Raw genomic sequence first — 72,089 nt, forward strand, 5'->3', positions numbered from 1 at the left:
GTCCCAGTTGGTTCAAGCAGCAAAGAGTCTTGTGGCACCTTATAGACTAACAGATGTTTTGGAGCATGAGCTTTCGTGGGTGAATACCCACTTCGTCGGATGCATGTAGTGGAAATTTCCAGGGGCAGGTATATATAAGCAAGCAAGAAGCAGGCTAGAGATAATGAGGTTAGTTCAATCAGGGAGGATGAGGCCCTTTTCTAGCAGCTGAGGTGTGAAAACCAAGAGAGGAGAAACTGGTTCTGTAGTTGGCAAGCCATTCACAGTCTTTGTTTAATCCTGAGCTGATGGTATCAAATTTGCAGATGAACTGAAGCTCAGCAGTTTCTCTCTGAAGTCTGGTCCTGAAGTTTTTTTGCTGCAGGATGGCCACCTTAAGATCTGCTATTGTGTGGCCAGGGAGGTTGAAGTGTTCTCCTACAGGTTTTTGTATATTGCCATTCCTAATATCTGATTTATGTCCATTTATCCTTTTCCTTAGAGATTGTCCAGTTTGGCCGATGTACATAGCAGAGGGGCATTGCTGGCATATGATGGTGTATATTACATTGGTGGACGTGCAGGTGAATGAACCGGTGATGGTGTGGCTGATCTGGTCAGGTCCTGTGAGGGTGTCGCTGGTGTAGATATGTGGGCAGAGTTGGCATCAAGGTTTGTTGCATGGATTGGTTCCTGAGTTAGAGTTACTATGGTGCAGTGTGCAGTTATGGTGAGAATATGCTTCATGTTGGCAGGTTGTCTGTGGGCGAGGACTGGCCTGCCACCCAAGGTCTGTGAAAGTGTGGGATCATTGTCCAGGATGGGTTGTAGATCCCTGATGATGCATTGGAGGGGTTTTAGCTGAGGACTGTATGTGATGGCCAATGGAGTCCTGTTGGTTTCTTTCTTGGGTTTGTCTTGCAGTAAGAGGCTTCTGGGTACACGTCTACCTCTGTTGATCTGTTTCGTTATTGCCTCTTGTGGGTATTGTAATTTTGAGAATGTTTGATGGAGATTTTGTAGGTGTTGGTCTCTGTCTGAGGGGTTAGAGCAGATACGGTTGTACCTCAGTGCTTGGCTGTAGACAATGGATTGTGTGGTGTGCCCGGGATGGAAGCTGGAGGCATGAAGGTAGGCACAGCAGTCGGTAGGTTTTCAGTATAGGGTGGTGTTAATGTGACCATCACTTATTTGCACTGTGGTGTCTAGGAAGTGGACCTCCCGTGTAGATTGGTCCAGGGTGAGATTGATGGTGGGGTGGAAGCTGTTGAAATTGTGGTGGAATTTTTCCAGAGTCTCCTTCCCATGGGTCCAGATGATGAAGATGTCATCAATGTAGCGTAGTTAGAGAAGGGGTGTGAGTGGACAAGAGTTGAGGAAGCATTGTTCCAGGTCAGCCATAAAAATGTTGGCATATTGTGGGGCCATGCGGTTGCCCATAGCGGTGCCACTGATCCGGAGATATATATTGTCATCAAATTTGAAATAGTTGTGTGTGAGGATAAATACTCTGATACTTGACACCAGTTGGTTCAATATCTCTTCACATATGAGTAGAGTTTCTTATGTGCAGAAATGTTTGCAATTTTGGGACCTTCAGCATGCACCACAGTGGGTTCATATCTATGGAAGGGTGGCTTGCATCTGCAATATTTCAAATCTGAGATCTTTCTTGAGGGCTATACAACAAGTTTATATACTGTGAGACTCCCGAGGATTGTGAAGCACCTCACCACTACCTGCCCTTAGTGTGAAACAGTTTTATCTGTGCCAGCTGTGGATCAGCTCCCTGAAACCAGCAGCCTCTGGCTGAATGAGCAATACCTTCTAGACCCTCACAGACCAGGGCTTTCTCTCAACCTAACTGGGGAAATTTGACCCATAACAGTATTGTGGTTTCCCATGTTAAGAAATATCACTTGTCCTTACATTTGTTGTGAGGATGCTACCGCCAGAATGGTTGAGGAGATCAGGGAAACCCAAATCTACCACTACACACAAACCTCTTCAACCACACAGAGCATGCTTGTCATTGAAGCACATGTTGGGGGACCACTTGCTCTGCTCAGATATCTCTGCGACATTGATGTGACATGAAGAATGGTCCACAACTGATATCAGAAACCTGTCTCTTATAACTGACCCAAACATGACTTTACCCAGTTTTTATTTGCCACATCACTCATGGGCCCTTCTGGACCAATTTTGAATGCACCAGGGTCAATGTGTAGGCAGACTTCACACCTGCAGCCAATGGGAGGATCCCACATGCAGCTGTGGCTAAAGACATACAATGTCACACATCACTGATGACTGCCCTCTCACCAGATTTGATGGTGGTCTGAGGGCTCTGTACATCAATGATGAGGCTGCTGCAAATTGGCTTGGATCCAAGGTCCATATCGGACAAGAAATATGCTAATGGTATAACAGACTCACATACTGATATATTGGTAGCGGACAAAAATCTGTCTTGGGTTGAATCTATATTATGGGACTCCTGCAAGTTAGTAAAAGAGACTATAGCTGGATTGTTCAAAGAGTTGGGGCTAAGCTGGTTGTAATATGCCTGGCCTTTTCAAAAAAGCTAAGCAGAATTGGGTCTGTCAATACTTGGATAGGATTTCTCTAAAGGAAGATGAAGAACACATGTAACTTTTGTGCAGCAGAGTATTATTAATAGGTCTCAAGACTAGTACTAACAGAATAAAATCAACAGGTAGCTCAACCAATTTGTATAAAAACGGCCTGCAGTTCAATTTATCAGGGGACTAAATTCCTAAAAAAATTGAGAATGTTCTTTATTCAGCGTTTCCTCACTTGGATATCGTTCTGTGTTTCGCACTGTCCACATCAATATGTGCAACTTCTATTTTATCTCCACTCTTTTTGTTAAACCAATGGATATCAGTAAAATACCTGATCACAGAGCTGCATACCTTCTGCAGATGAACCACTTAGAACACCTGAGCAGTGTCCATCAAGTTCAGTGCAACCAGGGTGACCAGACATCCTGTTTTTAATGGGACAGTCCCATATTTAAGGCCTCCAGCAAGTGTCCCAAATTTTTCTTAAAAATAAGACAAATTGTCCTGTATTTTTGCCACACCCCCCGCCATCAGTACAACAAATCCTGCTGCTGGCAGGATCCCTGCTAGTCAGCCACCCGCCAACCAGTGGTGAGTTGGGGGGTCCAGTGGTTGATGGTGGGTGTGGGTGTGTAAGGCTGATGGTGGGGAGAAGCTGCAGCATGTGGGCCCAGGCCACTCTCTCTACTGGTCCATCAGTGCAGCCCCCGCTGCATGCTGGATCTGGAGTAGGGGAGATGGGGGAAAGCAATTTCCAGCCTGCAGGCTCCATAGCAGCCCCCGGGCAGGAGTTTAGCACCCTCTTTGCCCAACCCTTCCCCTACCATCCTGGGTCCTGTCCCCAGGAAGTGCAGACCTGCTCTGTCCCCTAGGCACCCTCTCCTGCTCAGCCACCTCTCTGGCCAGGCTCTGTGGCCACTGAAGCCCCTGCAGTCAGATTCCCTGGGCCCTGGTGCACGATACATCCTTAGGGCTTAGCCCCTTCCTTCCCATGCTATAGCCAGGGCACAGGAGGCAGCTGGGTTATGTCGGTGGCCAGCAGCAGCCTCAAGGTGTTAGCTGCCTTTTGACACTGTGAAGGCAGGAAAGGATGAGCTCTACAAAGATACTGGCTGGGTCATCCCTTCCCCTCTTCCTCCTCTCCTGTGGCTGTAAGCAGCTTCCATCCCTTCCCGTCTGCACAGTGCGGTAAGACTGCTGCTGGCCATTTTCTGGTGTGAATCCTGGCAGAAATCTGGGGGTAGCATGGGACCCCACGTGCCCTCCTGCATTGCCTCAGAAAGATGCAGCACCAGGTACCAGGAGAGATGTGTTCATCCCAGGCACAAAGGGTGGAGAGTGCTGAGGGTGGAGAGGGTCAGTTAGTCAGTCACCTCCTCCATGTGAGAGAGGGCTATGGATGTGTGTGTGTCACCTCCCCCTGTGTGTGTGTGGGGGGGTGTTTTTTCCACCCCTCCCAATGTGAACCCTAATGCCTTAAAGATAAGGTAAATAAAAAGAATCCAACTACGTAGTATTTCTTTTTAATGGGCTCAGTCAACTTGATGTTAATTTGAATGTTTGTACTGCATAGTTCTAATTGATTGCCATTGAACTTGCTTGAATACGAGTAATTTTACCAGGTGTCCTGTATTCAGCTTAGGGAAATATTGTCACCTGAAGGGGAACTAGTCACATGTATATTGCCCAGATTTGCATGTGGTTGTAGGATCAGGGCCTAAAATCCAAATACTAATAAAATGAATGGGAAAATAGATAGGGAAGGAAAAATAACACTTTATTTTAAAAACCTTACCACAGGAATTGGTATTAAAAAAAGAAAAAAGTGCTCCCCTGTCATTCTGATTTGTATGGGAGCCAAAACAGCAAACACATATGTGTACAGCCTTGTTAAGTTGAATGGGATGACTTGTGCATAAACTTTCTCGCATGTATGTTTGTAGGATCAAAGCCTTAGATTATAAAATCTTCAGAGCAGAGACATGTCCTCTTACAAGCTTGTAAACACTTGGTGGCTTTTGTGTGCCATCAAAATAATAAATAAATATTATTTAAACTTGTTGGTAGTAGCAATGTATATAAGGTTAAGAGCAATCTCAATATTCAGTGCTTATGAATTTATTTTTCTTGCTTTTATTTCCAAAGTGAACTTTTCCGGAAAGTTTTAGAAACATATGTTGATCTCTCTAATTCGATGGAGCATAGAAAACTTTTTTTCTCACTAAAAGTACAAAGAAATCTACTACATTGGCTTATTATCTAAAAAAGGGGCATAATATGAAAACTGCACCAATACAAAGTAACTTCCATCTCCTTCATTAACCCCAAGAATGGACCAGATCCTCAGCACATATACATTTCTATATTTCATTGGCTCTAGGATTTGGCCAAATTTATCTAAGTCTGATCATTAGATAATGATTTACAGGTGGACCAAAACTGGATCAGTGATTACATTATCCTTTGTATTTTAAAAGAGAAAAGCAGGGGGTGAAAGTTTGTTATGTGAATTCCTGGATCTGAACCAAACCCTACAGTTTTATTTGTGTCAGATACAAAATGGAAAGGGACTCTTCCCTTGACTCATTTTTGATGCTCCTGAAATCTCCTCAAAATAGGATGAGATCCAAACCTGAATCTGAGCCTCGATTCATTCTCGCATCCAAATTGATTGAGGTTAAAATTCAGAAAGGGAAAGTAAAAGTAAAACCCTTAGGTCATGAAATATTATACAAAGGGAAGTGGAAGATTTTTAAAACTAGACTAGACAAAACCAATAAACAAACATACAACGGGGAGTAATCCTTCTTTGGCTGGGAGTTTGACTAATTCCCCAAATATCTTTTTTAATGTATCAAGACTGATGTCCGTGTTCCCCTGGAATATTAAAACATTTTTGTGATGCTTCTCTGGTGCTAAACTGCCCCCATATTAGCCTGAGTAGCCTCTAGGCTACTCGGACAGGTTGTACTTGAGGACTAGCCTAGTGCCAGGCAGCTGTAGGATCAGGGGAGCACAGAGATGGTTTAAAGTTTCCGTTCTGCACAGGATGTGCCCTTTGTAGCCACAGATCAGGAGCTAGGACTATGATTCTAAACTGAATCCAGCTATCAATATTATCTAATTGCTAGTATTTTTCTCCTACTCTCCCATAATGGTCAACACTAGGCTGCCTGTCCAGCAGGGACGGGGACTGGGGGTCTCAGGTGCTAACAGACCCTGCCAAGCTAAAGTGTGAATTCTGATCAGCTTCTTCCTGAAAACCATGGAGCAGAACCCATGTTGAGAATTTAGAATACAAAAAACAACAACAACAAAAACTAGGAAATTCTAAAGCTGCTTCCCCCAAAAAAGTTATCAGGCCACACTTGTTCATATACTACATATGGTAAAGCATAAACCCTATCTGAAAATGTTGCATGTCTTCAATGTGGGGAAACTAATTTTCTATTCAAATGTTAACTTTTGAATTTCCTGATGTGTGTGTTTAAATTACCAAACTTAACACTGCCTTACTTTAAGTCTTATCATATGATTTAAAACACCATTTGTGCAGCCTCTGTTTATTGTTACCATAAGGAAACTTGGAAAGATTATAGTTACTAGACATTTGATAATCTAAATAGCATTAAACTGCTTTTAGCAAGGTTAACCTTAGGGCTACATTTGGTTATCCTTGTACTTATATCTTTAAAGAGGCCATTGTCAGCACAAATATAGCTAGACTTTCACTAATAAAACTGCAACAAACTTGGTTGCTTGCTTTTTAATTTTTTTATTATGAGGTAAATGTTATGAGTTTTCACTACTTAATAGGACAAATGATACCCTACAGCAGGGGTAGGCAACCTATGGCACGGGTGCCAAAGGTGGCATGCGAGCTGATTTTCAGTGGCACTCACACTGCCTGGGTCCTGGCCACTGGTCCGGGGGCTCTCCATTTTAATTTACTTTTAAATGAAACTTCTTAAACATTTTAAAAACCTTATTTACTTTACATACAACAATAGTTTAGTTATATATTATAGACTTAGAGAAAGAGATCTTCTAAAAACGTTAAAATGTATTACTGGCACGCGAAACCTTAAATTAGAGTGAATAAATGAAGACTCGGCACAGCACTTCTGAAAGGTTGCCGACCCTTGCCGTACAGCAATGGCATGTGCTACTGTGTAAATAACATACATCTAATAGTCTGAGTCCAAATAAACTGATATTGTGATTTCTTTTCTCAGACATAAGCTTGCTTGTTAAGATCTGTTGCTTTCGTTGTGTGCTGTTATAAAAATGTCACCCAGCAATGGACAAATTCCTGAAAGCTAATGTGACATCTTTCCCTCAGTTTAAACTATAGTATGGTGTTAATTAACCTTTCTTTGTTTATTTTGCAGTACTTATACTGTATAGAAATCAATCTTTTTATTGTCAAGTTACACAACACCTTAACTTTACTGGTCCATACCGAGCAAACTTTACTCAATAAATCTCTGGTGCTCATAGAGAAATGACATCATAACTCCTAATCTGCCATATATAAAGACAATCTAACATGTCACTTAAAATATGTTGGGTTTGGGTTTTTTTGCACTTTTTTGCATAGTGTAATTTTTATAAAAAAAGTGAAAGTGAATGTATTGTTTAGTGATCTTGATTTTGTAGCCTTTTCATTATACTTTGGATCAGGCCCAATAAGCATATTAGTGGTATCTAATTTGTATGAGTTTCATCTCCTCCAAATTTATTTACAGTAAATTTCAAATGAATATTTCAGAGTTTTTATATGCTCAACACATAGTTTTATATAAAAAAACAGGCTATATATATAATCTATTTTAATAAATTGCTTTGCCTTTTTGAAAGTTCTCTATTTTTGGTTCATTGGTGTGAAGAGAACAACATAGAATACTGTGCTAACTGACAGTCCCCAAAATTATGATAAAGCATTATTATTAATAATCACAGAAATGGATCAGCTATACACATGACTTCTATGTATCAAATCTGTCAGACTAAATAATCACATTCATTTGGCTATCTCTAGTTCTTGTGTTATGAGATGAAGTAAATAACACTTCCTTGTTTACTTTCTCCACACTAGTCCTGATTTTATAGACCTTTATCATATCTCCCCTGAGTCATCTCTTTTCCAAGCTGAAAAGTTTCAGTGACCCTATGAAATTAATAGTCAGCAGGTCTAAAACAAACAAAAGGAAGTATTTCTTCACACAATGCAAAGTCAACCTGTGGAGCTTTTGCCAGAGGATGTTGTGAAGGCCAAGACTAGAACAGGATTCGAAAAAGAACTAGATAGGTTCATGTAGGATAGGTCCATCAATGCCTATTAGCCAAGATAATCAGGGATACAACCCCATTCTCTGGGTGTCCTACAGCCTCTGACTGCCAGATGGTGGGACTGGACAATAGGGGATGGATCACTCAATAATTGCCCTGTTCTGTTCATTTCCTCTGAAGCATCTGGCATTAGCCACTACCAGAAGATAGGATATTGGGCTAAATGGACTAGTATGACCATTTTTATGTTCTTATATATTGTGATTCAAATGCTTCCTTCTTACGTGTTCCAGTTAAGTCATCTTAATGCAGATAGATACTTTGGATCTACCATAGCTTACTGCTTAAAAGAAACTTGCTGGATGCTTGTTTGATATTTCTAACTTAAGAGGATTAATCTTTTTGAAGGAAAACCTACTATAACCCATGCCAACAGAAGCTTAAAGTAGGAACATAAAAGCAAACCCCATGTCTTTCTCATTCAGTTGTAACACTCAAGAAGAGATCAGCAATATCCATCTCATTCATCACTGAAAAAGTGAAGATGTTCATATGACTTTGTATTAATCAGAAAGATTTACAGATTTTTATTTACAGCCCACCTGATATTTGAAAGTAAAAAGGCTGGTTGCCTAATCCTTACTGAAGTTGTGAAAGTATATTTTAGAAATGTCACTCTGAAAACAAAGCCAGGTTGTGTTCTACATAGTGATGTCAAAGGGTAACATAATCAGCATTTACGAATACCCATTCTATTCTCTTTACTTGTCCTTTTGTTCTGCAAATAGTAGAGTTTAGGAGAGGACTTCTAGAGTGTGTGTGCCCAAATTCAAGATTCATGTTGAATTAGGTTCTTGGCCAGAAACACTCATTATTTAACCCAGTCTCTGAAACCTTGCAGTTAGGTCCAAGCTGGTTTATTATCTTTTCTAGTAGCATCCCTGAGCTCTGCTGGAATCAGATTGTTGTGCCTTGAGGAAAGGAACAGCCACAAAGTTGATTTTGTTTCTGGAAGATTTAAAAGGGAGAGATTTTATACAGCACTGTAGCAATAACTGATTTGATGTTAAAATGATTCTAGACTAGAGATGCCTTTTGTTATTTGCAACAGAGATGAGAATCTCTTCTTGTTATAGGAAACTTGCTGGACTCCTTTGATTTTCAAGAAAGGGAAGAAACACACACTTGATAAAGAAATACTTGTAGCACTAAATGTGACTGTATGTCCCAGAGGACTTGGCAGAAAGCTTTGTAAACTAAGAAAGCTAAATGAATATAAGACCTTTGTTTTAGACAGCTAGTCAGCTAAAAAAATATATGAAAAAGCCTCCTTTTTTGCAGTTTGCAAGTTATCGGTCTGATTCTGCTACTCCTACCTATATTGAGGAGTACCTTACTCCTCAGGTAATCCCAATGATCCCAATGGGACTATTTTCATAATAAGATTCTACTAAATGATTGAAATCCTTACCCCATTGAAGTAATAGCAAAACTCCCATTGACTTCGATAGGGGCAAGATTTGACCCTGCATAACAAGAGTGGAAGAATCTTACCTTTATCATATTTAGTATTTAAATTCATGAGATTTTATCATTGGTGTGTAAAAGTACAGTGCTGACACCACCTAAACTGTACAAGTCCACATTGATATGACCTTTCTTATACTTATTGCGGTGAAACAAGAGGGGTTTAATTGCGTGGTAAATAATGGAAATTTTAAATAATATGCAAATAGCCTTTGCTAAGAGAAGATACAGAATAGTATCCACGAATGAAATTGTCTGTTTAAATTATTCAATATGGAACTTAATAGAGGTAAACTTTTATTATATTTTGACACACAAACAAAACTGATTTTTGCCATAAATCTTTGACAGTGGACTCCGTATAGTACAGAAGAGCACAAATTCTTTTTTTTAAAGAACTGTTCTACAACTTAATTATAAAACAGAGCCACAGATCTGAACTGCAGGGTATGAATCTTTAAAATGTTACAAATAATTGAAAAAGCTGGAGGCCCTGTAGGACTTCAGTTTCCCAAAAAGTCAAATGAGAAACAGACTTTTTAAAAGAAAGCTGAATTCCTATACTCATGGGAATGTTCTCTAGATTCTGTTTTTCTGCATATAGGAGCCAGGGCCGGCATTATGGAGAAGCAAGCAGGGTCACAGGGGCCCTGTGAAGCTTATTGGTCAGGCTATGGCTTCAGACCCGGGTGGCAGGGCTCAGGTCCCCAGGCTTCAGCACCATAGAGAGCAACTTCAGCTTTCTGCTCTGGGCCAGAGCAAGTCTAATGCCAGACCAGCTTGATGGACCCCCTAAAATCTGCTTGTGGTCCCCCAGGGAGACCTGGGCCCCTGGCTGAGAACCGCTGCACTAGAAGGCAATCCTATGACTCCTTTGTCAAGATCTAATCAAATTTACATGGATTTTTACAAAGATTTTATGGTTAATTATTGGTTAATTCTGGTTTTGGATATCTGGATTAATTTGTCTGAAAATTGTTTAAAACAATATTCACAATAAGTCTCCACTACCAAGAAAATGTGTTGGCTTTTATTATCTACAAATTGTTTTGCCAGTCATATTATTAAGCACAGTTCAGAAAAAGGCCTGAGTTCTCATATATTTACATTACAATTTCCATTCCACTGTAATTTACAAATTCTCCCTCTTCCTCTCTGCTCTACTACATCTTTGTCTATATACATACACACACGTCTGTATGTAAGCTGGATGTATTTTAAAGAAGCATTATGGAGGGCGCAGGAACAAACCATCCCGATGTGAAGAAAGAATAGAAAATATGGCAGGCAACCAACTTGGCTTAACAGTGAAATTTTCAGTGAGTTTAAACACAAAAAAAGACTCTTACAAGAAGTAGAAACTTGGTCAGATAACTAGGGAGGAGTATTAAAATATTGCTTGAGCATGCAGAGGTGTACTCAGGAAGGCCAAAACACAACTGAAGTTGCAGCTAGCAAGGGATATGAAGGGTAACAAGAAGGGTTTCTACAAGTATGTTAGCAACAAGAAAAAGGTCAGGGAAAGTATGGGACCCTTAGTGAATGGGGGAGGCAATCTAGTAACAGATGATGTGGAAAAAGCTTAAGTATTCAATGCTTTTTTTGCCTTGTTCTTCACAGACATGGTCAGCTCCCAGACTGCTGCACTGGGCAACACAGTGTGGGGCAGAGGTGAGCAGACCTCAGTAGTGAAAGAACAGGTTAAGGACTATTTAGAAAAGATGGACATGCACAAGTCCATGCACCCAGATCTAATGCATCCGAGGGTGCTGAGGGAACTGATTGATGTGATTGCAGAGCCATTGGCCATTATCTTCAAAAACTCATGGAGACTGGGGGAGGTCCCGGATGACTGGAAAAAGGCAAGTATAGTGCCCATCTTTTAAAAAGGGAAAAAGGAGAATCTGGGGGACTACAGACCGGTCAGCCTCACCTCAGTCCCCGGAAAAATCATGGAGCAGGTCCTCAAGGAAACCATTTTGAAGCTCTTGGAGAAGAGGAACATGATCAGGAATAGTCAGCATGGATTCACCAAGGGCAAGTCATGCCTGACCAACCTGATTGCCTTCTATGATGAGATAACTGGCTCTGTGGATGAGGGGAAAGCTGTGGACATGTTATTCCTTGACTTTAGCAATGTTTTTGATACGGTCTCCCACAGTATTCTTGCCAGCAAGTTAAAACAGTATGGATTGGATGAGTGCACTATAAGGTGGATGGAAAGCTGGCTAGATAGTCAGGCTCAATGGATAGTGATCAATGGATCTATATCTAGTTGGCAGCCAGTATCAAGTGGAGTGCCCTAGGGGTCGGTCCTGGGGCCAGTTTTGTTCAATGTCTCTATTAATTACCTGGATGATAGGATAGATTGCACCCTCAGAAAGTTCACAGGTGACACTAAGTTGGGGACTAACACATTTATTTCAGCATAAACTTTCGTGGGCTACAGCTCACTTCTTCAGATGCATAGAATGGAACACAGAGACAGGAGATATTTATACATACAGAGAACATGAAAAGGTGGAAGTATGCATACCAACTGGAAGAGTCCAATCAATTGAGATGAGCTATCATCATTTGATTGGACTCTTCCAGTTGGTATGCATACTTCTACCTGTTCATGTTCTCTGTATGTATAAATATTTCCTGTCTGTGCGTTCCATTCTATGCATCCAAAGAAGTGAGCTGTAGCCCACAAAAGCTTATGCTGAAATAAATTTGTTAGTCTCTAAGGTGCCACAAGTACTCCTGTTCTTTTTGCGGATACAGACTAACACTGTACGCTGCTACTCTGAAACCTGTCACTAAGTTGGGGGGAAAGGTAGATACACTAGAGGGTAGGGATAGGGTCCAGAGTGACCTAGACAAATTGAAGGATTGGACCAAAAGAAATCTGATGAGGTTCAGCAAGGACAAGTGGAGAGTCCTAGGAAGGAAGAATCCCATGCACTGCTACAGGCTGCGGACTGACTGGTTAAGTAACAGTTCTGCAGAAAAGGACCTGGGTATTACAGTGGATGAGAAGCTGGATATGAGTCAGCAGCGTGCCCTTGTTACCAAGAAGGCTAACAGCATATTGGGCTGCATTAGTAGCAGCATTGTCAGCAGATTGAGGGAAGTGATTATTCTCCTCCGTTCTGCACTGGTGAGGCCACATCTGGAGTATTACATCCACTTTTGTGCCCCCTGCTATAGAAAGGATGTGGACAAATTGGAGAGAGACCAGTGGAGGGCAATGAAAATTATTAGGGGGCTGGGACACATGACTTACAAGGAGAGGCTGAGGGAACTGGGTTTGTTTTGTCTGCAGAAGAGAAGAGTGAGGGGGGGATTTGATAGCAGCCTTCAACTACCTGAAGGGGGTTTCAAAGAGGATGGAGATCAGATGTTCTCAGTGGTGGCAGATGATAGAACAAGGAACAATGGTCTCAAGTTGCCGTGGGAGAGGTCTAGTTTGGATATTAGGTAACACTATTTCACCAGAAGGGTGGTGAAGCACTGGAATGGGTTACCTAGGGAGGTGTTGGAATCTCCATGCTTAGAGATTTTTAAGTCCCGGATTGACAAAGCCCTGTCTGGGATGATTTAGTTGGTGTTGGTCCTGCTTTGAGCAGGGAGTTGGACTAGATGACCTCCTGAGATCTCTTCGAACCCTAACCATCTATGATTCTATGTTTGAACATGCACAAGAATCATATTATCCACCAATTAAATGTAATCACCTCCAAAATGTAACATAAAGCCAGGCCAGCTGATGCAGAGGGCAAAGGGGGCAATTACCCCAGGGTCTGGGTGATTTAAAAGGGCCCAGTGTCCCCTGACCATGGCTGCCACCGCCGTCAGCACAGTAGAGCTAAGGCAGGCTTCCTGCCCACCCTCACTTAGCGCTGTTCCCGGAAGTGGCTGGGAGCCCATCCTTGAAGCCCCTGGGGAGCAGGTCTCCGCGTGCTGCCCTGCCCCGAGTGCCAACTCTGCAGCTCTCATTGGCTGGGAACTGTGGCCAATGGAAGCTGTGGGAGCAGTGCTTGTGGGCAGTGGCTCATGGAGACCTCCTGGGCCCCCAGCCTAGGAGCTGCTGCCAGAGGGGTGTGCCGGTTGCTTTTGGGAGCTGGCCAAGGTAGATGCCGACCCCCTGATCCCCTCCTGCACCCCAACCTCCTGCCCAGCCTAAAGCCTGCACCCCATACCCAATCTCCCTCCCAGAGCCTGCACTTCTCACCCCCTCTGACACCCAAACTCCCTTCCAGAGCTGGAACTCTCACCCCCTTCTGCATCCCAAATCCCTCCCAGAGCCTGACCCCACACCTCCTCCTGAACCCAAACTCCCTCCCAGAGCCCACACCCCATCCCAAACCCCAACCCCCTGCCCCAGCGTGGTGAAAGTGAGTGAGGGTGAGGGACAGCGTGCAATGGAGGGAGGGGGGATGGAGTGAGCAGAGGGCCGGCCCTCGGAGAAGGGTCAGGACAGGGGTGTGGTCTCAGGGAAGGGGCAGGGCAGGAGGCGTGGCAAGTATCTTTGGGTTTGCGTGATTAAACAGTCGGCAATCCTACTGGATGGGCATGTGGAAACCCTGACTGTGCAGGAAGAGCATGCCCAGCAATGCAGCTGGCAGCTTGCTGGGCACCAGCCAGTGCAGATGCAGCACCACCCAAATGTCAAGCAGACCGCATCTGCACAGGTGCAGCTTGTGTATGCTTGGGGACCTATTGACTGTTTTGTCCTGGGGCTCAGAATTGCTGTCGGTGGGCCTGCATACAGCTGTTGAACAATCCAAAGTACACAAGGCCTGATCCTGCAATTAGCTGCATGCAGACAGCCCTTCATACTCTTGCAAAACTCCAATGAAAACAACGGGGCTCTGTGTGAGGGTGGACATCTGCCTAGGCGTGTATTGCATGATCAAGGCCTAGGTTAGGACAGGATGAGAAGAAGAATACTGCATGCAATTGAAACTGCAAGGGGAATTTCAGTAGATAGAATTTAACTATCAAAACTGGAACTGGTCATTACAATAACTGAAAATGCACAAAATTCTCTTACATTTATTGGTTTAAGATTATAATAGATTTCAAACATTACTAACTAACTTAACAAGAATGTAACAACAAAATCTATGTTAGTGATTGAACATAGATTCTTAATTTCTTTTTTATTTTCTCAACCTTAGAAACACCTTCAAAGTCAGTGTGAAGGGGAGGAACTCCTTTGTAAATGAGGGATTCAGTTTGGCAGCACTATCTAAAAAGGACTCATGCTTTGAAGCATTTTCTCTATAATATTAATCACTGCTGTGCTTGTAGTATGATGAAAGCAAACCTGTGTCATCTCATTGTTTTTTATCTTACAGAGGCACAAAAGAAAGTGTTAGCACAAAGCAAGAATAAAAAAGGTACAGTGGGAGTCTGCTTTTGTTCAGGAACAAAACTGGCGCTGCATCAGTGTGTAGTCAGCAGAATAAACTAGAATGGGTTAATGAAATGCATGCCAAAAATAGAATATAAGTTTAAAAGCAATGTTTCAGTTATGAGGTTTTCTACTGGATGTGGGAAAATAGATATGGTGTTATTTTTATTAACTTACTTTGTTTTAATGTTAGATTTATTAAATAGAATATTCTCTTTCTTCAGGATTGAAACAATTCTAGATTTTTTTTACACTATGTAATCTCCATAGACAGAAGAAATATTGTTTCAATGACATTTTTTTAAAATTGAAAATAAATATAAAATTAAAAGTTTTCTTTTGGAAAGCTTAAGTGCAACTTTCTCTAGTCTTTGTTGAACGTTTCCAGATGCAATATGGTCATAGATAAGCTGTCAGTATGTACTGTTAAAGATACAAATGCAAGATCTATGGAACTTGTCCATCAGGATAAACAATAGCCCAGAGAAAGTGGCAAGAGAGGGAAACTGTTTAAAGATAAATAGGTAAAATTCAGTACAAAGAGCCAAGAGGTATCCTACAATTGGCATTTACTGTATTTACTATGGAGTTCACTATATGGAATATGTATTAAAAATATCAAGACTGACTTTGTCCTAAAGATGAATTACAAAGGCAGAAAGAACATTAAATACTAATGATGCAAAACTGGATTAGGCTGTTTAAAATAAATCTCATTTTTGCAGTTTATACAGTTACATCTTTCATAACAGCATGTTAATGATCCACATGACATCCCAGCTAGTTACTAGAAGATGAATACAGATGTCACACATATATTATCTTTTTTCAGCCATGTGGATATTTATTTCCATTTAAAATATGGTAATGCACCCAACCAAACTATGAAACAATACCTTCAATCAATACCTTGTAGGATGTGATCCAATGCCTACTGAGATAAATGAAAGTCTTTGAATCAACTAAAAAGGGCAGTGGATTGATTCCTGTATGCTTTGACTTACTCATGGAATATTGTTTTATTTTCAAAGTCCTTTTTGATTGCTATATGAAGAAATAAATAATGACTCATGTCATAACAGAAATATACAAGAAATATGGAAGAAGGGGACATTTTCTTTCTCATTCTTATACATCATGGATGAATGTTATAGAAATTCTATTCATTAGTAATATTATGCCACAACTACACAATTATGTTGAGAGACATCCATTGCAGTTGTCTGGTGAACTCATTCCCACTTCCACTATTTGTTTTCAAAAAAGGCCTTTGGCTTGGCCCTTAAAAATTAATATCAATGAAACATGTATTTGTGCTTGCAGGTTTCTTTTTCAAAATAGAAATTTGAATATCATTGTATAGCTTTGTATTGCCACAGTGGAGAGTAACAATTGCATTTTATGCATCATTCCATAGATACAATATTATGCAATCCACAAAGCAACATTGTCTTATACTATCTCATATCTAAACACAAACTCTAAGGAGACTGAAACTTCAGGGAGATCCTCTTCTCGAGTTTCTTCTGTCTCATTTCTTCTCTTGCCTTGGAACAAACAAATGTCAAGCCTGAGTCTTCCAAGACCACTCAAGGAGAAAGACTGGCTAAATTCCAATTTAAATCAATAAAAAGACTGATTTTTCTCATGTGGGAGTTGGACTTATCCATTTAGAGACTTCGTTGCCTCTGCATTCCCCCTTGGCTTTTTCTTACCTCCTCCAGCTGTCTAATAGCCTAGCTGAGTCTTCCCTGTCAGCTACTGACCCCAGATTTCATCTTGGGCAGTTCAACAGCATTGATGAGAATGCACAAAGGTCAATACTAATTCTGTCTTGTGTTGAGTTCTGAGTGCAGTGATGGGGGGTTATGCTCAGACACTTTATCTCCTCCCACCTCAACCTTTACACACAGGGAGAAATAATAATGCTACAGAAGCAGCACATGCAGCCCTAGTGGTGAAATCTACTGGACTTTCATCCCATAAGAGTGGATGAGATAAGTTGGACATAATTGTGAAAAGTTATGAAAAACAGTTATATTTGTCTTGTATCTCACAATATCAATTCTTCTGTGGAAGGGCAATCTGATTATTCCTGGGTCCATGGACCACAGTTAAAAATGGAATTCCTTATTCTGAACAGAATCAGCTTGTTACCCCTGCTGTAGAAGAAATAGGAAGCAAGGAGGAGCCAGCTCCATATGAGTTGCCAGCAGATGCACACCACCTGAAGCCCACAGATGACAGTTTGAGAAATGCTAAGATAGATGCCTTGTGTGAACTATTTGGTCATGAAACCAATATTTAAAGAAGTAAGCGTAGTACTCCTAATGATTAAAGGCAAAATGTACATCTCCTGAATAAACCCCTCATGAAGTGCATAAGGATAAAATTTAATCCTCCAACCCAGGGTCAGTGTGGGGTTCCAACACAGCACCAGTGCAGATGCTACTTTGGCCTATGGGTCACTGGATCTGTGTGATTTTTGGATCCAGTAGTCCATCCCATAGCCAGGTGCATAAAGCTCAGTCTCCTAGCACACAAGAGGACAGGAACCCTGCATGTGGCAGCTGTACTCACACTTCAACCGGTATATTACATTTGTGGTCACTTATATTTGCATATGCTCTCAGTACTGGGGTGAAAATCAATCCATGTGCTTAGTTGCTTTCTCCTAATTGCCAACAACTCAGTGAAGGCCCTGAACTGATAATCTGGAATTAATCAAATTGGAAATATCTGAAAGTAAACATTAAGGGTTAGGTTTGTTTAGAAAAGAAAAGGATTGGTTTGTCTCCTTTCTGATGGCTAATCTCTTTATGAACTGGGCAAGTTTTTCCCATTTCTTTCTTTCGATTCTTCTTAGCACACTTTGAAGAATCGAATGATAAGACAGCCATAGATACTAAATATCATAAACCTCTGAAATAAAACAAGATTATTCTGTTCTTACCACTTTGGCTAGAAAATTGCCAACCTAATATCCATGGATATTAATCCTATGTTTAGCATAAAACAGAGACACTATGACAACATGCTGTCATAAGAGTATTTAGCTGCATCGTTCTTTCCGATCAGGATGTCTGTCTTTTGGCACCTTCTTCTATAAAGGGCCTCGTTAGTCTCATTAATGGCTCTAATATAAAGTAATGGACATCCTCTGCAAAAAAACCCAACATGTTGGACACTTTCCAGAATAAAATATATTCAGTGGACTCAGTGAGATTAGTCTCCCCAAATAAGCTGCCTTTGCACTTCTAAGTAAAGCTTAAATGTGGGAACACTGTATATGAAGGGATAAAGTCAACATGAGATAAACTACGGTTTGAAATTAATAGGATTAAGTGTCAGAAAGATTAGAACATGGTCACTGGGAGCACTGTTCAAAATATTAGGCCAGAAATTTGATTCAAGATGGAGTCAGAATTAAAATACAAAGATAGTGATGTGAGAATAAAATGATAGACTTGTGAGAAACACTTTTTGTATGTTTTCCAAAGAGTGATGAAGAAAACATCTATAGATGAAAGTAACTATACTTGGGAAGTTCCAGATATTAAAATTCTCTCATCACTACCAAGTCTAAGAACATGATAAATACAAGAACTGTAACAAACTGTTCATAAAAATTGCAAATCTTGCCAAAATCTGTGAACGTCGGGGGCTATTTTAGATTCATCCAAAAACTATATTCTAATGTTTATCTAGAGTCACCCATTAGTGGCCTGATCCAATTCCTATTATATTCAATGGCAAGATTCCCAAATAATTTAATGGGAGTTACATTAAGCTCTGGATTCCTAATGAAGACCCATTTATAAAGAATATGTTGCTTTACAATTGTCAAGTGTCCAACTGAGGCAGCTGAAATGTCAAGGGTGGCCTCATGCAGGAGATTTTTTAACATGTAAGTTAGGGACCCAGGGCTGAAACAATGTGATGACCTAGTCAAAGCTTGAAAAACAAGACAAGAGGAAAGAACTTGGGCTAATCTCAGCACTTTATTTTGTTTGTTTGAAACTACGAAGCTGCACAGTGGAATATGAACTTCAGAGCTCCTCTCAAAAACCCCAAGCTCAGTTTTAACATTATTGTCTTCCTGATGTATAGCTCAAAAGGTAAGAACATGTTTCAAAAATGGGCAGGAAGATTCTCCATATAGCTTTTTGAACAGTGATAAGAAAAGCTGAAAAACTATAAGGTTGAATAAAGTTTACATGAGTAATAAAAGAGAGAGAAATTTATTAAATCTTTCATTTTTGATGCCCAATGTCTCCCTCTGCATAACTCCCTGAAATTCCCAGATTCTTGTCTCCATTGCTGTCCTATCACTTCTGACATGTTATTTCCTACCTCCTTACAAAATCCATTCACCTCCCTAACAGTTCCCCAGGTTCTATGAACCCCAACTTCCTCATGGCTATCTGTGAGTCCCTAGAGAATCTTTCACTATCTCAGGATCTCCCTTCCTGTGACTCTTAAGAGGGTGCTTTGCCTCTCTTCATGCATGAATGCCAACCAAGACAACTCATAGCTAGAACCTTGCCATGACTTCCTCTCTTTGTGAGCTTTCACCATGGGTCTGGCTCCTTGTGAGGATTGCTCTCGAAGTCTTTCACTTAGAAAATTCTACTGTTCAGAATGTAGAGCAGCTTCTCTCCTGGGAATTAGCATTTCTAGGTTAAAAGTCCTTTGGTCAGGTTCCTAAACTGGCTGAAATTAGCATAGCTCAGTTGAAGCTAAAGAGTAAATAAGTGTTGAAAATTAAAGTGCCTTCACCAAAATCCCTTTCTACGGAGACTAAGAGCTGTGCTATACTCTGTGCTGGGCCCCTGAGATCATGGATCTAGTGTTTTCTGGCTTGAAAAATATTCTAGGGTGGAATGTGCACATGAAGGAAACTATAGAAGATAAGGGCTCAGAACTTTAGCTTCTGTAAATCAGCAGAACTTTATTAACTTTGAATGGGATTGGTGTCAGGTCCTTAGCTGTGAAGCCCTGCATGTAGAGTATTTTGGTGGAGGGTTGTATTTTTCCACCTACATTTAGATTTTCAAAATGTCTTACAGTTAACTTAAATCAGAGCTTGATCTAAGCTTGGGGAACGGCGGGTAGTTATTATATCTATACCAGTGGAACTAGTTCTAATTTTACATGTGGAGCTGTGACAAATAGGACAAACACAGGCATATCTTGAGACCACTGTACTGGGATTGTATTCTACACCATGTGGAAGCATTACCACAGATCCTTCAGGAACTAAAAATAGTATTGGGTGAGTGGGGTAATTACTGCACATCTGGGATTGAAAACAACTGTGGAGAAGTCTAGGCCCTTGGGTTGGTTTGCATATACTGGTTCAGAGTGGTCCCAGGAGAGATTCAAGACACAAAGAAAGGGCTAGGGGAATAAATGGAGAGCTTGAACTTGACAAGGGAGGACCCAACCCTCATGGGTCATACAGACTAGAATCCTCCAGGGTCTCTATAGGATTATCAGGAGCTACTGGTAAAAAGTTTAGATCCTGTTACTGTTCTATATGTTTTTTTCCTTATACTTTTGTCCTTAAACAAATGTACTCTGCTTTGAAACATCTGTGTGGTCCCTGGTGAAACACTGTCATTGGCTTTGGAGAGAAAGCAAAAAGCAGGGCTAGACTTAATGAGATCTGTTTGGGGATAATCACAGAGAAGTGCAAGCTGGCTGCAAGCCTAAACCTCTGGAAAGGAAGGCATGGGATATTGGTCTCCTGCCACAGAGAGGTGTAAAATAAGGCTGATGAAAAAATTTCCATCAAAACACTTTTGATGGAAAATTGGGATTTAAATTGAATACATTTTTTTAATGAAAGCATCTGTTTCACTTCCTGCTTGACAAACTGGATGCCCAAAAACTGGAGATAAGAGGGAAGAAAGAAGGCAGAGAGCACACCTGAGATTTTTGGCTCATAGTGTATTTCTTTTACAAAAACATTGTGACAACTAAGTCACCACATGGCAAATTCCCTCAAAGTGTCATTGGTTTGAAATAGGAAAATGGTTGGAACTCACTGTCCAACGTATTATATTCAAGAGACACCGGAGGACCATTGATCTCTCATTGCCCCTTTGCATTACAATTTGGACATTGAAAATGGTCTGTTCCAATGTTAAAGTGTCTTCTATGAAGGCTGCTTTCACTTTCATTTTGTACAATGAATCCTTCTGACATTCCAGCCAGAGAGACAGAGAGATGAAAATGAATGATCAGAGTAAAATGAGTGAGTGCTTACTTCAACAGAAAAATGCTTAGCAGTGCCACTTACTTCCCTTTCAAACAAGACCAAATATCTATATTGTCACTTCCTGATCTCCCAGAAAATTTAGCTTTCCAGTTACATTGTTTCATTACTCAAATGGGAATTAAGCAATTACTAATTCACAAGATGATTCCTTTTGAATTTTTGCTTTTCAGCCCTCTGATATTTCCCAATTTCCAAATAATTCCCAAACTATACATCTATCTGGCTGACAGCCTAGAAATTCTCTGGGGATGCCCAGAGCAAAGTGGGAAAGAGAGCTAAGGATTCAATTAACAGAGTGTAGTAAGAATTGTAGCATACACGACCCTTATGATACTGCCCCAAATCTGTTAGAATGTCAGTATAAAGTGATATCACTCTCATAGAGGACTTCTGAAAGGTTATCCATAATTTATCCTAGGCATTCAAACAGAAATTAAAGGGTATCTTAGAAGTTAGAGACGGGAAAGGCCTATTAGATCATCCAGTCTAATGAAATATTGTTTTCTAAGAACATTTTCTAGTCTTTTGTCCAGGCTATTTTTAAAAATCCCAAGTGACAAGGCTTCCACCAGTTCCCTTGAAAGAATATTGCACAACCCAGTATATCTCACTCTCAGCAAGTATTTCCTCATGTGAAGTATAATTGTCTCTTTTAAAAATGTGTATTCTCTTCTAGTTATCCCTCCATGTACCACACTAATAGCACCCCATTCTTCATGTTAACAGCCTGCAAATATTTGTAGAATATCATGACCTACTTAGTTGTCACATACTCAATTTATAAATATTTAGCTCTTTTAATCTTTCCTCAAAAGTCAGTTTCTTCATCCCTCTAATCTTTGTAGTTGCTCATTTTAATTTACAGCTCTACATCAGAGGAATCTCTCACATTTTCCTCTTACACTGGTTCTAACAACGATTCTCATGATTCACTAAAGATTCCCCGAACTTGATACATTACTGCTTATCATAACCTTATGTGCATGACCTTTTAGCTAGTTTTCACTTCACAACTGTTCCTTTCCAAGCCTGCCTGAAATCATTTTTCAGATTTTGTGAGGCACTGTATCAAGCCCTGGGGTGGGGCTGAGGAAATGAGAAGTACATTGAGGTGTGACTGCAGCACACAGGGCTGCAAACATTCTGGGTAACACTGCAGCCCTTAGGGCAGCTCCAGAAAGACTCCCTTAACACTGAGAAATAAAACTAGGGATTCCAGAGCAGCTTGGGATTTGGAGCACGCAAAGCATGTTATGTTAGTCACCCCCTTCCTCTGGGCTATGAGTTCTGTGTTTGTGCTTCTTAATAGCTCAGCAGAGAATGTTACCCAGTATTTTTATAACGCTATCCATAAAACCACAATATCTACCCAGAAAAAGGCTGTCTATACATAACCCGGTTGCCTATAAATCTTGGCTCCACTACTCTCTAGATGCTCCATTGTAAACCATTCTCTTGAATAGAGGGCACAATCACGCCCAGTCCTCCTTGTCTTTAGTGGAACTACTCACAGAGGCATTCACTTTCCCTGTGCTCCTCCTAGCTATATATCCTACAATCATGTCTCCTCTCAAATCTTCTTCCTATTATTTATTATTTTCTAATTAAGTGATTGTCCATGTAGGGTCACAGCTCAAAGGTGGGTCATGAAGCTGTTCACTTTGGAAGGAGATATTTTGTATGGAATCTAAGCTTCACTGGAATAAAAATGCTTCTGTCCCTTCAGGTTTCAATGATAACCTTCCCAATGTACTAGTAAGCAATCGTCAATCCACTGGATCATTGTGTACATGTAAAAGGTCTAGTCAGGTGCCTAATGAATCTGGTTATGGCTGACAAGCCCAATTCAGAAGAGACACAGCTTGTTACAAATTTCACAGATCCATGTGTTGTCTGAGTTGGAGTCCAAGATTACAGCACGCTGCTTTCCTCTTTCTTGCTTTGCTTTCATACTCTGGATCAAAGCTGCTTTGTGTTGAGCTACACCCAGGGCCAAATATTCCTTCCAGATTGGACAGGATTCTGTTAACCCCTCCCAGCTTTCTACACTGATGTTGAATGACTTTATATTTATATGGTTGCAGTAATAAGGTTTATAAAATATATAACATTAGGAAATGTACAGGTTGGGAAAATTCCAATAAGAATGTATACATCTTTTAAACATGAAATTATCACACTTACCTCTGTGCTGAACATGCCTACTTAGGTCATATATAATAGAATCATAGAGACATAGAATCGAGGGCTGGAAAGGATCTCAAAAGGTCTTCTAGTCTAGTCCAATGTTCAAGGCAGGACTAATTATTATCTAGACTATCCCTGGCAGGTATTTGTCTAACCTGCTCTTAAAAATCTCCAATGACAGATATTCTACAATCTCACTTGGCAATTTGTTCCAATGCTTAACCTCCTTGATAGAACATTTTCCTAATGTCCAGCCTACATGTTCTTGCTGAACTTTAAGCCCATTGCTTCTTGTCCTATCCTCAGAGGTTAAGGAGAACAATTTTTCTCCCTCTTCCTTGTAACAACCTTTTCTGTATTGCAAAACTGTTATAATGGTCCCCCCTCAGTCTTCTCTTCTCCAGACTAAATAAACCAATTTTTTCAATCTTCCTTCATAGGTCATGTTTTCTAGACCTTTAATGATCTTTGTTGCTCTTCTCTGGATTTTCTCCAGTTTGTCCAGTTCTTTCCTTAAATGTGGCACCTAGAATTGGACACAATACTCCTGTTGAGGCCTAATCAATGTGGAGTAGAGTGGAAGAATTACTTCTAATGTCGTGCTTACAACATTCCTGCTAATACATCCCAAAATGATGTTTGCTTTTTTTGCAACAGTGTTATATTGTTGGCTCATATTTAACTTGTGATCCACTGTAACCCCCCCAGATCCCTTTCCGCAGTACTCCTTCCCAGGCAGTCATTTTGTATGTGTGCAACTGATTGTTCTTTCCGAAATGGAGTACTTTGCATTCGTCCTTATGGAATTTCATGCTCTTTACATCAGACCATTTCTCCAGTTTGTCCCAATCATTTTGCACTTGCAACCCCTCTCTTCTTGATATTGTCCACAAACTTTATAAGTGTACTCTCTATGCCAGTTGTGGGCAACCTGCGCCTCCCGGGCCGCATGTGACCCATTAGGGTAATCTGACTGGGGCCGTGAGATATTTTGATGACATTGACCGTCTCAGCCATGGCCCTCTGCAGCTCGAATGTGAGCTGTGGGCCAATGGGAGCTGTAAGAAGCAGCGGGCTGCAGGGATGTGCTGGCTGCCGCTTCCTGCAGCTCCAGTTGCCTGGGAACAGTGAACTGCAGACACTGGGACCTGTGTGGGGGGCAGTGCCTGCAGATGGTCAATGTCAGCAAAATGTCTCGCAGCCTGCAATCAGATTACCTTGATAGGCCACATGCGGCCCGGGGGGCACAGGTTGCCCACTGCAGCTCTATGCCATTATCTAAATCATTGATCATAATATTGAACAGAACTGGACTGAGAACTTATCCCTGAGAGACACTTGGTATGCCATTTTTAGCTTGACTGTGAACCTCTGATAACTACTCTCTGTTTTGCACCCACCTTATAGTAGCTCCATCTAGGTTGTATTTCCTCAGTTTGTTTATGAGAAGGTCATGAAAGACAGTTTCAAAAGCCTTTCTAAAGTCAAACTATACCACATCTACCACTTCTTCCCTATTCACAAGGCTTGTTACCCTCTCAAGGAAAGCTATTCATTTGGTTTGATACAATTTGTTCTTGACAAATCCATGCTGTTACTTATCACCTTATTATCTTCTAGGTGTCTATGTAAGTTCTTAATTATGGCAAATTTAACTTTTATAAAAGAACATTTTGGAGTTTCTTGGAAGATTGAAACAGTGCAAATCATTCTGGGTTATGGGGCACAAAGGATTCTGAGAGCTGAGGTCACAGGAGAAAAAAATGGGTGGTGCTGGTGAAACTAAAATTGAGTGTTACTGTTGTAATGAATACAATTATAACATTTCTATAATTCATAAACTCTGCATCTAGCTACACTGGTAATTTTTTTTTCATTTCCAAATATTCTGCATTTAACTTTAAACTCAGAAAAGTTTCTAATGTTATAGATGTACCCTGAATGGCTCTCTGCACATGACCATAATTATTTGGATGCAATCAAATATTAATATATTATTTACAGTAGCTGAATTAAGGAAGTAAGAAGCCATTTGCCCAGATCCAGTTTGCTTACATTTCAGATGTTATCCAAGAAAATCTACGATTCTTGGGAACAAGTACTCAAAGGTGGTGTTAGTTCGGGTATAAGAAAACCCTAGTTCTTTTAAGTGGGAAATGAATCCCATATACATTTTATGTAACTATTTTGTGTTAAAGCATTAGCAGGCTACAGAAAGATTAATTACACATATTCTTCAAGTTCACCAATCCAATTACATATTGTAGTACAAATCAGATAAAGGAGATATAACTGAAATTACTGTGAAAAAAGACTATTAGAAAACCTGAAACAATGAACAAAGTATAAGAAAATTAACATAGATCAAAAGGAAAATAGTCACTGGAAAATAAAGCACCTATATCTGAGCCTAGATGTACTGTAAGCGATAACAGGCTCACTTTAACAGGTTACTTTAACACAAAACCTAATATTAATGCTAAGAATCTGAATAACTACCAACAACAAAAAAGTCAAGTCTCCCCAATCAAAAGAAAATCTAACACGACTCATGTCAAATTGCAGTGATTCTTGCTGAACAACATAAGAGAGAGACAACCATGTAGGAGAAACAAAGAAAATTTGTCACAGCGAAACACTGTGATAAAGAATCCAAAGAGAGAGCATTACAAGAGCTGCAAGTCCTTCTATATATAGGAACAGGAGGCAAAAGGCCCACGAACATGGCAGGATTCAGTAAGGGATGGAGAGATTCAACACAAGAAGAAGCAAAGAAAGCAATTTCTGCATTGGCTATGCTTCAGTGAAATTTCTGTCCTTCTAATTAATATATATATATATATATATATATAAATATATATATATAAAGTGATTGACATTTAAAATACATTTACAAAGCTGAAACTATGAGTAATCGCAGCATTTCTCAACTGATACCAATGAATGTGAATAGTGTATTCCATAATGCTGTGGGTTGTATTTAACTTAAACTGAAAATAAAATTGTGAAGGTATAAATGTATGCAATCAATCAAATCTCTATATTTGTGCATTAATAGTTTATCTTCAGACAATATTTCAATTCCCCATTTGAAAACCAATATAATCTGTGAAATGGTGACTTTTTTTTTTCCTATCAATATTTCCACCATTTCATTTTGCTTGATTTTTTGCCCCTGAAGTTTTGCCTTTCCCGAAAATGGTTCCACTAGGGTTTTGGCTTCATCTTGAAAAATCCATTTGCAGGTGTTGTTATTATTGAGCTAGATTGTGCCCTCTTTAATGTAGCCACACCATGTAGAGGAAGGAAGGAAGGAAGGAAGGAAGGAAGGAAGGAAGGAAGGAGCCAGCCCCTAGGATTATTCAAACCCATATCAGAGCCACCCCTTAGAGCAGCCCCATCCAAAGTAATGCACCAATGTGTGGCAGACAGTGAAGGTTTTGGGCTGTAACAAATTACTGTCCCCCAGTACTTCCAGTGAGCTACAAGAGGCATTGTACTTCCTGAAGTGATGTGATTCTGCAGTACTAACAGTGGCACAAATTAAAGGCACAAATTCAGACATTATTAATAGGGAAGATGTTAAATGATCCTAAAGCAAATCCCACCCTAAAACATTTGATCCCTGTTTAAAAATAAATCTACAGAATTAATACAAATTCCTGACACACTGACCATATCCCCATCTTGTCCTTTACCATTGCTTATAACCAGGTTGTAGTCCACATGACAGCTATCCAAGCTAATTTAAATTCATTCTTAAAGCTAGATTTTGTGAGATCCCCTAACAAATGATTTACTAAAATCCAACTATATTATATCTAATGCATTATCTGCAAACACTAGTAGATATAATACTAAGTCTCACTGACTTCAGTGGAACGACTCCCAGTACTAAGCACTAAACCCAAGTGTAAATGTTTGCAGATCAGACCATTGGGCCTAGATCCACAATGGGATTTGGACACCTAACTGCCACTTTAAGTCCAAAATTTGGATCCTCAAAATTCCCAGTCAGCTGCCATATAACTCTGTAGGCATTTAAATTCCCTTAGGTGACAAATTTTTTGTCAAGAGGCATATGAAAACCCATCTAAATCCTGATGGCACTGAGACACTTGGTTCCTAAATTCCAGCAAGAGCCTCAAATTAGGCATTCCTCTGCCTACCTGCAGGGCCCAGTCTTGGAGGTGTTTTCAGAGGCCACATATGAAACTGAGCCCTGCACAAAGGAGATAAGTAGGAGGTGATGTCCTTAATTTATACAAAGTGGATCAGCTTCAAAAGGAGAGATTGAGAGACACAGAGCAGAGGTTAGGACATTTGCTTGGGAAGTGGGAAACCTGGATTCAAATCACTTCTCCAACTCAGGCAAAGTGAGGACTTGAACTTGCACATCTTGGGTGAGTACTCTGGGCTATAGGTATAAAGTGGGGATCCTCCTTCTAGTTTCTATTTCACACTGATAAGAGACTGACCTGGCTTAAGACTCTAGCTCCAGGAGAAGGTTCATTTGTGAATCCTGAATAAAGGGAGGTGCATCCCTCCAGTCCAGAATTAGATGCCTATCTTCCTTTAAGGGGAAAGGCTTAGGCTACATCCCTCTCCTTGACATTTACTACTGGTTAGTTTGAGCATGTTTGCGTATGTGAAAGCATAATTCTTCCAATGACTTGTATAGAGAGCGTGGGCACAGGGATGTGAATTCCACTAGGCGGCAGCACACTTAAATATTAGTCATGGCAATGACGAGCCTAAGTCCCCTTTGTGGATCTAGCCCTTAGTGTCTAGAATACCAGCCTATTCACATCATTAATCCAACTTCTGTTCCATTTGATTTAAAGTGATTTCAGTTGATTCTGAGGAAATATTTAAAGGAGGATTTAGCTCAAAAGGGAAATTGTTAGATGAATCAATTATTCATGGAAAGGCTGTACTAATAGAAAATCCTACCAAACATGTCCCACTACTGTCCTTGGGCTGAAATTCCAGTGGGATAGGATACAGCAAATGTCCAATGCTATAGACCCACTCATTCATTAGGAAAACAGTAACACAAATGTTAATGAAAAACAAAATTTCAATACATAAATCTCTCCCAGAGAAAAAAATTGTCATTGTCGTCCTTTATCTCTCCTTTGCAAATAAAGAAACAAAAGACTGAACAATTTTTTAAGACTGTCACAAACGTTATTTAGCAAAAGGTTTCATGAGGTCAGCAAAAGGCAAAGCCCAGACAGCTCCATCACACAGGCTCTGGGCAAATAATGTTTCTGATCCTCCTCAAAGTGGCATCTTCAGGGCAGAGGAATGATTCATAGATTCCAAGGCCAGAAGGGACCGCTGTGATCACCTAGTCTGACCTCCTTTATAACACAGGCCATAGAACTTCCCCAGAATAATTTCTAGAGCATATCCTTTAGAGCAGTGTTTCCCAAACTTACAACAGTTGTGTACCCCTTTTGAGACATTTGTCTCACCATTGTACCCCTTCTCCGGTGAAGATAATTTGGTAGCCACATTTTTATAACACACTCCTAATTCGTTTCATTCTGGCTTAAATATTTATTAGAAATAAATACAAAATTATATTATATACAGTTGAAACAAAACTTTTAATAGAAATAATAGTTACATATAGAAATATTGCTAGAAATAATTAAAATAATAGAAGCGAATTAACAGTCTGGCAGAACAGCGTATATATATTCATATCATACTGAAATTAAAATACACTGGTTTGGTTAGGTTAGTGAAGAAAGCACTAGTTTTAATACTTACTATTTCGGTATTGAAAAATTTTCAGTACAAACCAAACTATTCAGTGCGAGGATGGAACTGCTTTTGACCAGACACTATCCCAGGGATATCTGGCTCGATGTTTGTGATCTTAAGACGAAGATGGGGCTCCACGTCAATAAGACAATTTCGTTTTTTTGTTTTGATGCCAACCAGCACAGAGAATCTGATCTTGTGCAAATACGAGGTGGGAAAAGGCAGAAGATACTTGACAGCTTTGTCTGATAGAGCTGGATATTCAGAGCTAACCCCCAACCAAAAGGACATCAGTGTATTTTGCTCAAATTTTGTTTTCAGGAAGCTATCTGAAGCCAGCTCCAAGAGCTGTTCTTCTTCTGAAGCAGAGAGGTTATTTGGCAATGTTTGAACATTGATGCTAAAAGAGTTCCTTATCCATTCAAAGGTGTCGTCCGGTTCAGGGAAATACTTATGAAGATCTTTCTGCAAGCTTTCCAAATGCTGCTTCATGGTTTGCAACACATCACTATCAAGTTCGTTAGGCGAGTTTATTACAAAGTCATGAAGAGATGGAAAGGAATCCAGTTCACAACGACTAAGACATTTATGCCACAGTTTCAATTTTGCGACCATGGCGCTTACATTGTCTTGAACATGGAATATGGATATGAGTTTCCCTTGCAAGAATAGACTGAGGTTGTTTAAATGAGCAAAGATATCTGCAATATATGCTAGTTTGCAAAGCCATTTCAAAGGTTTCATCTAAAAAACTTGCAGTTCTTCTCGCAGCTCAAACAGGCGATTCAGAACTTTTCCACGCGAAAGCCAATGCACTTCAGTGTGAAATAGGAGTTGTGTGTAATCACTGCCCATCTCATCACAAAGCTGAGAAAACAGCCAGGCGTTCAGATGGCAGCCTTTCACAAAATTGATTATTTTCATAGCTTCATCCAGTACTTGCTTTAGATCTGCCTGCATGTTATGGGTGACGAGTGTTTCCCTGTGAATGCAACAATGAGTTGATTTGGCTTCTGGCGCAACAGCTTGAATATGTGCAACAACTCCTTTCTTCGAACCAATTATGGCTCTGGCACCATTGGTGCTTATTCCAACACAACGACACCAATCCAAGTAATTGTTTTTTGTAAAGTCATCAATAACTTTAAAAATAGCTTCTCCAGTTGTATGTGTTGGCATAGGTCGGCAGAACAAAATATCATGGATTTCATTATTCAGCTCGTATCTGACAAACAACAAAAGATTAGCTAAATTCACCATATCAGTGGATTCATCTGCTTGCAGTGCATGTAGCAATTCTTTTCTACTCTTGACAATAATTGCTGCTTTATGTTTTTGGCCATATCTGTGATTCCACGATGAACAGTGTTATTTGAGAGGAGGAAACAATCTATAGCTTTGCTAGCCTTGTCTCCAATCATCACTTGCACCATTACTTTGGCTGAATGTTTTACTAATGTCTCACCAATCACTTCAGCAGCTCCGGACTTTGCAATTAAGTACGCCACACTATATGAAGCTCCCAAAGCTTTCATATTTTCACCTCCCGTCACATTACGAATTGTTTTCTGGGACGTTTGGAGATCTTTGCACTTATTTTCGAAGAATTCTACAGGTTTTCTCTCGTATTCTTTATGTTGCTATCAAAACAGTGATTTAGGTGGGATGGTTTCATACTTTCATTTGTGAGAATCTCATAAGAAATCACACATAGTGGAACAGGCTCCACCTCATCGCCAGTCCATGAAAATCCCAGTTTAAGATATTCTTCAAAATATTTGTGGGCTTTTTTCATTTTCTTTGCAGCTGATACATTCAACATTCAATAAACTTACAGATGATTCATATGGTTCACTAATGTTGTCATCACAATTGTCTGATGTAGCCATATCACTGCATTTTTCGGCATAATTAGCACTAATATTCGTATTTCCTTCATAATTTTCTTTTGTACATTTCAAATGTCCTGTTTTTAGCCAGCGATCCATTGTAAATGGGTTTAACAAAAACAAACAGAGAGAAATTTTGTATATTAATACACACCAAGTATGGACTTGCTACGATTTTTAGATTACTACGAGTAGTTATTCACTTTTATCTTTTATCCATCAGTATGACTTCTGCGCATGCAGGGCCAGCTTCAGGTTTTCTGCCGCCGCAAGCGGCAAAAAAAAAAATCGGCAGCACTTCAGCAGCAGCTCAATCGCACTGCTCCATTCTTCGGTGGCAGTTCAGTGGCGGGTCCTTCACTCCCTCTCTTCCTCTTCAGTGGAACTTTGGCGGCAGCTCAAAGAGGAAGAGAGGGACTGAGGGACCCGCTGCCGAATTCCCGACAAAGACCCGGATGGGCTGCCCCAATAGTGGACGGAGTGCTGCCCCTTTGTATTGGCCTCCCCAAGCACCTGCTTCTTTAGCTGGTGCCTGGAGCCAGCCCTGTGCGCATGCCACAAAGGCAAGTGTATTGCCCAAGCCACGGTAACACGCACGCATGGTTTGCATCAGCTCTGCTGTGCTATTAGATGTTACTGAACGCATTATCATATTAGTTACAATGTAAACCTGTGTGTATTTCTACTGTACAAGGGTACACTATTCTTATATATTAAATTTTAGTGAATTGTTTTCTGCTTCTAAAAAAACCCCCCAAACCTATGATAAAGTAAAATACAAATTTTTGCCGTGAACCCCTTTGAAACCAGAGGTACGCGTACGACACTTTGGGAAACACTGCCTAGAGAAAATAAAATCTCATCTGGTTTAAAAATTGCCAGTAATAGAGAATCCACCACAACCACTAGTAAATTGTTTCAGTGGTTAATTATTCTCACCATTAAACATTTTATGCCTTATTTCCAGTTCGAATTCTAGCTTCAACTTCCAGCCATTGGATCGTTATACCTTTGCCTGCTAGATTGAAGAGCACATTATCAAATATTGGTTCCCCATGTAGGTACTTTTAAGCTGTAATCAAGTCACTCCTTAACCTTCTCTTTGTTAAGCTAAATAGATTGAGCTCTTTGAGTCTATCACTATAAGGCAGAGTTTCCTTAACTTGTTTTGCTTTGTTCCCCTTCAGAGAGTCATGTCCCCTCTTTTTAAGAAACAATATTTCCATAGATGTGTGGGGTCTGGGAGTTCATCCTGGCAAGGGCACCACACTGCTCTCTGGCCCACAAGCATCTCCTGCCTAGGACATTCTCCCAGGCAAAGTACAGAAAGACAGGCTGTGCCCCTTTCCTTATGCACCCACACTGCAACCCTCTGCCCCACAAAATCACTCACAGTTCACAGACTCCTCAGGCTCTGGCATAATCCCCACCATGCATGCTCAAGAGCCTGTGTGGGCACAGAGGAACTCTCTGCCTCTAGAGAGGCAAGTGAGCTAGAATGCCCTTCTCTCTCTCTCTCTCTCTCTCACACACACACTCACTCACTCACACACACAACTCCTGTTCAGGGAGAGGCCACTCCGCCACTCCACCCCTCACTTCTCATCCCTCTCACCTCCTTGTTTTCCCAGCCTGACAGAAGCAGCAGGGGCTGGAGCAGGGGGCTGAAGAGGACAGTCAGGTCCTTGCGTCTGCATCCCAAAGTTTGAAAATCAGCGCTGCAAGGCAAGTTTTCTAATCTTTAATCATTCTTGTGGATCTTCTCTGCCCACCTTCAATTTATCAATGTCCCTTTTGAATTGTGGGCCCCAGATCTGGACACAGATCACATCAGTGCCAAATACAGAGGAAAAATAACCTCTTTACTCCTAATTCATTTTCCCCCAGTTTATGCATCCCAGAGTCACAGTAGCCGGTTTGGCCACAGCATTCCACGAGGAGCTCATGTGTTGCTGATTATCCCCTCACCACCCCAAAATCTTTTTCACAATCACTGCTTCCTAAGAGTAGGGTCTATGACAATCTAGCTCAAAGAATTTCTAATACCCCTAGGAAAGTTCACTTACATGGTTTAACTCTGATTGTTGGAGTTGTGATTTAGTCAGAACACAATTTAATCAATCCTCCACTTTATTTTAGTGATATTATTAAAAAAAGTCACGTTAGACATTCCCAAAAAGCATCACTAATTATGCTGAAAAGAGCATATTTCCCATTTTTCATTTGAAGAATAATGAAGACAAGAGAAGGAACTTCTCTTTTAAAGAAAGCATAATAAAAATCTTTCATTTATACAGCATAAAAAGTTGATGATGGATGAGAAAATTCATATATCTGAATAATATTTACAATCAATTCTATCTTTATTTAACATTTGGTTTTTGATCTCTGCACCACATTATGATATACCCCAGGGAAATTCACAGAAATATAGTATGGCCATAATTTAACATACACAAATAATTACATGAAATTGGAGCTTTACAGGAAATGCTCCACTGCCTGGGAATCCAATGTGTCAAATATTCCCTGAAAGATTTATCACAATTATCTGCGATTCATGGCTTGAAAAACTGATAGGTTTCTTCATTATGACTTCTTTAGTAAGAACTGTCAAGAATGATATATTGACAACTGTTCATTTTGACTTTATTACAAATGGCTTATTTCAGACAATAGTTTTCAAGGAACAGCTGTAAGAATTTCCAGGCATCTCTCTAGTCCAAAAAATTGGTTAGCTTTTAGAGATTTAAAAAAAAAAGATGATGTAGAGACAATTCATAATCAATATCTTCTTGCTTAAAGTAAATTAAACAACTATATGTGTACATATATGAGAATTGGGGCCCAGATCCTGCAATCAACATAAGTTTCTGCTCCTGTACAGAGCCCCACTGATTTCAAATTAGTGGATATGATGGCAAGATGGAGCCTAGATGAATAAAATACAATAGTCTGTAAAAACAAAATGCAACCAATCAAAATACAGTTTACATTACTCTTCTCAAATATGTTGATTGGATCCTAAATGCAAGGTATCATTTCTTTCTCTGAATGCCAAATCTGTAAGACACCCACACTTTGAAACATAAGCATCAACCCACAACACTGAGTTTGCTGTATATTCTACAAAATATTAATTCAATAAAATTCCTTGAACAAGCTTTCAGATCAGATATGACTAATAATGTACACAATAAAACCATAGATTTGGTCAAATAAAACAAAACCCCCAACCTCCCACCCCTGTCCTCCTATCCGAATCAAAGCACTGGAATAAATTCCAGAAATGGGTAAAACTGGCAAAATTAGTCATTTACCATATACAATACTTAGAATTCAAACATCTCTAACACAAAGTTTTGGGCCCAGTTTGGCATGTATGAAAAGCACATTCAATATATTAAAAAAACAAACAAACAAAAACACCACACACTATGGTAGGTTTGAAATATGCCCCTTGCATCAGAAGAATAATATTCTTATCCCAAACAGTCATTCAGGAAGCTACAGTTTATACTACAATTCTTAGAAAATAAGCTCATTTGCCAAAAATATTGTTGTTCCTCTGATTAAATGGTATTTGGCATTAAACACAGGACTACATGAGAAAGTGGACTGCACGTCTGCACAGAGGGGAAATAAGTCCCATAATTATGCTCCAACACAGCATCCATGAAGAGGTGGGGAGTGGATGGAGCCTTAGTTCTACCCTCAACAAGCTGACAAGCATGACTGGGCTGGCAGGGTGGGTGGATTAGTAATTTGCTGCTGGCATGGCTCTGAACTATTGGGCTCTTTCTGCTGCTGAAAAGAGAACTCTTTTTCTGAAGAGGAGAGCTGAAAATTACTTTTATGAGGACTGGTGCCAAACAGAGATTTGAGGAATCTCTGTCAATGATTGAATTAAAATATATAACTAATGATACATAAAACAATGTAATTGATGATTATGGCTAGATTTGGAATAATTTGATTTTTTATTAGTAAATCTCAGTAAATGTTGATTTCACTGAACACACACAAACTGACAAAATATTTCCATCAATAACAATCTAAATGTATAGATAGGAAATATTTAAAAAATGCTGCTTGAGATCTAATTAGAGTTGTATTTAAGGATGTTTTCTTTGTATATTTTGTCATATGATGTTGACAATTTATGCTTTAGTGGTTATAAAGGTTTAACTTTTTTATATCTCAATGTCTACTGTAATTAAATGATTATTGTCCGCCTTCCCATTTTCTCCCTCCCCCCTTTGTAATTCCCACAACTGTGAAAATTAAAAACAAATAAAATGCTTAAATAAACACTGATATTATCTGTGGAAATTATAAAATTATAAAATCAAATTCTGCCAAGCCTGCATATGATCAAGTACATCAATATATTATTAAGGTTAAGACATAAATCATTAAAAGCAAGAACAAATACAGAAGTGAGTCCCAAACTGTAACTTTTCAAAAAGTACAGTATGTGACCCAGCTGGAGAAGGATAAAGATTAAGAGGGTTGGATATTTATCTGGCGCTTATCTTGGACAGTAAATTGAGCTGGAAAGTTAGTGAGATCAAGCTTGCTTTGGAGATTTCCAGTGCTACTGGATTTCAGATAGGTTAGAAATTAATGTGAGAATAGCCCTTCTTGCAGTACTGATAATGATCTTAAATAAAGCCTTTTATCCCAAAATACTTTACAAACTTCACTAACTGCAATATCAACTCATTTCACCCAATACTGAGAGGTAGCCCACCTGAGAGGTGAAACACAGCAAATGTTTAACGTCACACAACACAACTATACAACAGTTTAGAGTAGTTTATGTCACTTCCTTAGCTGATGTAAATCTCATAGCTCCATTAATTTAAATGGTGTTTCTAGATGGAATAAAGCTGTCCCTCTAGTTTACCTTTATTTAAGAGACCCTGACTCAGATCCTCACAGAATATAGTGCCAATTTACTTACGAACTATCTTGCTTTAGTAGATTTGTGTGTCTTTCAAGAGCCTTGCCATCATTTTTATGTCTTAATTAAAGATAGTCTGAGTTATTGTTCCTCATGTACATTAGAAGCTCATAAGCCCTATACACACTTTCAGAAAATTTCCTTTTTTATGACCACTACCAACTGCAGTAGCTCTCAAATGACCAACATCTCCCCAAGACTGACCTTTTCCTCTGAAAGGCTTCTGCACTCATGTGCTTCATGGCCTTCATAGTTTTAACTTTAAGAAATACACTTTCATTCTTGTGTTCAACAGAAATGGCCAAAAGGTCTTTAACTGACCCTTAAAGAATTAGATACCTGAGGACTTTGTTGATAGTATTCTGCTTTTCTGTCTATTTCCTCATTTTAATATTATTCTGTCTTGAGGCCAGACAGTAATATCTTCCTGATCACTGAGCATATACAAGTAGGTAGGGAATTCAAGCAGTGGACGATGGGAGAAATGGGAGGACATTAAGATGACAAAAGAAGAAAGGACAGATGGTAATGGAAGTTATATGTAAGGAAGGGCCCAACAAAACACGGACATGGGAACAATAGGTGGATGGGAATAAATGCAAAATATAGGTCAGGAGAGAAGAAGTAGATGAGAAGGGCAGAGAACAGAAGGAATGAGAGGAAGAGAACAGAAGGCAAAGAGAAAGGTGTAGAATACTGAAAAGTTGTTGCTATGTAATGGAAGCGGAGCAAAGGGTAAGTTAAGGGGGGAAAAAAGGATTAGCTTCTATTTCTGAAGACTTAATTTTCAGTTAGAATTTTTTTAAAGAATTCCCAGATTAGAACAATTTAGGTTCTTCCATCCATTTGAGCAAAGAGGGAATTTCTGCATGCTTGCTTAAAATATTCTTTTTTCACATATAAAGATCTTCAAATGGTTACACCTAATTGGTAAGATGTAAGTAAACGTTTATCATTAAGAGATACCAGAAAATGTTTAAGTGTATTTTTGTTTTAAAGAATATGAAGATAGAACCAGTCTGGATATTCAGTGCTCATAGTAATTGCAATTGTGCTGACTCAAAAGGATTTCTGATTGAAAGGGTTTATAATCCAGTGGCAGGGTTATATTTTACTCTTTAATCTTATTAACCCTTAGATCAGTAGCAATGAGTGTTCTGCATAGCTCCCTCTCCCAGTGTTGTCTTGCTCCCTCATTCTCCAGAACAAATTCTGTCTCCTGCTTCATGCCTGTCCCACATTTCTGCCAGCCAAACTTCCTTGGATAAAGCAATGCTCAATTCATGGACAGTTCTCCCCTGTCCTAATCTCATGACCAGATGCACTCAGCCTTGTGTCCCAAAACCCTGTGTGACAGAAGGCTGGGATTGTGGGCCAGAGATTGTGAATAATTCCATGAGGGAGGGGAACCATAGCCCTTCAGGAACCTATAGTTTATCAACTCAGTATCCTGTCTTCTGACAGTGGCCAGTGCCTGCTGCTTCAGAAGGAATGAAAAGAACAGGCAGTGACTGAGTGGTCCATCACTTGTTGTCCACTCCTAGCTCTAAAGGCTAGGGACACCAGAGCATGGGGTTGCATTGCTGACCATCTTGTCTAGTCATTGATGGACCTATTCTCCAAGAACGTATCCAATTCTCTTTTGAACCCTGTAATACTTTTGGTCTTAAGAACAACCCCATGGCAATTAATTCCACACGCTGACTGTGTGTTGTGTGAAGTACTTCCTTTTCTTTGTTTTAAACCTGCTGCCATTCGGTGACTACTGGTTCTTGTGTTATGTGAAAGAGTAAGGAGATCTGATGTGGCAGGGGAAAAAAAGAACTCCCATAAATAGTTCCTGAAGTTAAATCAGAAATTATAGGTTGAAGATACAGTATTAGGTTTATGGATTAAATGAAGCTTCTGCTTTGGGGGAGAATCCATTTCTGGCTGCAGTGATGTATAAGCCAGGGTCTGAATGAGCTCTCATCTGACATCTAGTGATGAACTGAGGGCAATGACTTCAGGAGCAGACTGTATTTGCATAGATACACCTCACACCTACTCTACTTAGCTGTTTAGCAAATGGAGCTGCTTTGCTAAAGTGAACAGTTTTGTCTGGTTCTATGTTTAGATTCACTTTAGTTTTCAATGCCTTGGTAATGAATGTTTTATACTCCATTGCATCTGAATCTTCTGCCACATAAGTTATCACTCTAACACAGGGTTAATTAACAAACTCCAGCTTTATTGTGGCTGCTTACAACATGGTTTCTTCAGCTCCTGGCTTCTGAGCTGGTTTCCCTGGTGGTGTTGCTTCCAAACATTTTTCCCTAGGAAACAGTATGCTACATGAAGGTGTCAGCAATAACTTTCATATTGTTACTTCCCTTCTCTTTTAAAGAAAACTGTCAAATACTTAGCAATACCTGTTATAATCTAACACATTCACTTCAGATCTGATGGTTCTTGAAGTTACTGAGTTCAGCACCTTATCAGTTTGTCTAGCTATATACCTGTACCTCTAGTATGGTATGGTTCACTGGCGCTTCCCTGATGCTGTCTTCCTCCAGTCTTGTCAGCCACAGTCTCTAGACTTGGTTTTGCTGGAGTCTTCATCAAAAGGCCCTCTTCCTCCTGTTGTCCACATCTAACAAATCTGGCTTGGGATTCTCCTGCTGTAGAAGCCTAAGATGTGTGTTGTCCATACTGTCCTCAGAGGTTTCTTTGATTTTCCTGAGCAGTGTACAGTTTCATTTAACTACCTGTCCATTGTCCATTTGTACTTGACATGATCTTTTGTTTCCTGGTTGTATCACTGTAGCTTTTTGCCAGAACTTACCCTGTTTTGTTAATGATTGTATATGTACTTTATCACCTGGCTCCAGATCTGGCAGGATTTTTACTGATTCATTGTAATAAAATGCTTGTCTCTTTCACTGGTTTCTTGGTAGTTCATCAAGTGGAGCACCCGAGTACCCAAGTTCTGACAGCCTTCTGCTTGTTGACAAGAGTGTTTTTGTTCTCCAGCTCATCAACTTTTGGGCCGAACTAGAATTTAGGCCTTGTGAGGGAGTATTCCTGTGATCTAGTAGTGCTAAGTATGGGCCAGCCTTTGCAGTTTTTGTTTTTTTTCTACAGTTTCTTAGCAGTTTGTACAGCTAATTCTACTTTGCCATTCGTTTCAGGATTTCTGAACTTCCAGAAATGGGTGTGTTATCAGAACACATGATATCTAGTATCCCATACCATGCAAAGTGTGCTTTTATTTTCGGTATGACTATTCTAAATTTTGTATCTAGTAAATAGTCTATCTCCCAGGAATTGGAAACATAATTTACATTGATCATGTATCCTGTGTCTTCAAAGGTAAACAAATCCACTCCCACCTTTGCCTATGGTCTTTCTGGAACTTTGCGTTGCCACAGGATCTCTTTCGATTGACAGTCTTCCCAGAATCTGCACGTCACACTTTTCCATGAACATGCATAATTACTCATTTATTCCTGGCCAGTATATGATGTCTCTGGCTCTCCTTAACCAACCTTCAACTCCCAGATGTGACTAATGAACTTTGTTCATAATCTGATTCTTAAAAGCTACTGGAATAACTTGTCTTTCTCCCCAAAATATGGCATTCTGTAAACACGACTCATCTCTTATCTGAAAGAATGGTGTTATTTCTTTAGGTACTTGGTCTTTTATCACTGGTTATACTTGTAGGATCATGAGTATCAATGTCTGCAGCATTCTGTCCTACTCTTTACCTCTCTGTATCTCTCCCAGCCTTTCTTCTGAGATAAGTAAGTACTGTACCATATTTATTGTCTCCACCTCAGCCTCTACATATCCCTCTTTGCTGTATCTTGGCAGGTAGGAATGGCTCAAGGTGTCCGCCAACACCAAGCCCAGTATTTGATCTGTACACCATACCTCTGCCGTTGCATCATCATCCACTATTACTGCTTTTCCACGCTAAGTAATGGTTTTCTCCAAATGATTTTGAGAAATGTATGGTCAGTGCAACTGTAGGTGTCATGGTGACATTTTTCCATTTCAGAGAGTATTGCTAACAACTGTTTTTGTTGTTGTTGTTTTGTTTTTCAATTTGAACATAGGTCTTCTCTGTCATGGACAATGCTCTGCTTGTGACAAAAGAACATAAGAGTTGCCATACTGGGTCAGACCAAAGGTCCATCTAGCCCAGTATCCTGTCTTCTGACAGTGGCCAATGCCAGGTACCCCAGAGGGAATGAACAGAACAGTAACCATCAAGTGATTCATCCCCTGTCACCCATTCCCAGCTTCTGGCAAACAGAGGCTAGGGACACCATCCTGGCTAGTAGCCACTGATGAACATAGCCTACATGGACTTATCTAATTCTTTTTTGAACACTGTTATAGTTTTGGCCTTCACAACATCCTCTGGCAAAGAGTTCCACAGACTGCCTGAGTATTGTGTGAAAAAATACTTCCTTTTGTTTGTTTTAAACCTGTTGCCTATTCATTTCATTTGATGACCCCTAATTATTTTGTTATGAGAAGGAGTAAATAACACTTTCTTATTTACTTTCTCCACACCAGTCATGATTTTACAAACTTCAATCCTATCCCCTCTTAAACATCTCTTTTCTAAGATGAAAAGTCTCTATCTTATTAATTTCTACTTATACAGAAGCCGTTCCACACCCCTAATAATTTTTGTTGCCCTTTTCTGAACCTATTTCAACATATCTTTTTTGAGATGGGGTGATCACATCTGCACACAGTATTCAAGATGTGGGCGTACCATGGATTTATATAGAGGCAACATGATATTTTCTGTCTTATTATCTATCCCTTTCTTAATGATTCCCAACATTCTGTTTGATTTTTTTGACTGCCGGCACATTGAGTGGATGTTTTCAGAGAACTATCCACAACAACTCCAAGATCTCTTTCTTGAATGGATAGTTGGGATTATGTTTTCTAATGTGCATTACTATTCACTTATCGATATTGAATTTCATCTGCCATTTTGTTGCCCAGTCACCCAGTTTTGAGAGATCCTTTTGTTGTTCTTCACAGTCTGCCTGGGACTTAACTATCTTGAGCAGTTTTGTATCATCTGCAAATTTTGCCACCTCACTGTTTGCCCCCTTTCCAGATCATTTATGAATATGTTGAATAGGACTGGGCCCAATAGAGATCCCTGGGGGATGCCACTATTGACCTCTCTCCATTCTGAAAACTGACCATTTATACCTACCCTTTGTTTCCTATCTTTTAACCAGTTACTGATCCATTAGAGGACCTTCCCTCTTCTCCCATGATAGCTTACTTAGCTTAAGAGCCTTTGGTGAGAGACCTTATCAAAGGTTTTCTGAAAATCTAAGTACACTATAAGTGACCTCAATAGATTGTCCCCCTTGCAGAATGGAATGTTCTGCAACTGTACTTTCATCAGGTTTATGTCTTGGGCAGCCTTGCTGTCAAACAGTGGTACAGCTGTCTCATCATCATTAAAGTGGTATGGTTGTACATTGTTAACAGCTGGTTAGTCTCTTCCAACCGTATGTCTGGGTTCAGCAGACTGACTTGGATAATGTTACAACTTGCGCCACAATCTAAGTGAAATCGTATTACTTTCTTCCCAAGTAACATGGCTGCATACTGCTAATATTGGTGCTTACTCGGGTCTTTTTATTTTCTTGACCATTTGTTCAGTCACCTACACAATGTCCTCATATTCACTATTTGTCTCTTCAGTTGCTGTGTGTACCTTGGATTTGTTTTTCTTCTCTCTGGACACGCACTTGGCTACAAAATGATTAAATTTGTCACAGATATGACATTTTTCCTTTAAGCTGGGCACTTCTCTTTCTTTCTTACATGTTTTCTCCCACAACACTTGCATGTGTGTGTACCATTCTCATCTACTAATGTTGTATCTGGTTTTGATTTCTCTTTCTTATGTATTGAATGGGCAATTTCTGATGACTGCCCTTCCACGATTTTAATCCTCTCTTTGGATAGCTCTGCAGCCCTGCATATTGCCAAGCTTTTCCACAAAGTTAAGGCAGCTTCCGTCAGCAACCGCTCTTGTATTTGCGAATCTCAAATCCCACACACTATCCAGTCTGTTATCAATGAATATTTAATATTTCTAAAATTGCAACTGGCTGCTAACACTTTTAAATCGGTGCTGTAGTCATCTATACCCTCTCCAGCTGCTTGATCCCGAATAAAGAAATATCTTTCCACTGTTTCATTCTTCCTGGGGTTACAGGGAGTATCAAAGTAGCCCCACTATTGCTTCTTAGATGAGTTGAGTTTAGGAAATTTCTGCATACAGAGTCTCACTTATCTCTCTTCCCCTTTCTCCAGTCAGGTAACAAAACAGCTTTATTTTCAAAGCATCCTCTTTATCTGTCCTAACAATATCTACACAGAGGTTGTATTTCTCTTTCCAGTTCTTCCAAGCCTGAGTTAAATTCTTAGCTTGCAGGTTTAAAGTCCCTGGAGGCTCAGGCCCTCTGTTATCAGCCTTCCCTTGTAAAACAAACTGTACTCCCAGAAGTATTCTGCTGTTTGCAGTGCAGCTATGAGTGGTCTCTCCTTTTGTCTAGGACTTAATTACCACTGCAACCATGATTTATGCTTTATAGTGTCTGGATCTTCTTCCATATAAAATCTCATTCTGACACAGGGTTAATTAACAAACTCCAGCTCTATTGTGGCTGCTTACAACATGGCTTCTTCAGCCTCATGACTTCTCAGCCAATTCCACAGGAGGTGTTTCTTCCAAACAGTTTCCCCCAGGAAAGAATATGCTGCCTGAATGTGTCTGCTAGCAATTTGATATTGGCTCAATAAAATGTTGTTATCCTTATTGTATGAATAAAGGGCATCCGAACTGTGCTTAGCAGGCCCTGATTGTGGGGGCTCACTCTAAACTGAACCTAACTTGCTAAATAGGGGGTAGGGATGCCTAATAGCGCAAGTGAAAGGGGGTGGGAACAGGTGTTCCTACCGGATGGTGTGGACTCTGCCTAAAGCCCACAGCATCTTTTCTAAAGATTTGATTCTCTTTTCTCCAGTGTTTAAAGGCAGAAATTATTGGATTCAATTGATAATCTTTGTTTCTGTTCAGTCATTCCAAGAGCTGAAGTCATTGATGAGCAGGCCTAGGGGCTAAGCCATAGTTCTGGTGTGGGGACAGAGTTGCAATAAAAAAACTGTGAAGAGGCAACAGCTGAGGGGTTCCCTACTGTCCAGGGAAATTACTAATAGCTGAGTTCTGTTGTGGACCGTCAGAATGTAGGATTGCAGACATGACAGTGAGTGGCAAGCAGCAGCAGTGATAACAGCAGCAGAACTGAGCAGAAGCAGAGATTGCAGAAAGTGGCAAGCAGCAGCAGCAGAGATAGCAGCAAGAACAGCAGAGCATAGCGGACAGAGCAAAATTCAGTGGCACACAAGGAAAAAGATAACAGCAGTGAGTCAGTTGCAGCAGCAGGAGCAGGAGCAGCAGAGACATTGCTCATTGTGCTCCCCCTCCAGTAGGGGAGGTGAACCCATGCACTTCTGAACTTTGGGTCCTTGCTGACCAAGGATAACCGGCTATAGTGGGGAAGGGAAAGGGGAGTGGGGTGTTAAATGGACACTTCTTTGTTGAAATTTCAAGTTGGGAAATGAGGCAAAGGACATTGCCCAACATAATGTGGGGTGGGTACTTGCTTATGGTTACAGTTTTCAAAGCATAGTTGTGGTGTTTTCCCAAATTAATGCATTCCATTTTAATACATTTTCTTCTATTATACAGAGACTCAGTGCTTGTCAGTAGGGAAGTATTGCCTCCTAGAGCCAACAGGAGTGGTGTTTAGTTTTCCCGGGGGGGGTGGGGGTGGGAAGAGGGGCGCTCCAGCAGGGTCTGTTTTGCATTGCTAAGAGAAACCCCTAAGTATTGAATTCACCCCTTGTTGTTGCAGACTCCACCTGGCAGAACAGTTACAGATGCATTAGATTGGAACAGATATACAATTTAAGACATAACATTTGTTTTTCAAAGTAGATGCATTAAACCTACTCTTTTGCAGTATCAAAAATACCGTTTCCCCAGACTTCATGGTAAACTAAAGTTTGTCCAAAATTTTAAATCATTATAATCTGCACACCTGGAAATGGAAACTTCAAAGTAACTATCACTCTGAAATTATCATTTTAAAGCTAACAAAAGGACATTTTCCAAATAATTTTTAATGTTGCAGATCATACTACTTGAAATTGTAGTATGTGAAAAAGATGTTCAGCATACATTTAATCCATTTCTGATAAAAAATTCCAAATGTTTAATATAAAGATATGCCATATCATTTATTCTAAGAACAATTTAGAAATAAATTCTGAGAAGTTATAATGATATGTGTGCTCTAGGTTTCCTTTTACAGATTTCTTTGATCATTTTTTTAAATGATAAGATACATGACATTTTGAACAACTTGTACAATCTAAAATCCATCTTTCTTTTTGTATTTAGGAATTTGTAACCCATATGTAATTTTTCAGATAAATAAGCTACTTATCTTGATAGATAAAATAATAGTTAAAGTTTGCTTAAATTTACAGCTCAATGTAAAACTCATGCAAACAGGTTTCTTAGAACTAGATGGAAACCACCCACAAATTCATATAGCTAATAATGGGATTTAATATTAAAATAAAAATCTGCAATACATTCTGTTTGTTTATTTCAAAGTATTCATTAATTTATTTTTGATTTGTTTTGTTCACACTGTTGGGACAAATACTTCCTTTACTATGAAACCTGTAAGAGAAAGCAGTCAATATATCTGAAAAAAGAAAATTTTAATCTAATATTTTCAAGGTCTCAGGTGTTCAAACTGAAGAAAAATCATACTTCTGTGAGAGAGCGCTACTTTTTTTTGGGTGGTTAAATTATGTGTCATTTAACCTTCAAAGTTGTCAACTGTTCTAATGGAAATGTCACCTGTGTTGTGAGTTCAGCAGGTCTCCCAGTGCTGCTGCTGCTGAAATTATACAAACATGAGACACATATCTCATAAGGACATTTAGAATAGTTGGACAAGAAAAGGTCATTTGGCCCAGCATGCCTGTACCCTTTAAATTTAGCTCAATTTCACATCCCTGTTCAATATTAAAGAACTGAAAATGAATATTCTCATTAGAGCTCTGCAAAATATTTGACTTTAATTTCAAGCCCAGAAAATTTGTCCTTTGGTGAGTTCAAGGAGCTTCCATAAAACACTTTTTGTTAGGGAGGTACATTTGTGTGTGTGCATGAAATTTTGTTATGGTCAAGCACAAAATATTTCATTTTGGTTTATGTTTGTCTGCAAAAATTTAATTGCAGGTTTTTGTGCTACATTTTGATTCTCAGACTAGGTTGGCTGGGTTTCATTGCATGGCATTTATTTAGGCTACCTGAATGGCTAGGCCTACCCCATATGATCAGAAAAGGGCAGGAGAACATGTGTTTTTATTTGTTTGTTTTTTTCAGGCTTGTGTAAGTGGTTTCAAGGAGGAGACCCTCTGTCCCCATTATGCCAGAGTTGGGAGTGGGCCTATTATCCACCGAAGACTTTGTACCAGGATAGCAAGCAACTAACTAGACATCTTCCTCAGAAACACAACACAAGGTTGAGCACTTGTGTGGAAAGGGAAACTTGAGATAAGGTCAGTAACAGTTCCTGCTGGGGAAGAGGGACTGTGTGGTGATGGAGGATCAGGGGAGCAAGTAGGGTCCACCACATTTTTAGATAGTTCTGATAAGCACCAACATTTTTGGATATTTATCCAGACTGAACTCCAAAGGCATGATTCTCCCTTGTGTCTAAGCTCCTTATAGAGCAGGTGAGGGGTGTGGGGGCTGTCAGGTAACTAGTTAGAACAGTCCAGGAGCTCCTCTAACTTTTACAAGTTAAGAATCAGTGTAGAGCAGCAGATGTCCACCATATCTCTGCCTACCCTCTTCCTCCAGCATGCCCTCTCTGCTGTGAGTAGAATGTGGCTGACATGGCAGCTAGCTCTGCAAGCTTTATACCTGTGGAGAAATCCACTCACCATGGGAGATTCTCCAGTGGCCATTCACAACCAGACTCCAGAGTGTGGCTGAAACCAAGAATCTAACCCTGAACCTTTTGAAATCCCCTAATCATTAGTCATATATGCATGTTTTCATTGCTCAGGCTTGTTCAGTATGTGCTGTGTTATATAGTTTTGCTATGATGTGGTGAATGATGGTTTAGTGAGGCAGAGTGGCCTCACTCCAGTATGGAGGGAGTTAACTCCCTCAGTGGGCCCAACTAAGCCCACCCCACTCCGCTCGCACGAATTGCAGCCGCGGGGTATGAAGTATAATAGGATGTATGCAGCTTAGTTGTGGCTGGACCAAGGAAGGAGGCAGATGTCCCTCCCAGAGAGCCAAGCCCTCAGTGGAGTCCAGGATGGGACACAAGGAAGAAAGGCAACCTAGTGTCCCAGGTGACAGAAGATCCTGGGAAGATGCTGCAAGTGTGAGAGTCGGAGGCCAGCAATAACACAGTGGCACCAGCAGAAACCTGTAGGTAGTAACCCAGGGAAACAAAATGTTGGTCAGGTTGTGCTGCCAGGACATGAGGCACATATTTCCCCCCTGACCCTGTGTCTCTCCTAGGGCCTTGCTCTGGGACTTGGTGGAAAAAGATGGGCCCAGATCCCCTGATCACAGACCTATACCTGAGGCTGGATGCGTACTAACCTTTAGGCTAGAGCAGGGGTGGGCAAACTTTTTGGCCCGAGGGCCACATTGGGGTTGCAAAACTGTATGGAGGGCTAGGTAGAGAAGGCTGTGCCTTCCCAAACAGTCTGGCCTCCACCCTCTATCCACCCCCTCCCACTTCCTGCCCCCTGACTGCCCCCCTCAGAACCTCCGACCCATCCAACGCCCCCCCGCTCCTTGTCTCCTGACCGCCGCCTCCAGAGATCCCGACCCTAACAGTGGGGTCCCCTATCCAACCCCTCTTTTCCCAGTCCCCTGACTGCCCTGACCCCTATCCATAACTCCAGCCCCTGATAGGCTCCCCAGCACCCCACATCTATCCAACCCCTGTTCCCCGTCCCCTGACCACCACCCCAACCTCCACCCCATCCAACTGCTCCCTGCCCCTTATCCAACCCCCCCGATCCCTGTCTCCTGACCGTCCCCTGGGACCCCCACCCCTTTTCCTACCCCTGGCCTCCTTACCATGCCGCTCATAGCAGCATGTCTGGCAGCTGCGCCACCCGGCTGGAGCTAGACCCACTGCCACTCTGCTTCACAGGAGCACGCAACCCCGCTGGCCAGAGCACTGCCCGTGCGGCTGCGGTGAGGGAGAGCGGGGGAGGGGACGGGGCTAGCCTCCCAGGCTGGGAGCTCAAGGGCCGGGCAGGATGGTCCCGTGGGCTGGATGTGGCCTGCGGGCCATAGTTTGCCCACCTCTGGGCTAGAGGGCCAGAGCCATAGACTGTTGCTGTTTGCCCCAGCCAGAAGGATGAGGGTCATAGGCTGTTTAAGTGCTTAGCCCACACCCAAAGGGCTAGGTCCATAGACTATTGTCATTCATCCTGGCCAGGAGGCCGAGGTACCCACCAATTGGAGTGTGTGTAGGGTGTGTGTTGGCTGTCTTGCATGGTCATGGTCAGATCACCTAGTGAACTTCTGGCAGGTTTACTGGCTTTCTAACACTGCCACAAGGGGGTGCTCCTGACTCCAAGAGGGAGGAAAGTTACAGATGGCTTACTGCATATTTCTATATGCAGGTTTTCAATGCAGAAGCTGGTTTAGTGAGAGATTATGTACTTATTGAGATGCTTTTGAACTTCTGTGTAGATTTGTTATATATATATTAATGTTTATTTTTAGTTGCCTTTTTCTTGTAGCCCTAGAAACAGGACAAGATCCAAACCCTCCTGAAATTTGGTGAAATTTGAACTGGAACTGAACTGATGGAATCCATCTCTGTGATAATTTTGGGGAAGTTTTGATTTTGGGCTAGTATCTATGTAGCTGCTCTTTTGTACGTGGTTGGGTAGAACTGACTTCAATCCTTCTTTTGATTCCCGTTACTTTGAATGTATATACACATATGGCCTGTCACAGAAACTCACTTTGTTCTCTAAAATACCTCTGGTACCCTGCTGTGGAGAGGACCAATTTATTTATTCTTGATGCTTCTAGCTCCTGGATGATATTATTATTTTATTAAACTGATTTGTTCATCTGAGACCCCTGTTAACTCTGTTTGCCCTGGAAAGCCTGCACTGGTCATACTCAGTAATTCTCTGTCTACACATTAAAACCAAAAGTGAAAGCATTCTGCTGGGGGACAAGTGCAAAAGCAACATAGACAAAGTTAGGCAGTTGGCCTTTCTTGTTCTGTCCTTTCTACCCCTGTGTAACTGGTACATTCATCTGGTAGCATCTACATGGGTGGCACTTCCTTCTTAGGGCAAGTTTACAGGGGATAGTTATACTAGAATAATCTAAGGTGTGATTAACTGATATAGTTAAACTGGTATAGCCCTCTCCCCATGTAGACATTTACTTCAGTATTAAAGTGATTTTTTTCAATTTAGCTTATATCACTTGGGAAGGAGTTTAAGCTCAATGAACCCCTCACCCCTTGCTATGAACACTCTATTTTTGGAATAAGGGTGTCCACAAAGGGGTTTATACCAGTATAATAATAATAATGGATTAAGTATACTGATATAATTATACTGGTAATAATATTAAAACTTTTCTGTGGAGAAAAGCTCTTAGTAGAGTATTGGTTTGGACTCCTATGCTTGAAATGCATCCTCACTGCCACAATCCATCAGCATGGCAAAGATAATGCCTATTCTCCTTCTTGAATACTGTTCCTATAATATTATTGCCTTTTCTTCTGACACCAGTGTCACATTCTGATATCAGTGTCACCCTTTTGTCAAGCAGTACCAGATGCCCAGGGCCTAACAGGTCAGCTTTCCCGTGGAGATCAGTGACAGAGTCTGGGTACATCCTATGTGAAACATTTGTGAAAAACATGTCCAATTTTTATTGAAAAATTGTGAAAATCATTTTTTACCAGCTATCCACAGTCTGTGAGAGAACCCTGCACTAAGGATCTTTATGTCCACACTAGATTCTTCCATTGTACCACAGTAGGAGAATTGGTAATGATGGTTCTGATCCCATACTGTGAGGTGATCTTGTGTTCTAGGCCAGTTCATTAAGACTCTTAGAGATAGAGACTGAGATCTTGAATATGATATGATATTCTCTACTCTAGGGAGCCAGTGCAATGTGAGGAATATAATGGAAATAGCTTACCTAATAATATATGGTAAATATTAATGAGGACAGGGCAATCATGCAGATCAATCTGGATTGTTTGGTAAAATGGTCCCATTCTAACAAAATACATTGTTGCTAAATGTGTGATCTTGCATTTGCCTGTATTACAAAAAATGCAGGTCATACCTACAGAATGGGGAACTGTCTCCTGGAAAACAGTGACTCTGAAAAAGGATTTAGCAGTTAGAGTAAACAGGCAACTCACTCTGAGCTCCCAGTATGATGCTGTGGCAAGAAGGTCTATTCAGATCCCTTAGATGTATAAAGAGAAGTAGTGAATAAGAGGATGGAAATGATCATACCTCCATATGCGGCATCATAAGACCGATACAGTAATCCTGCATACAGTTCTGGTGTCCACATTCCACAACAAATGCTGAAAGATTGGCAAGGGTCCATAAAAAAAAACCATAAAAATGTTTTGAGGCTATAAAAATGCCTTACAGTAAAAGAGTTCCATCCTGTTTAGCTTTATAAGAACCTGTGGTTGGATTAAAGCCAAACAAATTTAAATTAGAAATTAGGTGATTATTTTAACAGTGAGGATTAACAACTAAAAGGGGAATGGTGGATTCTCCATCTCCTGATATCTTCAAATCAAGACTGGAAGCGTTTCTGAAATACAGTATATGCTTTAATCAAACAAAAGTTCAAAATCAAGCTCAAAGCAGGGGTAATTTGGTAAAATGCTATGGGCTGTATTATACAGGAGGTCAGACTAGATGATCCCAATGTAGCCTTAAAATCTATAAATTTAAGATCAGAGGACAGGTAACCTGTGTTGCTGAGGAGATAGGCTGCTGCATTCTGCATCACTTGTATTTTCCTCAGGACTGTAGCTTTTACGCAAAGTAGACTGTTTTGCTCTGAACCTTCTGCCCTCCGATCTTACCTCCACAATCAGTTGCATCAGTAACTTCCTCTTAACTCTTTCCTGCTGCCCATTTCTTCCATTACAAAAAAGGATGGAAGGGGATGTATATATAATACATTTCCTCCACACTGTCTCAACCACCTTCTGTTTTCATTACAAAAGAAACAATTCTAAAATAACTATTTTCAATTCCACTCAAAATTTTGCAAGCACAAAATGTTGGCAATGTTTTTCATGCGTCAACCCTAGACTACTCATTACTCTGACATTTTACAAGAAGTGCTATATTGGAAGTGTGGAATCACTTTACATGAAATTGAGATTTTGTGTATGTAAAATTTAACAACAAACAAATTCCCTTTATATTCATACAGCACTAATATTCTTCTTCAGAGAACTACACTGAAGAACTGAATACAAGTCAACTTAGTCCATTGACCCTTTCCCCTGCACCATATACTCCAGATATCTTCAGATCTTACCACTTTCTGCCTTTTTCACCTCCCACTAACAAAACTACAACTTTCCACCCACCAGTCTCCTCATAAAAGAAGCAGAAAAAAATAAAAATATTGCTGTATAACATTGTGATATTCAATCTATACAGTACAGTGCAAATACACACCAAACACGTTTTTGTTGTGCATTGAACAAATCTTTTATTTGTTTGAACATTTAAATAATTATTCATGGAATTACAGAAATCAGAGATGGAAAAGCCATATTAGATAGTCCAGCTCTCAATATTGATTGCTCTCAATAATAGTTTCTAAACGTTTGTTCAGATTATTTTTAATTGTCTTAAGTGTACAGAACTTCCATCTCTTCCCTCGGGGTTTATTCCACATTCTAATACATCTTGCTATCAGAAAGTTTGTGTTTGTTATGTTTTTTACCCCTTGACATTGAGACAAAATTTGCTTATCAGTAGTATTTAATTGCCATCTTATTGTCACTTATTTGAGATTATTTTAGCTATATTCTCTATTTATGCTTTGGGGCTGGGCAGAGGCAGAGAGAAGAGGGGGAAGTACCATAATGAACTTTAAGTTAAAATGTAAAGTGATTTTGCTGCAGTTATAAACTTTAAATGAAACACTTCAACATTTAACTGAGCAACTGTAAAGTAGCGGGTTTTTTTGCACATCATGAAGCATCCAGTAAAATTATAGAGTTAGGAATTATCTGACAATTCATAATTTGATCAGATAACTATCAGTAAGTGATTTATTATGTTAATTTATAATCACAAAATATAATTGTATATTCTACATTATTTATAGTATACCTCGCTTTCAAAGTGTGAGCCATCATTTTCTCAAAGTCAGGATTATCCGATGAACTTGTATAAACTGAATAAGAACACTCAGCTGCTACTATCATTATCTGCATTAAGCACCTCCATTTTATCGTTTCAAAGAGTAATGGAGACTTAGTCAGTGGGATCTAGGCAATTAAAATACTGCAAGTTCATTGTAAATATACGTGTAGCTAACTGCAGAAAATCTCTAAAATTTTCAGTCCCCATATACTTCAGTTCATAACTTGAAGGGGGAAAGATTTTTCTTTTAAAAGGATTTTTTTTTTCATTAAAGGAAGACTCCTTTCATTAGAAAGCAAGTCCCAGCACCATGGGACTCAGTCCACCTCAAGCCTTAGCCAACACAGCTAGCTCAAGGTTTATCAATAACTCTGCAGACAACTATGAAGAAGCTGTGGTAGACCTAGCAAAGTCAGACTATAGCTGAGGCATTTTATAGCACATGAAGGGATCTTGCTGACAATCTAACTCAGCTGGTTAAAAATTCCCCTATATGCCTGTTCTCAAATCTAGATTATATGATTGTTCCTACTGTAGTGAGTCGGTGTGGCTCCCCTCCTGCCCAGCAGAGGGAGCGCCTAGCCAGAAGCCTGAGGGGACGGGGCCAAGGAGCATTGAGCCCGCCCCTCCAAGGGTCAGCCGGCGACCCGGAAGTATAAAGGCCGGTCAGCAGAGCTTAGTAAGGCGCCAGCCGCCGGCGGAAGCAGACGTGCCACAGGGAGCTCAAGACTGGGAAACCTCCAGGACCCAGGGCAGCCACCTAGACTGGCCGGAGCTTCCCCGCGCCCATTACCTGGAGGAACCCCCGGAGCTTCCCCGCGCCCACTACCCGGAGGAGCTGCCCGAGCATGCCTGGCTGGACTTCCCTGAGGAACTGCCGGACCTGCCACCAAGCCCTGGACGTGAGGAGCCCATGCTGGTGGACTGGCCGGGGACTGATGCCACAGACCAGGTAGGCCCTGAGGGGGAGACCGTCAGTAGCCCACGGGTAGCCAACCCCAGTCAGGCTGCAGACATGCACGAACCTATGTCAGTGTGTTGCAGTCAGGATAGCCACTGACCGTCAGCGGTGATAGCCACTGCTAGGGCCCCGGGCTGGGACGCAGTGGAGTGGGTGGGCCTGCGTCCCCCCTGCCACCCCACTCGCGGGTGGCAGACTTCCCCTCACCCAACGCTCAGGCGTAAGAGCCTGAGCTTAGGTACTGGATTCTTTGCTCAGCCCTGAGCCAAAAGGGTCTGAGCATTGGGACTCTGTGTTTGGTGCCCCGCCCGAACCTAGGGCTGGGCCCCTTTAAACTGTACCACTGCTCAGCCCTGAACCAGAGGGCTTGAGCTCCCTGAACTTAGTGTTACTGAGTGTTTGCTCAGCCCTGAGCCAAAAGGGTCTGAGCCTTGTGACTCTGGGTGTGGTGCCCTGCCCAAACCTAGGGCTGGGCCCCTTCAGATTGTACTGCTGCTCTGCCCTGACACAGAGGGCCCGAGCTCTTTGAACCTCTGTATTGTTGCTCAGCCCTGAAACAGAGGGCCTGGGCCCCCCTTTGACTCTGTATTGTTGCCCAACCCTGAAGCAGAGGGCCTGGGCCCCTTTGACTCCGTGGTTGCTCGGCCCTGCCGAAGGGGCCTGAGCTCCTTAGACTCTACCTTGTTGCCCAGGTCCGGGCCAGAGTGCCCACGCCTTGGGACTTCTGTGTTTGTTGCCCAGGACCGCCGGGGGACCAGACGGCGTGTAGCGAGCCGGTGTGGCTCCCCTCTGCCCCTCGGAGAGGGTTGAGCCCCGGTCGCACACCATTACGCTACATAAAATTAGTCTCCAGTGTAAGGGTTTGCACTGCTTGTTTCATTATCTGAATAAGAAAGGTGCATATTATGGAGCACAAGTTGAAGTGAGTGTCCCATTATAAACTTTTCAATGCTGCATACTCAAATTTCCCTCCAGAATAAAATGGCACATTTAATCCAAAGTAAAGTTTAATTTTTTTTAAAAAAAATTAGTTTTAAAGTTAGTGTTTAAAAAAATTTACCTGAAGTCCACTTTTGAATTTGTTTCTGACATATTTGGTTCATAGTACACCTCTACCCCGATATAATGTGACCCGATATAACACGAATTCGGATATAACGCAGTAAAGCAGTGCTCTGGGGGTGGGAGGGCTGAGCACTCCGGCAGATTAAAGCAAGTTCAATATAACGCGGTTTCACCTATAATGCGGTAAGATTTTTTGGCTCCCGAGGACACCATTATATCAAGGTAGAGGTGTAGCTCCAAAATGTCTTCAGCTAGAAATTCCAATTTGTTTGGTAAAGAAATCACCTTTTAGCATTTTTCATATGGTTTCTTCTTCATCTTCTTCTTCATCATCACAGTAATGCCTGGAGATCCCAAGTGAGACATACATTTTGCTATGCACATACATAGTAAAAGATTGTTTTATTAAACAAGGCAGACAAAGGGCAGTATGGGACAGGGAGATTTGATTACGGCAGTTGGTTCCTAGCATAGCAGCCAGTTCCTAGCATAGCAGCCTGAATGCTCAGCAATGCAGGCACCAATAACATATCATTTCAGTGTTTTGATACCTTCACTGACTTCTAGTGGCATAAAAGACCAGCTCATAGGTGTGGGAACCAGAGGTTTGGGGGGGGTGGGTGCTTCAGCACCCCCAGGTTTTACAAGGGGCTCTGCTGCCGGCCCCACATGCGTGCTGCTGGCCCCACACCCAGGGGCCCAGCTGCTGGCCATGTACCTGGAGTCCCGGCTGCCGGTCCCATGCCTGGGATGATCTAGGTGATCTAGACTAGATGATCACAATGGGCCCTTCTGGCTTAACATTTATGAATGAATCTATTAATTGTAGTTATGCTTCATTGGTACAATGGAATTGTCAACCTCAAAAATGAAATTTCTGTGTAGAGGAGAAGGAACTTTCCCAGCAACTGGCCCATTATTTTGGAATTCAGTCCCAGAAAATATCAGGATGACTGATTCTCAGTGCCTACCGAGCAAACGCTAAACCCACCTTTTCTGACTTGACCTTTACACAGTAACAACACATTAACACCACATCAAAATCAATAAACACAAACAAAATATATAAAGGGATTCCAATCTCCCTTGACTGGGAGTAAGAAGCAGAGAGAACACAAAATAGGTCTGTGAACACTGCATAATTTGGAAGGTCACAGCACCTGACTGGCTGCTTATTTTTTCCTTTTTCCCTTCTCACATACACTGCCTGAATCCATATCTGTGGGACAAGAAGGACTGGCTCAATAGTGATGGGTCATATTGGCTGAGTACATAGAGAAAGGGATATGGTGGGTGATAAATAATTTGGGGGGGAATGGATAAAGATATAGTAACTAACAACAGATGGTCCTGTGACGTTTTACTTGTACTTTGACTACCTTCTATTGTTTGTCTGCCTTGTTTATTTAAATTCTAAATTCTTTGCATGGGGAATGTGTCTATCTGTTTATAGAGTGCCCAAGGCACTGTGGTCCCTGTTTTATTTTGGTTATTTAGGCATGCAGTAATACAAATATTGAATAAAAGAATAGAAATAATAATGTGATAATGAGCTGTGAATAACTGGCTGAGAGTAGAGTTTGCAAACCTCACAATGAATTTAATCAGATTATATAACTTTCCCTTCTGTTCTCTAATTTGCTTTTTAGTTTGGAAAATTTCAGTGACCTCTGATGAATTTCTGTTGCCCTCTCTCTCTCTCTCTCTCTCTTTCCCCCACATTGCAACATTCAATGTAACACTTGTAATAATCTTGTCATAAAAGGAAAGATTAGTTTCCAAATGTTTTTTTTCCAGTATCCCGAGAGAGCAGATGGTGGAAAACGAGGGTCTCACTGTTAGCTGCTCACTGGAGCAGCAGAGAAGGAAGAAGAAGGGAAGTTCTAGCAGCCGGGTCCCCTCAAGCAAAAACAACTTCCAGGAGAATGAGTCATAGCAAATGAGGGAGGGAAACAGAATGTCCAGTTTCTTCATCCTGTTTGTTACATGGAAGAGATTGACCACAGATAGAAATGGAGAACACGACACTCTTTCAGGGCTAAGAGTGAGGAAGCAAGGGCAGTTTTCAAAATTGCCTGCAGCCAAAATAAAAAATAAACCTATCCAAGGCATGCATGTGCAATTTCAACAAATTCTGCACTGGTGCCTTGGATTAGGGTGATGTACCAGCACTTCCACATAAACAAAATATTGGCTTTTTAAGTTGCTGCTGTATAGATTTTAAAATTGACCATCCAGTTCCTCCACCACAACTTACACCCTAACAATAGATCTTAGTGTGTTATGGACAAACAGTCTAAAATCAAGTAGTGGAGTATGCAGAATCTATCTTTTGACCTGAGGTTCCTTCTGTTCGCTTCTCTGTTCACTGCACCAAGACATATGCGATTTGTTTTCACTCATGGTGAAAATGGATGAAATAGAAGTAATTCAAAGCAATTTTCTGGGCTTTTTGCAAATAGCCCAGATGCTCCTCTAGCTCAGTCTCATGAAGGGAAGCAAACTATGTCACAGCAGTCACCAAGAAGGGAATATGTTGGCATCTGCAAATTTTTGGGAGAGGTAGTTGACATACAGCATTTTCCTCTGGGGCATGTGTGAAAAGCTGCATAGGAGATTAACTCTTATTGTCCCAGCATTCATTTTCTCTCTGTGGCTTCTATTTATCCCAGAAATGGCTACCGTATGGTAGAAATGGGTGCACAGCTCATCAGGCAGCCTTATAGAGGGAATGGATCACCTCATGAATGCTTTGGGGTTTGGACTTGATCTCCCTGTAGATTCTTGAACTGTATAGGGTCTTCCCTGCCCTTTCTAATGCTTAGTTTGAGGCCACACAACATTTATATTTTTGAAAATGTTTAAAGTTAATTGACCCAGCTATTTCTGACTCATCAGGTAGTGAAAATGCAACATGTTTCTGGCTTAATTTACACATAAACTAAGAGGATAATATACAGGGAAACAGATTTAAGGTGGAATTTTGGAGGTTTATGCATCTTAAAATTTTTAAATTATTTGATGTTATTTTAGGAGGAATAAGTTAGGAACCTTAGTTGAAACTTAAAACTCTTTGTGTGTGTTTGACTGAGCTGTAGCCTGTCCTTGCTTTGTGTACATCATTTTCACACAGCTTTTGAGGGATTTTGTTTCTGAATGATAGAACAATTAGTGGCTGTGGGAAAGCAAAGACTACTCCCTCTATAATGTTTGGGTGGAGTTGGGCTTGAGAGGCCATGTTTTTGCTTTAGTTTTAGATTAGATTCTTTTTTTTTCATATGTTACATTTTAGGGTCAGCTTGTGAATGGTTCTTTCACAAGTGCAAAAGGGAAGAATGTTCACAGTGCACCCTCCAGTGACCTGTCAGCATTCTGTTTGGAGAGTGCAGACCCTGCTTCCAGGTAGTGCTCCTGCAGCACAAAGCTGTCTGAATGTCGGAAGAAGAAACTATTCCACATCAGCCAAGAGAGTTGACCTGTCATAGAGGGAATCACACATTGCCAGAGGTGTAACTAGGATAAAGTGAGAAGCGCAGCCGCCCAGGGCACAGAGCCAGTGGGGGTGCAAAAGTGGGGCAGTGCAGGTTAGGGCCCAGTGGCATCATTTCCACCCCCTCCCTTCCCCCACTCCCCCCAGACTGGACCTAGCAGTATCGGTCAGAGTCCACGGTTGTAGTTTGGGGCAGAGGGGGCACTGGCCCCACCAAATGGAGGCCTGGGCTAGGTATGGAGCTGTTCCTCCTGCTGATGGTGCAGCTGGACACCGCCTCCTGAGTCCTAGTGATGGTTGCCTTCCCTTTCTACGTATGCTGGGCACCCTGTGTGGCCAGCATCCTGTTTTCTGTACAAGTCTGAGTGCCTGTGAGGGGGGAGGCATGGGGACATGGGAGTGCGGGGCTAGATGCAGTGGGGCAAGGAGGGGATAGGGTAGTGTGAGAGGGATGTGGGAGTAGGGGGAGGGAGATAGGGGCCAGACATTGTGGGGAAGAGGGATGGGATGAGGAATGGGGGGAGAACAGGAGCCCCACATGCAGCATCCCCTTGGTGGCAGCATCAGCATCTGGGGCTCCTCAATTAAGCTGTCCCATCCCCCACCCAGCACTGGCAGCCCACCTCCAGTGGGTTCCCCTGCTGCAGGTACCCCCTCCTGTGCCCTCCAAATACGCCATCCTGATCCTCCTCTCCCTCCTCCCCGGTAGCATCTTCTATTTGGAAACTTGAAATATAGTAACTCTAGTGGTCGCTCCATTCTCACAGTCTTTGTTTCCAGAGCTGATGGGAGTGAGTCTGCCCTGCCAGCAGCCACCTGTCCCCAGTGCCTGTGCTGAGCACTGGGCTTGCATGGACAATCTTAGAGCTCAGGCTCGGTGACTGCAAGCCCAGAAGCCATGGGGCTGGGGCTGGGGCTGGGGCTGGTGCAGGGCATCCAAGGGGGAGGAAAGGGTGGTTCTTCTCTGTGCACAGGGAGTGTGGGGAGAGCAAACAGGGTGTGACTGGCTGCTGAGAGGCAGGTGGCCACGGGGGATGAGTACTCAGGGAGCATCTCATGGCAGCCAGGCTCCACGGGCAGAGCTCAGCTCCAGGGGGTGTCGCCAGCCAGCACCAGGCTCCTTTGGGGCAGAGGCAAGAGCATGTCAGGAGTGCAGCTTGGAACTGGGCTGATGCCCTGCCTGAGGAGTGCCCAGCTGTGCAGAGGCAGCCAGCTCGTAGAGCAGGGCAGGGAGGGCTGCTGGGCAGCCAAAGACACATGATTTAAGACAGCGAGCCTAGCTCCCTGTGACTCTCCCTAAGATGGTGGTGGGTAACTCCCTTTGGCCCCTTTGAAACTTCCTGGCCTGTGAGGTGGGGGAAGTGCTCAGCCTGCCTACATATGACTGAATATATGTGATTTATTTTTAATATATTTTTTCACGATTGACTTACTCTCATGTAAATTAATAAGTATAAACCTGAATAGCTCATGCTGCAAAACGTCTGTTAGTCTATAAGGTGCCACAGGATGAATAGAAATAAACCTTAAAAATGTTGTCACTGTAAATGAAGTTATGTTCTTATCTGATAACATGATGCAGTGAAGTAATATTATTACTCCCCAATATTTTTTGTTATTTTATACTCTCAGTTTGCAAAGGTTTTTTTGGTCACAAAATATAGTTTATTTTATTTGAATCTCATACAGGGATTAGGAGGGCAATGTTACATAAACACAACTTTCTGTACGAACAAATGGTTTGATGCATCATTTAAATTCAGTTTGTTTTTTTTTAAAGTCCCTCTTTTGAAGCACTCAAGACAGTCCCTAATCAATCCCCACAATTGCTACATCATGGTCAGTGCTAACACAAGCTTCTCAACACCACTCACACAACACTTACCTCTTTGGGGTGAGAGTCTCCATGCCTATTAAATCCTTGGACTCTTTTTAAGACTTCCAAAAAGTACCAAGTAGTGATTTAATTATTTATTTATAAAGTGACTTGAGTTTCTAGTAGCCTGACTCAAAGACAATTGCAGTCAATGAGAATCTTTCCATTTACTTCAGTGGCCATTGAGTCATGCATTTGCAGCTGGAATGAGACTGCTAAGTCATTACAGATGGTGATGGAAGCAGCATCTATAATTAAGGTTGCCTGACACTTTCCATTAAAAGACCCTGTCCTCAGTTGCTTAGACCTTTACTAAATTTTGACCATTTGGTCTAGAATTTTCCATTTTGGACTGTCTCGGCCTTTTTTTTAACGTTTCTATTAAAATGTTTCCGTTGATTCATATAAGAAGATTAGAGGGAAATCAATTGTTAAAAAGTGCTTATGAACATTTCCTTGAGAAACTCCAGGACCTCCATGCTTTGGAGAAGGGACTTGAAATTTGGCAGGGTAGTTGCCCTGGTGTCAGAGATGTGTTTTGTACTGTTCTCATTAAAATCTTCGCAAACCAGCCAAGTTATAAGTCTCTGAAAACCACAGCCAAGATTATTTAGAAGCTGGCAGCTACATTCTATGAAGATTTCATCTCTCCTCACAAAGTTCCTACAAGGGACCAGACCTCATATGCACCATCTGCACAGAGTGAAAGAAAATGTTCCATTCTTGGGCTGCAGGGCTGTAGGGGTGCCTATGGAATGAAGAAGGGGTCCGGTGGAAATAACAATATTTGCTCTTGTAATTAAATATTGTATCACAACATGTACATTCCAGGGGACAAAAAGATTGCACAGGCTATCTTCATTCTTCATTCTTGAATTTCCTAACATATGACTACTTGACTTTGCAACCTTATCCTGAGGCAACTGGCTCCACAAACAATTATTTGTCTCCTGAGCCAGTCATACTCCACTAAATGAATGATAGCAGTCCCTTTCTAAATCATTTGAATGCAAAACAAAACAATGTGGTATGGTAAGAATGGCTAAGAAAAATTGTAAATAGATATTGCTCAGACTCAAAGTCAAGAGAGGATTGTTATTTATTTATGCATCTCTAGAGTGCTTAACCATATGCATATCAAACCTCTGACTATATGTGACAAGAAAGCCTCTCTCTGAAAGGACAACAAAGGAAAAAATTGAACACATTAAAGACTCCCAAATAAATAAATGAATATTTTATTTGCAAATTCCATAGAACAGCTGATTTATATATTTTTAATACATTACAGCTCAGGTCTATTTGACTACGAGTTCATGAGAGACTTGGTTAAGTGATACATCAGTTAGGACTCAGCTGAATACAAGATTTTTCACTTTTCTGGGATACAGCTGAGCAAACAGATTTTCATTTAAATGAATAAAATATTTAATGGTATACTGTTTGTTCCACATAGAAACTTGGTAGAGTTCATTAAAAGCAAACATAGTCTTTGGGACTACAGCACACATGATCTGTCTTTTTCCTCAACTGACTCTTGGCTTGTTTAATTTGATAAGCCAAGTATTCTTAGGCAGTCATTGTTTTCAAATGGTTCTCTGAACTTTTTTATTTTGTAACATATTAGTCTTTTTTTTTAAATTCACATGAGTTTTATACTGGCCTGATCTGAGCTAAATTATAGAGGCTTAATTTATTCATTCAAAAACAACTCCACAACTTTTAAGGAGTATCAAGATTTTCCAAAGAATTAAGTTGTTTATATGAAAGCTTTGGGTTTGAACCAGCTAACACATACCACCAGGCATACTGCGTGCTTCTATGAATAGACTTCAGTGGGACTACACAAGAGAGCAAACACTACATCTCATAGGAAGTGTTTGCAAGACTGGGGACTTTGTGCAGGAAGCAAAGAACCTGACTCACCCCTCTGAAGCCAAATCTTTTAGCTGTGGCATGTAAGGGGGAAAGGATGTGGTGTGGAAGAGAGTGGCTCAGCTGTTGTCAGGCATCATCATTCCTGATGCTAGAGGTGAAACTGGTGGAAAATGTTGTCAGAAACAGAAGACCTGCATGCTTAGAGTGCAGCAGCAGCAAAGCCTAATGGTAAGCAATCTGCATCCAGGACTGGATTAGTGATAATGTACTTAGCTACCCCTTGTGTCCTGATATATCTTCCCTGAGCTTTTTGTTGTTACAGCATATGATCCGATGTCAGCCAGCAAGAAAGCAGGGAACTTCCTGATTATATAGGTATAGAATGAGACTTTGCCGAAGCCCCCATGAAAGGGAGGATAGCATTGTCAACCCCAAATATTAAAAAATGATGAGTCAGGACTCAAACATTTGTGAGATTGGTTTAAACATCATGAATTTAAAACATGAGTGATTTTTATTTGTCTTCAGCTTTCTAAGCCTTTAGGGTGCACTTGGGTCACATTTTCAATCTTTTCTCCACAATCATGAGGGCTAGGAAACTTACTTCTTTTTAAATGGAAGTTCCAATCTTCACCTAAACAACTGACTCCAGGCACTGGGGCTTTAAGGGAAAAACCAAATGTTGTCATTCTCATGATACAATCGTAACAGTTGGCTTTGCTGGTAAAGGGAGAATTAGAGGTCTGGATGTTGGGTTTTTGTTCACAAGAGTGGGCAGGTACTTCATGACCACTTATGCTTTTTGTCCCACAGGGAGAGGGTGACACTGGCAGAGGATGTGTTGTAATTTGCTACTGGGGTAGGCCAGCGCTTACTATTAGCCCTCTGGAGTGAGAGGGTGCAGGGAGGAAATTGAGGGAACTAAAGAGAGTAAGTGCTTTTGAGGCACAGTGCCTCTTGGGGACCCTCCTGGAATGCAGCTTACACATCAACTCTTACCCAGGTCTATGCCAAAAGGCACAATGTACTTCTTAGTGATTTATCCTTTTACTGTATTTAACCATGTTTAAACACTAATTTATCTATTTCACAGTAAAGTGATTATAACATTTTAAACTAATTGGCAGTTTTCCTTTAAGAAGGCCCTGATTCAAAAAAGGAGAAAAATAAAAGGCTAGGGCAATTGTTCTCTTTATGGGGAGTCAGGGTCCAATCTGCCAATGACTGCCTTATAAAGGCCCACCGGGAGTAACGGAATGCCATATCATCAGCACCATCATGTTCCTATTATGCCTCTGGCATTTAGGGCACTGACAAAGCTCCTCCACTCCTGTCTGTTTCTGGCAAGTCTTTCAGTGGTTCCCCAGCTATACCCCAGGTTTTTCAACTCGGCTTCCACAGCTCTTCGCCATGGTTTTTTTTGGGTGGCCTCATTTTCACTTGCCTTCAGGTGTCCATCTTATTGCTACTCTGATGATAGAATCAGTTTCCATCTGAAGCACATGGCCAAACTATCTCCAACGCCTCCTGGCAATGATGGTACTCAGATCCTTTTGACTGCACTGGATCAATAGATCTTGGTTTGAGATTATACTGAGCCAAAAGATATGGAGGATTTTTCTGAGGCAGGTTGTATAGAATGAAGACCATTTAGACATGTCATATTTTCTCATTCCCCAGCATTCTGCACTATAAAGTAGTGTTGAAAGTACGCAGCTCTGATAAATCTTACATTTGGTTTTGGTGTTGTATTTTGATGATTTCTGGACTGTATTTAAGCTCCTGAAGGTGTTCCTGGCTTTATTGATTTTGTTCCAGATGCCCTGGCTTGTTCCACCGTCCTGGCTGATGATGCTGCCCAAGTATGTGAATGTTTCTACATTGGTGAGAACATGATCCTTTATCTGTACTGGTGATGGTGAGGCAATATTAAAAGTCATGATATCTGTCTTATTCCGGTTGGTTTTTAGTCCAATTTGCTGGCTGAATGCATTAAGTTGAGTTGTTTTTTCTTGTATATGGTGTTAGGTATGTGATAGGAGAGCGACATCATCTGTGAAGTCCAGGTCTTCCAGGGATGAGAAGAGTGTCCATTTAATGCCTCTTGGCATGTCTTCTGTTGTATGCCGCATTACCCAGTTGATGGCAAGGTTGAAGAGGATTGCAGACATGACACACCCCTGACATACTCCTGGTTTGACTTCAAAACTGATCTCACTGTGATCAACGCTGCATGTAAAGTTGAATTAGCAGCATCTATCTTGGACTCTCTATTTACATCAGTCTGGGAAAGGGAAAAAGTGCCAGATGAGTGGACCAATGGGGTTATAATGAAGACACCAAAAAAAGGAATTTTCAGTGATTGTAATAACTGGCATGATATCACACTTTTATCTGTGCCAAGCAAAGTATTGTGTAAGATCATAGTCCAGCATAGATCAGAGGAAGTTGATAGCATTCTGAGAAAAGAGCAAGCTGGTTTTTGGAGAGGGTGTGGATGCACGGACCAGATCTTTGCTCTATGAAACATGATAGAAGCATGCTTAGAATGCAACAGGAACTCTACATAAATTTCATAGACTTTTGAGAAGGTCGGGATGCAGAGATAAAGTTTCTTGACACCTTAAATGACTGCTTCTTGGAGCAGCTGGTCCTGGAACCCAACAGGGGAGAGGCAATTCTTGATTTAGTCCTAAGTGGAGCACAGGATCTGATCCAAGAGGTGAATATAGATGGACCACTTGGTAATAGTGATCATAATATAATTACATTTAATATCCCTGTGGCAGGAAAAACACCACAGCGGCCCAACACTGTAGCATTTAATTTCAGAAAGGGGAACTACACAAAAATTAGGAGGTTAATTAAACAGAAATTAAAGGGTACAGTGCCAAAAGTGAAATCTCTGCAAAATGAGTGGAAACTTTTTAAAGACACCATAATAGAGGCTCAACTTAAATGTATACCCCAAATTAAAAAAATATAGTAAGAGAATCAAAAAAGAGCCATTGTGGCTAAAAAGCAAAATAAAAGAAGCAATGAGAGGCAAAAAGGCATCCTTTAAAAAGTGAAAGTTATATCCTAGTGAGAAAAACAGAAAGGAGACAAACACTGGCAAATGAAGTGTAAAAATAAAATTAGGAAAGCCAAAAAAGAATGACAGGTTTCAGAGTAGCAGCCGTGTTAGTCTGTATCAGCAAAAAGAACAGGAGTACTTGTGGCACTTTAGAGACTAACAAATTTATTTGAGCATAAGGTTTCATGGACTAAAGCCCACTTCATCAGATGCATGGAGTGGAAAATCCATTAGGAAGATATATATACCCAGAGAATACGAAAAAATGGCTGTTGCCATAGCAACTGTAACAAGAGTAATGAATTAAGGTGAGCTATTAGGTGAGTTATCAACAGCAGGAAAAAAAAAAAACGTTTGTAGTGATAATCAGGATGGCCCATTTCCAACAGTTGACAAGAAGGTGTCAGTAACAGTAGGGGGAAAATTAGTATGAGGAAACAGTTTTTCCTTTGTATAATGACCCATCCACTCCCAGTCTTTATTCAAGACTTATTTAATGGTGTCTAGTGTGCAAATTAATTCCAATTCTGTAGTTTCGCATTGGAGTCTGTTTTTGAAGTTTTTTGTTCGAGTATTGCAACTTTTAGATTTGTAATTGAGTGACCAGGGAGGTTGAAGTGTTCTCCGACTGGTTTTTTAATGTTATAATTCTTGACATCAGATTTGTCTTCATTTATTCTTTTGCATAGAGACTATCCAGTGTGGCCAATGTACATAGTAGAGGGGCATTGCTGGCACATGATGGCATATAACACATTGGCAGATGTGCAGGTGAATGAGCCTCTGATATGACACACTGAGAAATGCAGACTACATATATTAAGACATAAGCTGGAAAAACAAAGAAACACAAGCTGGCAGAACTCTGCTCGGCAAATAATAGAAATGATTAAAGTTCTAGAAAACATGACCTATGAGTGAAGATTGAAAATATTGGGTTTGTTTAGTCTGGAGAAGAGAAGATTGAAGGGGAACATAAGAATTTCCAAGTACACAAAAAGGTTGGAGGGAGAAAAATTGTTCTCCTTACCCTCTGAGGATAGGATAAGAAACAATGGGCTTAAAGTGCAGCATGGGTGGTTTACGTTAGATATTAGGAAAAACTTCCCAATTATCTGGGTGGTTAAGCACTGGCATAAATTGCTCAGGGAGTTTGTGGAATCTGCATCATTGGAGATTTTTAAGAGCAGGTTAGACAAACACCTGTCGGGGAAGATCTAGATAATACTTAGTCCTGCCGTGAGTGCAGGGGACTGAACTAGATGACCTCTGGCAGTCGCTTACAGTCCTACAATTCTGATTCTATGAAATCCTATTTTGTATCATATGCCTCCGAATGCTCTGTGTGGTGGGGATTTTTCTCCTTTGTACCTGATACCTACTCTGGTCCCTTTCAATTTTTTCATGCAATACACTTCCCTCTTTTTTGATTAGCTTCATTTACATATATTTTGTCCACCTTTGTAAACATAATAAAGACATTTATGAATAATGTATCTGTAGCATACAGTCCATGTAATACATATTTACATCATACAATGAAGGATGTTAAGCAGACATTAGAATGTTTGATGCGAATGTGTATTAATACTAATTCACAAGATGTAAGTAAACATATATATTCTGAATGATGACTACCTACTACAGAATACATAATATTATTAATGAACATTGATACCACAGTATACACAGCACCAGAAGGCTTTCAAGATTGGATCACAATTTAGCAGGTGGTTTGGCATAGTATTCATTTTGTCACCAGTTACTACGGCATCTTAATGTCACTTTTGTTCCCTCTTCTAAATAAATACTCTAAAAATGACATAAATCTCACTCAAAAATATCTATTTAGCAATTTATTTTCAAAAAGATGTTCCTAAATTGAATGCAGCATAGGGATTTGTACAATCAATCAAGAGTACAAATGCTCTTCTGTTCCCTTGAGGTTTTTTTTTTTCCAAATAGAGGAACTTAGCTGACTTGATTCTAGGTTCTGCTTCTGACTTGCTGAATTACATTGAATTAATCATTTCTCCTTTCTGTGCCTCAGTTGCCCCATCTCTCAAATGTGGATAATAATACTTTATCTTCCATTGAGAAGCACAGATGAAAGACACAATTTATATTTCATATAGGCGCTAAACATTATCAGAATTTTTATGAAGAGAGCAAAAACTATTTTATGTCTAAACAAGACAACAAAAATGATTGGGTGGGTTTAGGGAAGGCATGATAGAGTAGAATAAACTGAAGTATATTTTCCTAATTTGTGTCCTAGATTTCCACTGTTCAGGAGTGATGCATGAATCAGAAGCACTATAAAATCCTTTGCTCTTCCTATCTTACAGTATCTCTACTGAAGGATATATCTGTGAACATAGAATTGTTACATCTTCCAGTCCATCTCGAGCTAGTGCAAAATTGTTCCCTATGATATATATTCTAGTGCTTATGTAGCAGTCACCTCTTGTCTGACACAAGCATTTGATCTGGGGATCGCCAGAGCTGAAAGTAGGAGTAAAAGAGCCAAGGTCTCAAGCTGGGAGCTGTATCACAAACACATTCTTTGTAGATCGGGCAATAAGGAGGGAGATGTACAACAGACTCTGATCACTGGGTCAGATTTGTCCAATCAGTTTCATACATAAAAAATATACTTAGTAATTCCACAGGAGTTTATATTTTCTAAATACTGCACAAACATTAATTATTTTAATCTTTGGAACAATCTCGTAAATTATAAAAGCATCCACTTAACTTTTCCTCTCTCGGTTTTTCCTATATGTAAATTGGAAGTTATATAAGTATTTATAACTTCAAATTTATATATAGGAAAAACTGAGAGAGGAAAAGTTAAGTTTAGAATTTTCAAACTTGTATGCCTACCATTAGATCAGGGATCTACAACCTTTGGCACACAGCTTGCCAGGGTAAGCACCCTGGCGGCTCCCACTGGCCACGGTTTGCCATCCCAGGCCAGTGGGGGCTGTGGGAAGCGGCATGGGCCACGGTATGTGCTGGTTGCCATTTCCCAGAGACCCCATTGGCCTGGAGCAACGAACCATGGCCAGTGGGAGCCGCGATTGGCCGAACCTGTGGACGCGGCAGATAAACAAACTGGCCTGGACTGCCAGGGTGCTTACCTTGGCGAGCTGCATGACAAAGGTTGACAATCCCTGCATTAGATACATAAATCTATATGTAGGCATGAAAATAAAAGTGGTCTGACTTCCAGAGGTGCTGGACATTGCAGGGTCTTTAAAATTTCAGTGGGAGCAATCATCCCCTGTGCAACCTTACAGCTCTTTAAATGTAGTGCTTTTGCATGGAATGTAGATAAAATAAAATGTACAAGTTACAAACTGCTTGATAGGGGTTCATCAAATACTACCATGCAATGGTATTTGATAACAAAGTATCCCAAGATTTCTAATTATACTTGATGAGACTGCGAAGGGCAAGATATGTAGTATGTCTACTAACCGGTAGTTGTTATGTGGTGATATAGAAAGAGTAATGAATGAGATGTTTTGTATTTTTTTATTACAATTTTAATAAATGGAAATGGAATTATAATAATCTGATAGGCATTCTTTTAAACTGTTGCTGAATCTCAGTGAATAAATCATTAAATATTTTGTAATTTTTGTACAGATCAGACTGGAGACTACTTTCCAAACAAGAAAACAAACATAAGAGCCCTAATATTTGAATCCCCAACATGTACAAGTTTTGCAGTGCTTCCATTTAACTGACCTGTTTAAATTCTCTAAATGCTGATTATGCTAAACAAGTAACTACATACAGTCAGCACTTGCATATTATTTCAGTTCAATGGTGCAATTCCAATCCAGACTTCCAGCATCTGGCTTCTTTCCCTTAATCAATACAATCCTCCAGGACAAAAAACATGAAGCAAGTTGAAACACTTGTGCTAAATTATGTGTTTAGTTTTGTGTTTAAGTGCTGTGAGCAGATAATGGATCAATTATGTTTTAATTGTAATAATTCTTGGTTAATAACACTTAAGTAATGCACAATTTTAGCACTACTTCTTGATAAAGACATGGTATGAAATATGCTGAACTTGGCAAGTTTCTGGTGTTTCATTTAAATGTAGATGGTCACCTTTAAAAGAAGCAAATTCTGAAATTTGCACTCTGCCAAACACCAGAAATTTACCAACCTGATCACTGGATGTCACTGTTGCTCTACCAAAGTACATTGAAAACTGCATTCATTTTGTAGTCAAAAAGTGACTCTTAAAGAAAAGATTTTGTCTTTTAATGCCTGAGGCAATGCAACGTAATTTGTTGACCAGCTTAACACGTACTTTAGCACAGAATCAGTTGTAATTAATTATTTTAAGGCCTTATTTGGGCCTTTCCGTATGTTAGATGTTCATAAGGTTGTAGATTTATTGTTCATCTAAAAATGGCTTTTAGAACAGAAATCTATTTCCCACTTCCTACTAAAGGACTTAGGTGTACAAGAATGTTCACAAAATATACAAGTCAATATGCACAATATTTCACAACTAGATTGCAAAATGTAGTGAGGAGTGGGCAAGGGTACCATTTTACATGCAAAAATGAAACCTTCAAAGACATTTTCATTAGTGTGAATAAAACTAAGGAAGAAATTTAATTGTCTACAAATTTGTAAAATAAACTAAACAGATGTAACAATTTGACACCTGTATGAAGTCCATTTCATTACTAGACACGTGTGAATAGTGCCAGCAAAAAAATCCATAATTTGTTTGCCTTTTTAAAACAAAAATTCTATACCTGGATTTGCTCTATTGTTTGTCCACTTTTTTTGAACATTTTGGAGTTCGGGTTTTATTACCATTACTGAACACATTTTTAAATTCGCAAACTCAAATACTTGTGGAAACATTTACACCAAAACTTGATTATCAGAGTTCTGCTGATCCAGTATGCCAAAGAAAAAAAAAAAATTCCAACCACAACAAGGTGACTTACTTGGCCACTTATAGTTCAAATTTTGAAAAGCAGTGTATGTGCATTAAAAAATGTGAGTGGGGAGACGGCAAATAATTTCAAATACAGAATATATTCAAGGAAAATTATAATGTGTCAGTGGGCATTCTGTGACCAGGAAAAGATAAAATTTGACATAATATATTCATTGCAAACTATTCACTCAACTCTCTTGGGGCCTGATCCATAGCCCTTTGAAGCTAATGGGAGTCTTTTAACTAACATCAATGTGCTTAGTTTTTAAGGACCTGATATTGCAGTAGATTCTATACAGGTATTCCCTTGCACCTGTGCAGACCCCTATTGAAGAAAATGGTATTTCATGAGGGCATGAGGTCAGTCTGTGTTGAGTTAATTGCAGAATTGGAACATAAGTTTTCTATATTGCTTTTGATTAGAAGAACACCTTCACAAAGCTCTGAAGGCAAGATCCCATATTGACTATTCAGCCAAGGAACAGGTGTTCATACCATGTACAGTATTTATGGTACACATTAATTTGGATTTCAGTAATAGATAGAGGAATCAAACACTTCAGAGCTATACCCTAACTGGATGGGGAAAGAAATTCTCCATACACTGCGGTATGCAAGTCTCATGGGGATTGAGGGTTTATGAAAGTCTCAAAGTGGTTTCTTTTTTCATTTGATTTTTTTTTCTCTTTTCCCCCATCTGCTCCTAGTCTCCTCACAGTCTCAGTGTATTTATCTGCCTGTAAATACAAGGCCCTCTTCCCATTTATGCCCTGCATCGGGGCTGCATGGGCCTTTTGTTGCTGGAGAGGTGCCACAGGGGTGCTTATGATCCACAAGGGAAACGATTATCAGCCTGTTCTCCCTAAACCAGGCTACAGGCTACAGTGAGGACTAAACCAGGGAGGGGAGAAGATCAGTACACCTGTACTATACATACATAGATTCATAGTCCTATTATTCCGTGTGACTGTCATGAAAGAGCTGCAGCTCATATGCCAGCCTGCTGGTTGGAACGGTCGTTGTGGGGAAACTGTAAATCAGGCTCACACCTTGGACCTGGTTTGGAGGGAAGGTGAATTTCACCCCTATTACTACTACACACTTGTAGGGAAGCATTTTTTTGATGGTATGGATAGCACAGATTTACTATACTATATTTGGATTCTCAAGTCAGAGATGATGATGGAATTTTTTGGAGTTGTCCTTCACTCTGAGAAGTCTCTCTAGTAACAATGCACTCTTCTGTAGTGCAATGCTCCCGCAAATTCTTTGTTTAAATTTGGATTTAAGTGGTTTGTCGTGTCAGATTACAAAGCTTATTTCTCTTTGCTCTTCTATAATGGTGAGAAATCATGCCATTAAAATATTTATATTTAGAGTTAACAGTTGCATGCTCACTAAACAAGCACCATCAATAATTTTCACTTTGATGCTTTTTATGATAATACACTGTAATTGGATTCAGCAGTAAATCCAAACACAGCTCTGAGGCATTGATTTTTTTCCAAATGGTTCTGTCAAAATTATGCAGTAAGAAATGAAGCAGCAGCTTGATGAGGCATAGCATAAAATGATTTTAAAATATGCTTATTGAGCAGAAGACACCAGGAAGTTGATAGTTTGTTAAGACAATCTTGCTAGGAATATTCAGATATTTTATAAGAGAAGGTGTCATTTCTATACCAATCTTGCTGCATCCTTTGTTAATGTAAATTGGTAGACAGATATGGTGTATTCTTTTTTTTCTGCAACTGACAAGCCAAAACACTTCTGAGTTCAATCATGGTTAAAAAAAGCTGATTTGAAAAAAAAATCCTTATTTTTGTGTGTGTTTGCCCCCTCCCACTGCAGGTTTTTTACCATAATTAATGAAAACAGGTGAGTCATTTTTAATACAGTAAGACTGATATGGTTTCTATATATGCTATACATAGTACATGGTTTATCAGTACTGTTTGGTTGATTTATAGTTTCTGTACATACCTGACATATATTCACTACTGTTATCTGGAAGGATAACACACATGCTTCCTAACTCCCGCTGCTTATTGGTGAGACTCAATGAACTTGATTGTCCTGCCAAATACACTTGGGTAAGGTCCTCATTCAGAAAAATGTTTATGCGTGCTCATATGTCCATCCCTGTTCAGCAAAACACTTTTTGAATTGGGGTGTACTTAAGCACGTGCTTACATGCTTTCCTGAATTGGGGTCTAAATCAGCATGATTTTGACTGAAATCAATGGTGTAAAATGGATGTATCTAAGAGAAGAACTGAGCCCAAGAATCGATTCACTGCCTTTGTTTTATAATATTCTTAGTTACAAACTAAACTTTTCCTATGATTCTTGGTGGGAATTTTAATCTTCACGTGGCTTGTTTGGTTTCCAAGGAGGACAGGACATTTTTCACTCTTTCCTTGAACATAAAGGGAACAAAGCACTGGCATGCTACCACAAATCTCACTTTTCTACTAAGTTACATCAGAAAGGATGCTGCATTCCAGTGAAATGACAATAACATTTTATTTTAAAATAAGTAGAGTGTGGTGTTTTATTAAATTCTTAGCTATTTTTTGTAGACATTTACTTATTTCAGTTCTAAAAATATTATGTTTGAAAGATATTTTGGTCAACATATTGTTAAATCCATCTTCTGGAGTGATATTAATAGTGATTCTTCTGAACATGAGACTACTGCAAATTATGGAACTAAAATATTTAAGTTTCAAGTAGATTTATTCTTCCTCCTTCCTATCATTTTTGAAGACCAGTACTAGACTAGTTAGAGAGAGAGAGCTAAAACAAGATTGAATCATAAAATATATAATAATATTAGTAAAGAGGGAAGAAATGTCATACAGAATCTCTTCAATGATTAGATTATTACAATTAAGCCTGCAGATAAAGGGGGCTCCATTGTCATAATGGATTATGATAAATATAGGAGTGAGATTCTTCAACAACTAAATGATCAGGATTTTTAGTTGAAATAAAATATGGATCCCACTTTTAATTATGAGAACAAGATTAATGCTGCTTTGATGAGAAAACTTCAAAATTTTCCACAAATTTTCAAGATGGTTTGTCTTGATCCCTTTGAGCTGTCTATGGTTGAGTCAACAAGAATACATTCTACTATACCTACCATCTAAAATAAATAATGGTGATATCAGTAATTTCTGGGTGTACAGGTTTCCACATTTTATAATAAAATCAATACTCAGTAGAATGTAGAAAAGAACAGTTAAAAATTGTTTTTAATTTTAATGGTCTTCATCCTGAACCTATAATTTGAATGTTATGCCACCCTCCCAT

At 40.3% G+C, this 72,089-nt stretch overlaps 1 pseudogene; it reads right to left on the reverse strand.

The window, feature by feature from the left end:
- Window positions 1–29,077: 29,077 nt before the first annotated feature.
- LOC120401163 lies at window positions 29,078–30,857 on the reverse strand (annotated as a pseudogene).
- Window positions 30,858–72,089: the final 41,232 nt, after the last annotated feature.

This window comes from Mauremys reevesii, linkage group 3 (assembly GCF_016161935.1).
Source record: "Mauremys reevesii isolate NIE-2019 linkage group 3, ASM1616193v1, whole genome shotgun sequence".
NCBI lineage: Eukaryota > Metazoa > Chordata > Testudines > Geoemydidae > Mauremys > Mauremys reevesii.